At 41.4% G+C, this 71,450-nt stretch overlaps 2 protein-coding genes and 1 pseudogene across 5 annotated transcripts; 2 read left to right on the top strand and 1 right to left on the bottom strand.

The window, feature by feature from the left end:
• Positions 1-10,923: 10,923 nt before the first annotated feature.
• Positions 10,924-11,847, top strand: LOC138390267 (developmental pluripotency-associated protein 2 pseudogene; annotated as a pseudogene).
• A 3,285-nt stretch (positions 11,848-15,132) lies between these two features.
• On the top strand, positions 15,133-39,665 carry PPT1 (palmitoyl-protein thioesterase 1). Of its 3 annotated transcripts, XM_069477754.1 has the most exons (9): positions 15,133-15,256; positions 20,146-20,255; positions 20,478-20,605; positions 20,934-21,004; positions 22,753-22,855; positions 34,182-34,272; positions 35,122-35,220; positions 36,875-36,946; positions 38,250-39,665. In XM_069477754.1, exons 1-9 carry the CDS (start codon positions 15,133-15,135, stop codon positions 38,370-38,372), a joined length of 921 nt encoding a protein of 306 aa, XP_069333855.1. In that variant the 3' UTR covers positions 38,373-39,665. The 3 variants fall into 3 exon arrangements, with proteins under 3 accessions (XP_069333855.1, XP_069333856.1, XP_069333858.1); XM_069477755.1 differs by lacking the exon at positions 36,875-36,946; XM_069477757.1 differs by lacking the exons at positions 20,146-20,255; positions 20,478-20,605; positions 20,934-21,004.
• A 1,053-nt stretch (positions 39,666-40,718) lies between these two features.
• On the bottom strand, positions 40,719-64,957 carry CAP1 (cyclase associated actin cytoskeleton regulatory protein 1). 2 transcript variants are annotated; one of them, XM_069477752.1, is made up of 13 exons: positions 64,898-64,957; positions 51,643-51,764; positions 50,619-50,719; positions 48,714-48,791; positions 47,126-47,269; positions 46,938-47,023; positions 45,464-45,569; positions 44,109-44,286; positions 42,434-42,618; positions 42,132-42,255; positions 41,930-42,012; positions 41,463-41,606; positions 40,719-40,975 (listed from the first exon to the last, which is right to left on the bottom strand). In XM_069477752.1, exons 2-13 carry the CDS (start codon positions 51,752-51,754, stop codon positions 40,892-40,894), a joined length of 1,425 nt encoding a protein of 474 aa, XP_069333853.1. In that variant the 5' UTR covers positions 51,755-51,764; positions 64,898-64,957; the 3' UTR covers positions 40,719-40,891. The 2 variants fall into 2 exon arrangements, with proteins under 2 accessions (XP_069333853.1, XP_069333854.1); XM_069477753.1 differs by having other exon boundaries at positions 64,880-64,933.
• Positions 64,958-71,450: the final 6,493 nt, after the last annotated feature.

The raw sequence follows: 71,450 nt of genomic DNA, 5'->3' as shown, positions 1-71,450 counted from the left end.
CACTACCATATAGCTCAAAGCACAAATTGAGATGTATCATAATTTACCAGATACCTTAAATTTATATTAGTATTACTATGTGGATTAGATATTTTATTTATTTTCATCTCCACTTTTGAATTTTTACATCCATGGACACTGGCTGAGAGATCTTGTCAAAAACAAACAAACAAGACCCACTTTGGCTGTTTCCTGATAATAGGGAAAAATGGCTTTCTTTGCTCATATTTTTGTCATAAACAGCATTGCCAACAATTTAATTTAAAAAATACAACGAAAAAAATCTAACCAAGAAAGGCAATATAATTAATTTATATTACATAAACTACAGTTTATAATTTGGCTTTGCCCTGCTTAATTACACTGTCAAAATAATAGAAATAATTCCTGATGATTTCAAGTTTTGGAATCAACTTATAGACAAAGCACAGAGGAGTGAATGTAAATGTTTTCCATTTTGATCATTTAAAAGTGAAACTAAGAATGCTGAAAGGCAAGGTCAAGTCGCTGATATCTGCATTTTACAAAGTGAAGCATCTAGAGATGTTTCTATTGTTGAGTAGATATGAAACAAATGTGTAATAACATTGTTAGAATTATTAAATTAAGCAAATGTTTAAATTCTTAATCATTAAGAATTTTTAAAATAGTGTCATAACTGTACTGAGAGAAGGGAAGGGGGTGTGTTTAAGTGAGCTAAATCCCTATCTGTCATAGCAGGAAGCCAAGAATAGACAAATAAAAAAATAGTAGCATAGTATATTATTTAGAAATATAAAGGTAAGCACAAGGGGGGCAAACCTCTTTTAAAAAAGTTTTTTTTTTAAGCTTCATATCAGGGAATAGGGTCAGGGACAGAAGATGAGAAGGGGTAGAATAGAAAACTTGTTTTCAATTTAAGTCTTTTTGTACTGTTTGTGATACAGTGAAAGTATTACTTTGAGAAAAAGAAATGCTTTAAGGATAAAGGAAAAGCACAACACTATTAGAACTAAAAAACAAGTTCAGCAAGATCTCAGGATACAAGATCAATATACAAAAATCAAGTGTATTTCCACAATGGACAATCTGAAGTTGAAATGAAGAAAACAATTTCATATAGAATATCATCAAAAAGAATAAAGTATTTAGGAATACATTTTAAAAAAGAAGCTCAAGACTTGTACAATGAAAACTATAAAACATCACTGAAAGAAATTAAAGATCTAAATAAATGGAAAAGCATCTCGTGTTCGTGGATCAGAAGACTTAATATTGTTAAGATGGACATACCCCCCAACTGATCTACAGAGTCAATGCAATCCCTAAGAAAATCCTGGCTGGATTTTTCACAGAAATTGATGAGCTGATCCTAAAATTCCTAAGGAAATGCAAGAGAACTAGAATAGCCAGAGCAATCTTGAAAAAGAAGAACAAAGTTGGAGGACTCATGCTTCCTGATTTCAAAACTTACTACAAAGCTACAATATTCAAAACAGTGTGGTAGTATCATGAAGATAGACATATAGAGGAATGAGAGCTCAAAAATAAACTCTCATATTATGGCCAATTGATTTATTTTTATTTTTATTTCTTTCTTTTAGAGACAACTATTATAATTTTTATATAGTTATTCCACTTGTATCCACTTCCCTCTAATTTAGCAGGTTCCTTGAGGGCAAAGTCCATATCTGGTTTTGCTCACCTCTGTATCCCCAAAACTCAGCATTGTGCCTGGAATATATAGTAGGTACTCAAAAAAATATAATCCCTCCTATAATCCTCCATACATATAAATTCTTTCTGTTAGGCTTTAGTTTTTAAAAAGTTAATTTTATAGTTGAAAAATACTTTTTACACTTATTACAATAGATGTTTAATGGGTAATGGCAGCAGAGAGTTGAAGCTTGTGTTTTCTAATAAAGTCCTGGTACACTGACCTTTCCTGGCAGAAGTGACCTTAAAACTAATGACTTCTAGATAAAGGCTTATTTGAGACAAGCTACATTTTCTCTTGTACTTTTGCATAATTTGAGTTAAAATTTAATTCACGGGCCGGGCGCGGTGGCTCACGCCTGTAATCCTAGCACTCTGGGAGGCCGAGGTGGGCGGATCGTTTGAGCTCAGGAGTTCGAGACCAGCCTGAGCAAGAGCGAGACCCCATCTCTACTAAAAATAGAAAGAAATTATATGGACAGCTAAAAATATATATAGAAAAAATTAGCCGGGCATGGTGGTGCATGCCTGTAGTCCCAGCTACTCGGGAGGCTGAGACAGGAGGATCGCTTGAGCTCAGGAGTTTGAGGTTGCTGTGAGCTAGGCTGACGCCACGGCACTCACTCTAGCCTGGGCAACAGAGTGAGACTCTGTCTCCAAAAAAAATAAATAAATAAAATTTAATTCACGTATCCAATTCCTTCTTACCTGTAGATTTTTTCTCTAATAGCTATAGTCATATTATTTTATTAAGGGCCACTGATCATGATAATTCAGACCTGTGGTCTCAGGGTATCAGCTGAACAAGCAGGATGCACTCAGTTAAATAAAATGCCATTTAACTATTACTAACAATTGAGTTATCAAATTCTGGCATAAAAATAACTCTAGGGGCCGCCAGCAAGCAATGAAGGATTGCTGAGCTCTAGTTTAGTTGGCTTGCAAAGTCTGCACACTTTGCTAACTGTTATTATGGTAACATAACCTTGTGTGCATTTTCTATTTTATTTAGAAATAACTGTTCTAAGTAAATAACCGACTGTGCCCACTCGAATAGATTCTGTTATACTCTGATGGCCTAGTGTTTCTGGCCAACATGCAATAAAGCTGAGCTTCAAAGATCCAAGTGCTATTCAGGAATGAACTGCTAGCATTTTATTAATATTGTGCTTCTCAGCAGAGAAGAGCATTCTCATCAAAGAGAATATTTAGTAATAAATTGGTGTGTTTTATTCCAGAGTGAGACAGGAGAATTAAGAATAGAGGAAATTCCAATTCTTTCTAATCCACTCACAAGAGACAGTTGAATGGAGCTCTCCTAACATGACCAAGCGGGGGGTGCTTAGTACTGGGTACCAGTAGATAAGGGCATAAGCAATGGCACCAACAGCTTCCTTCTCCCTAATTGCCCATCCTTCTTCCAGCAGTGTCCTCCTCAGCATGGAGGTGACTGGAAGAGCTGCTAGTGGCCCTTTCTAACCACAGACTATTTGGGCTAACATCTTCTGTTGTTTATCTGGAAGAAAAAAGCCACGGAGTCACCTGTGGCCTCAGGGTATCATCTGAACAAGCAGGATGCACCCAGCAAAAGCCCACCCTCAGAGCACTCGGTCCTCTTAGACGGTTTCCAATCCTTTCCCACATAAGCAGACTAACACCTGTACTCCTATCCTTATCTCTCAGGACATCATGACCATCACAAGCAGAACTTGCAGAGATCCTTTATGAAGGTGTAGACTCCTGTGAATTTGGTTATTGTGAGTCCACTCTCTGAGCTTGATCCTCTTTGGGCACACTGACAGGGCTCTTACCCTGGGCTAGGAGGCCCCTATTCGTGCCGCTTGCCAACCTCTGTGCATGTTATCCCCAGTTTATCTAGATGAAACTCTAACAGTTACAACATTCTATATATGTCAATAAATGTTTCTCTACTAGGGAAAAGTAATGATGCTTTCTTTCCAGTTGGAGCTTTATTGTCTCTAAATTGGTGGGGGGTCTTCTCAATCCAGGGTTACCTTGTGAGCATGCTGTGGAATTGTCATCTGGAGTAGTCCTCGCAAAGAGAGTTGGGAAGCCTTGCATTTTCTTGAAAAGCAGAGGACAGTGTTTGCCTTGGCAGAATTCCCAGCCCCAATCAGCATATACAAAGAGCAAGAAGAAAAGGGCATGCGTTCAAAGCTTTTTATTATCCTGTCTTTAGACAGGATAAGAGTGTAGGCTCCAGGAAAAATCCTGCAGGTACATTAGGAGGGAAAGACTATGCTGGGAGAATCTCTAATTACTGGGAAGACCTTTGGCTAATGAGAAAAATGAGTCTAGTAGAACCCCAAGGAGTGCTGTGAGGAGGAAACAATTAGCCTCTTTGAAGCTCTCCCTGTTACAAGCTATTTAATCATAGGCAGCTCACTGTGACTAAATTAGACATATTAAGGAATGGATTGTTCAAGAAGAAGGGCTTCAACCACAGTAGTTAAATGGGCAAAGGATTTGAAGAAAAGGAAACAAATAGTAAACAATACGTGCAACAATCAACTACTGTGGATAGTGTTAAAACTAGTGTTAAAAACCTTTCTCTTTCCAGAACCTACACTCATAATCAATAGACTACAAGGAAATAATACAATGAAAGTAAAAAATTCCATGTAGGAAGAGTTAATTACAGAATTCTGTAAGATCCAACAGTGGGTATAAGTTAAATTCTCAACAATTCAGTATTAAATGATTGGTGTGTCTACTATCCAATCACAAAAAGAAAAATAGGAGAGCCTATAGAAGCAAGGAAAATATTTATGAGATTCTACAGCAGAGTATAATAGTTGCTGGATGAATAAATAAACCAGCAGAGCTCCTTCTGTCTTTAATATTTGGCCTCCACAAATAATCATCAATTGATGTATACTGAGGGCCAAGCCTAGCATCTCCAAAGCATGGGGTTTTTTCCAAGTGGCTTTGGGGTGGTGATATATCCACACTGGGTGATCCACAGGCAACCAACTCCAAGAGTCAGGCTCCATCTGAGCTGAGACCTAGGCCTTGGAGATGTTCCCCAAAGACAAAGTTTTGATGGTGTCCTCTATATCTGCAAAATATTGAAAAGACATCTGCAGGCCAGTGTGGTGGCTCATGCCTGTAATCCTAGCATTCTGGGAGGCCGAGGCGGGAGGATTGCTCGAGGTCAGGAGTTCAAGACCAGCCTGAGCAAGAGCGAAACCCCCGTCTCTACTAAATATAGAAAGAAATGATCTGGACAGCTAAAAATATATATAGAAAAAAATTAGCCGGGCAGGGTGGCACATGCCTGTAGTCCCACCTACTTGGGAGGCTGAGGCAAAGGATTGCTTAAGCCCAGGAGTTTGAGGTTGCTGTGAGCTAGGCTGACACCACGGCACTCTAGACTGGGCAACAGAGCGAGACTCTGTCTCAAAAAAAAAAAAGACATCTTTATGTGGACAAAATCTGGAAGATGGTATGTAAATTGAATTAAAATAATTGCAATGTTTGCTGAAAGAATTGTAGGAGGTTACCTGTTTTTAAATATTTTCTATGACGTTACGCTGTCTTTTCAGCAATATGTTGAAGAAAAGGGATATCCTTGACCTTCTTCTTGAATATTCTTAAGAAAAAAGTCAAATCAATGGATGACCTAGTGCTGCCCACATCCAACACAAAGCTTAGACCCTGGCAAGAATTCATCCTCCAGAGAAATCTTGGTTAGGAGTACTTAATTGTTCTAGGTTCTGAAGGTATGGCAAAGCATAAGATAGACAAGCTTCCTGCTCTCTCAGAGGTTACCTATTAGAACTGTATTGTCAGGTACAGTAGCCACAGGCCACATGTAGCTGTTTAAATTTAGATTAATTAAAATGAAATAAAATTAAAAATTCATTTACGCAGTTACACCAGCCACATTTCAAGTGCTTAGAAGTCATATGGTAGCTAGTGGCTACTGTGTTGGACAGCTCAGACGCAAGAACATTTCCATCATTGCAGAAAATTCTACTGGTCAATGCTCTTTTAGAGAACAGAGTCTGGCAATAAACGGAGTCTCTGTCTGCTGCCTGGCTAGTGTGCAGTGATGTCATCATAGTTCACTGCAACCTCAAACTCTTGGGCTCAAGCAATCCTCCTGTATCACCCTTCTGAGTACCTGGGACTATAGGTGTGTGCCACCACGCCTGGCTAATTTTTCTATTTTTTTTGGTAGAGATGGGGTCTTGCTCTTGCACAGGCTGGTCTCGAACTCCTGGCCGCAAGTGATCCTCCTGTCTTGGCCTCCCAGAGTGCTAGGATTACAGGCATGAGCCACCGCACTCGGCCTCTTTCAATTATTAAATAAATAAAAATTTGGTGAGTACCAACTTTGTGCCAGATCCTCTGAACACCAAGTAAATTTGACCTAGCCTCTGCGCTTGAGAACTTACCAGTCTAAAGGAGAGACTGTGCAGTAAATAAATGGGTATAGACACTCTGAGCACGGGACACTAAGGGAGAACACAAGAATGGGTATCTAGGAAAGAAACGATGCTTAAGATGAGGATTAGAGGCTGGGCGCAATGGCTCACACCTGTAATCCCAGCACTCTGGGAGGCCGAGGTGGGCGGATTGTTTGAGCTCAGGAATTCGAGACCAGCCTGAGCAAGAACAAGACCCCGTCTCTACTAAAAAAATAGAAAGCAATTAGCTGGACAACTAAAAATATATGGAAAAAATTAGCTGGGCATGGTGGCACATGCCTGTAGTCCCAGCTACTTGGGAGGCTGAGGCAAGAGGATCACTTGAGCCCAGGAATTTGAGGTTGCTGTGAGCTAGGCTGACACCATAGCACTCTAGCCCGGGCAACAGAGTGACACTCTGTCTCAAAAAAAAAAAAAAAAAAAAAGATGAGGATTAGAGGACATGGGCAGTTATTCTCAGAGTCAACAAATTTTTTAAAAACTCAAAATGAGATTTAATCTATAATAATTATCAGATCATTTATTCAAGATTTATAATAATAAAACAATTAAAAAACACTTGGGACAGTTGGGCCTTTATTCCTCTATCCTTATAAGAGTACCTGGTACTAGTACCTTTTGCCTTAAGGCAAAAGGATGAAAATGGCTCTCGAAAAAGACAGTGGAGTCTTGCCTGGGGAGGGCTCCTAGAGAGAATATGTAGCTTGACAGAAAGTGGATTGGACTTGTGTAAAACGAAGGAAAGGGTACAAAGGAGCAGGAGCTTCACTCAGGAGTGATTCATTGAATGCACTCCACCCTCGTGAAGGAGTCAGTTATGGAGGTCACCAGATTGCCTGCCTGCTCCCCACCTATGTACCCTACAAAGGAGCCTGACTGCTGCTATGCTTTTGCTCACATAGAGCAAAGCCCATGGTTAAGTGATAGGGCTGTTGGAAAAACACACATGCAGAGGAAACTCATGCTATTTCTCTTTATAGGAATCTGAGTGGGCAACCAAACATCCAAAGAGAAACAAAAACAAAAACAAAATGGGTTCCCTACAAAGGAATGAAACTTGTCATCATTAACAATGAATGTCTTCAGAGTTGTGAGGGAAGAAGTCCTGGACGCTAGAACTGTTAAAGAGAAACACATTCAGACGCGAGTTAAAGGCAGTAAAGGCAGATTTTACTCAGTGCTATCGCAATATGGGAGAGAGGTTCTGTAAAACAGAGCTTAACCTCGAATACAGCAAATACAGCTGAGGGTTCATGGCCAACAAGCAGAGTGGATGTGTCAGTGGATGGAAATTTACTAAGAGGAGACATCTAGGGTAGGGGGATTCTTGGTAATCTGGCCTAACAGAATTCTTGCTAAAGGCAGGCCAAGGACTTAGATATCAAGGGTGGAGAATAAGGAAAATAATCAGATATCAATGGTGACCAGATATAAAGGCTGAGGGGATTCTCACTAAACTGGCTTAGCTAGATTCTTGCTCTAAAACCGGGCAAGGCAGGCTGAGGACAGGGCCCAAAGATGAGGCCTAGTTGAAAAGAGGGCTTAGAGGGGCCTGTCTAAAATTCAAAGAGAGAGTCTTTGTCAGAATTCTATACCTACCCAAACTGCCAATCAAATATAAGGGCAAAGTAAGCAACATGTAACAACTCCAAATGTTTGACCCCACATACTCTATGTGAAAAATCACTCAAAGATGTACTTCAGCAAAATGAAAATGGAATCTAACAAAGAGAACCATATGGTTCTTCATATAAATAATAGAGGTATATGATCAGACAAAGTGAAAAAAGTTTGGGGAATAAAAGGTCCATTAGATATTGATGCATGGAAGGCTCCCTTTTGTGTTACAAAGCCTTAATGACATGGGAATATATTTCCATTACTAAGGGTCTAATCACACCACTTGGTTTTTCAGTAAATGTGTATAGAATTACAATATGGCAAATTCTGGGTTTGGGTTTTTAATTTTTAGTCCATCTATATACAAATCACAGAAGATTTAGTTTAGTCACAGAAAAAAATATAAACATTATAAATTTTTACAATGATTAACAAAAATTTAGAGATGGAGAGGAGAGGTAGAAAGAAGAGAAATTTTGTTAATTTATCTTTCATGGCGGAGAGATACAGCTTAAAGTTGGTAAATCAATAAATAATTATATTGATTAAAGAAATCATGATAAATATTAGAAAAACTAAAAAGCAGAAATTGTTAACAGAATTGCCCCTAGGACATAAGACTTAGTAAGAAATGTAAAGAAAGAGAGACCTTATCTTCTCTTTTATGCCTTTCTTAAAATCTAAACATTTTTCATTTGTGTGTATATCTCATAAAAATTTTAAAAAGTTGTCTCAATGCTAGAAAAAATGAATATTGTTTTCTATTGGGCAAGAAAATAGATAAAAGTTTTTTCTCAAAATTTTTAATATAGATGGCATGTCTAATAAAACTTTTTCACTTTTTTTTTTTTTGTTGAGACAGAGTCTGGCTCTGTTGCCCGGGCTAGAGTGCTGTGGCGTCAGCCTAGCTCACAGCAACCTCAAACTCCTGGGCTTAAGCAATCCTCCTGCCTCAGCCTCCTGAGTAGCTGGGACTACAGGCATGTGCCACCATGCCTGGCTAATTTTCTCTCTATATATTTTTAGTTGTCCAGATAATTTCTTTCTATTTTTAGTAGAGACAGGGTCTCACTCTTGCTCAGGCTGGTCTCGAACTCCTAATCTTGGGTGATCCTCCTGCCTTGGCCTCCCAGAGTGCTAGGATTATAGGCGTGAGCCACCATGCCCAGCCAACTTTTTCACTTTTAATATCACTTTTGTAGCCCTCAATACTTAACAAACTAAGAAATCATTGTGTTGATTTTATCCATTGCTGCCACCAGGTCACGGTATCATGATCTTTTTTCATGGACCAGATGATGGAAGTAGACTGTTCATTTCTCAGTCCAAGAGTATTTATTAATAGAATACTTAGTCACTTGGGGAAATTTTTGCCCATTTTATTGAAAAGCCAGTAGGTGTCTAGATCTTGACTATTCCTAAGCGTGTTTTTTAATAGCAAGTTTTCTGGGTTTTTTGGAACCCAACCATAACATGGTGCATTAAACATTTTCAATCTATAAAAAGCGTTTTTATTTCTTGTGTCAAAAAAGAAAATTGATTCCTGTTAGCATGGGCGGCCATAAAAGAAAAAAAGAAAAAGAAATTGAAACCTATGCGCATTCAGGTTCAACTCTATGTTCCCACTATTCTCTGAATTATAGCATCCATTCAGGGACGCACCTCATGAACTTTCTGTACTCTTTGAAGTTACATTGAAATTCTGGCTTTGCAAGTTCTCAATTCCTGTTACTTATTTTAATAAGCTTAAGAGGCTACTTATTAGTAACTATCTAGAGTTGACTTAAATTGAGAGAACTTTGTCTCCCACTATATAGTTCCTCTTAGAACCAAATCCAGAGGAAGTAAGAACTCTCTATATTAGTACTGCTTTACATGGATACTCTTAACCATTTGATTAGGAAATGTTGGGGGCTCTGGGGAGACCAGTGAAAGAGATGGACCAGGGGTTGAGTTTTTTGCGATGGGCTGTATTTGTTTAAGTCAAATAAGGATGGCAATCCTGTTCTAGATGGCAAAAATTATTTGGGCAAAGGAGCAGTGGTAGGAATTTTCAGGGAGTATTCCTTATAGGTCAGCCCTGTTAAATGTGGAATAAAGGGAGATAGGTTTGGGAAGACAGTTTGGGTTCTTACAATATTTTTAATACAAAAGCTTAAACTTTATTCCGAAGACTAGGGAAAGGAGTGCTGAAGGTTTGTTTTATGTTTTAAGAAAAATCAGCTTATTGTTCTTGTAAAAATATTACATTTTCATTGTAAATAAGCAATGCCAAAAAGAAAAAAAGAAAAAGAAAAAAATCCTAAAATCTCATTATTTGACAATTATGCCTCAATAAAACTGGGGGAAAATTTTTTTTTTTTTTTTTTTTTTTTTTTGAGACAGAGTCTCACTCTGTTGCCCGGGCTAGAGTGCCGTGGCATCAGCCTAGCTCACAGCAACCTCAAACTCCTGGGCTCAAGTGATCCTACTGCCTCAGCCTCCCAAGTAGCTGGGACTACAGGCATGCGCCACCATGCCCGGCTAATTTTTTCTATATATATTTTTAGCTGTCCATATAATTTCTTTCTATTTTTAGTAGAGATGGGGTCTCGCTCTTGCTCAGGCTGGTCTCGAACTCCTGAGCTCAAACGATCCGCCCACCTCGGCCTCCCAGAGTGCTAGGATTACAGGCGTGAGCCACCGCGCCCGGCCGGGGGGAAAATATTTTTTTAAAAAAAAACCCCTGGGGCCGGGCGCGGTGGCTCATGCCTGTAATCCTAGCACTCTGGGAGGCCGAGGTGGGCGGATCGTTTGAGCTCAGGAGTTCGAGACCAGCCTGAGCAAGAGCGAGACCCCATCTCTACTAAAAATAGAAAGAAATTATATGGACAGCTAAAAATATATATAGAAAAAATTAGCCGGGCATGGTGGTACATGCCTGTAGTCCCAGCTACTCGGGAGGCTGAGACAGGAGGATCCCTTGAGCTCAGGAGTTTGAGGTTGCTGTGAGCTAGGCTGATGCCACGGCACTCACTCTAGCCTGGGCAACAGAGTGAGACTCTGTCTCAAAAAAAAAAAAAAAAAAAAAAAAAAAAAAACCCTGAGATTAAAAGAAGTAAACTGCATATATCCTTAACATTGCCGGCTTTCCCTTCCCCAGGTGTTGCTGGAAATGTCAGACTCAAGTCATGAAAGCAGCAAGAAGACTGTCTCTGAGGAGGAAGTAGATGATGAGGAAAGCGTGATTTTGACATTGGTTCCAGTTAAAGATGAATCAAATATAGAACAAATGGAATCAACTGTTTCTTCAACTTCTGATGTCAATCCAAACAAGCCTGGGAAACACAATGAAGTTTGTCTATGTCCAACAAATGAACAATTCAAAGCTTCCCCAAAAGCTAGAGGTAAAACACCAATTCTTCCTTTGTCAACCATTTTGCCTTCCATTAATAATGTGTGTTGAGACACTTTGCAGAACTGGTGCCAACAACTCAATTTGAGTACTGATGGCAAGAAAACAGAAGTTTTTCTGAGGCTTCAGCAGCTTGCTTATCCTGAAAAGAAATATGATATTCTTGAAACATCAAAGGAGGGCAGATTACAGTCACATTCAAGGAAACACAAGACAGGGACCAAGAGAGCAAGGCTTCAGGAAAGTTGTAAAATGAATGAGAAACCAAAAGAGACTAATATAGTTGAAGTGATAGCGTCACCTTGAGAATCTTTGCTGGCATCGTGGGGAAGGATTGCTGCAAGAGCTGTCCAGCCTAAGGCTGTGAATTCATGTTCCATTCCTGCTTCTGCTGATGCTTGTTAAATGCAAGCCTCTGGTCTCAGGTGGTGTGTGGTCCATCGCTCAGCTCTCTCGGCAGACACAAAGGGTTGGGTTCACCCACACTTTCATGCAGGTCAGTCCTGGGTGCCTGCCACTCCCAGGAAGATGATTTCTCTCTTCCTGTTACCAGCCTGCCATTTCCCATCCCCGGGCCTAAAAGATAATATGTTATGCCCTGACCGTGCTAAGAGGAATAAAAAGATAATGAAAACATTAATGACAATGGAGAAGCAGCAACAACCTGGTTTGAACACAATGTAGGAGACCAGAATATGCCACCTCAAAGTGTTAGAGAAAGATAGATGTACTTTCAGAATACGTAACCTAATATGAAGGAATGGAAGAAGAGATATTTGAAGGAATCTTTGTGATCTACAGAACAGAATCAAGTGATTAAGACTCCACAGTGAAGATGGTTGACTGGGTGACAGCCCCATCAAATGAGACTCTTTTTGGGGGCCTGAAAAGCCACTAAAATAAAGTCACTGCAAACAAAAACAAAAACAAAAAACAACCCCTAAATCTCACCATCTAAAAATAGAGAATATTAACATTTGGATAACATCATTCTAAATATCTTTCTATGCTTTTATATAGCTAGAATGATAGATAAATAGGTATGTAGGCCGGGCGCGGTGGCTCACGCCTGTAATCCTAGCACTCTGGGAGGCCGAGGTGGGCGGATCGTTTGAGCTCAGGAGTTCGAGACCAGCCTGAGCAAGAGCGAGACCCCACCTCTACTAAAAAATAGAAAGAAATTATATGGACAGCTAAAAATATATATAGAAAAAATTAGCCGGGCATGGTGGTGCATGCCTGTAGTCCCAGCTACTCGGGAGGCTGAGACAGGAGGATCGCTTGAGCTCAGGAGTTTGAGGTTGCTGTGAGCTAGGCTGACGCCACGGCACTCACTCTAGCCTGGGCAACAGAGTGAGACTCTGTCTCCAAAAAAAAAAAAAAAAAAAAAAAAAAAAAATTAAAAAAAAAAAATAGGTATGTAGATATATGTATTTTTAATTAGTATCAAATATATGTGTTATTAAAAAATTAAAAGATATTACAGTTTACTTGAATTCAAAATAATTGAATTCAAAAATTCAAGTTTACTTGAATTTAACAGAATAAAAAGAAACTAAAAAGGTGGACTCTAAGGATTTATTCACTACAAGAGCTATTATTTCTTAAAATATCAATTTAAGGTTAGGAAAAGTGATTTTGACATTATGTTGTTGTTTTTTAAAAATATGTTTTAAATTAGAAATCAATTGACCCTGCTGTGGAAGATCAAGGACATCAGCACTTTCATGCCATCTTCCATCACCCCTTCCCACAGGGCCCAACATTTCTTAGTCATATTATTTTACATATAAAACAACAATTCACACAGTGTTCAGTATGAATTCTGTGTTTAAATGGATTTGATGATCATCACATATCCTTTCACCAAGACTTCTCAATTCTTAAAGTCTTAATTTTGTTCTATTTCTTAATTGGCTGGATTTTACTTTCAAGTGTTTTCTCAAGAAGAATTTGAGAGAGTTCTTTTCTATGCATTCTCTTATATTTGTGGGAATCTGCCTAGTACCTTTATTTCCAAATGACATCTTGGCTGGGTATAATAATCTTGGATTATGCTTTTGTTCTTTCAGAATTCTATAGCCAATGTGCCATTGTCTTCTGCCTCTGCATGTTGCTGTTGAGAAATCTAAGGACAGCCTGAATTTTTCTGCTTGTAGGCATTCTATTTTTTCTGCCTGAATACTTGAAGTTCAATAAATTAAAATATGTCCCAGGATTAAATATTCTATATCAAAATGTCTTCTGTTTTGACCTTTTAGGTTACAGATTAGTACTTCGTTTTAGGGAAAACTTCTGTTCTTATATTTTTGAATACAATTTCTGTTCTATTTAATGAGTTCTCAACTCCAAGGACCACAATAATCTCTGTCTTCCAGAGCTTATTAGTTTCTATCTAATCTATTAGTTTCTCTGATTGTTTTAATTTCTTTTGTGTTTTTCGTCTGCCATTATTGTGATTATTTCAAGCTTTTTTCCACATAAACAATTCCATTTCTAGCCATGTCTATTCTGTTCCTTGTTTTGATGTATTTATTCTATAATGATGTTGTTTTGGTCTTTGCTTTCTCATATGTTCTCATATTCATCTCTTTCAGCTGTTTTATTATCTTATTTTTTTCTTTTTAAAATCTATCTTCTGGGCACTTAAAATATTATCTCATTATTGAGTTCTTATCCTATTGAGCCCATTTTCTTACTCAGTTGCTCTAGAGCTCAAAGCACTTGGGTGAATTTTTTCTGTTTTTCTATTTGCCTCCCAAATTGCTTCCCACTTTATCTGAAACTAGTTTGTTTTTCCTATTGAACTGCAATTTGAAGGCTACTTTATGCTTTATGTAGTTTTTCTATGATTTATAAGCTTATCTGAAGGAGGGGAGAGGGCAGAGCTCAGGAGATGTAGTGTGCAGCCTTAGTGAGACTACCTAAGTTCTACAATCACTTCTGAGATTTTTTTAAGTGTCTATTCCAGAACTCACTCTGCTAGTGGTTGGTCTATCCCATTCCCATGGGAAAGACAGCTTCAATTCTTGGAGCGTCCCCCGCCCCAATTCAGTATGTTTTCCTGGAGTCTTCACTGCCACCTTAAAGAGGTGGTTTATTCCATGCTTCCCATTTCACCTTTTTCTCCCCAGTAAGCCATTTTTCCCATTCCAGAGAGAGGAAGGAAAGACAAGGAAACCACTTAATTTTCTTCTCTCATGTAATGTATGTGCGTATGTGTGTTAATTACCAGGATTTTGTGGATCTAATTATATGAGTTTTGATGGAACAGAGGCAGGATTGGAAGCCTTCACATGCTCCAACCCAGACTCTTCTATTTATTTACTTGATTGCCACTTGTTGACATGTAAGATACTGAGCTATTGCCTTTTGTTTGCCTGTTGAAATCCTATCTTTCCTTCAAGATCCAGAACAAATACCACATCCTGCCATGATTAGTCCTGGCTGGAGATTATGTCTCCCCTTCCATCTCTAATGGAGAGCTGAGTCCTTCCTTTTTTCATTCCACAGAGCATTTTTCTTTCAAAGGCAGTACATTGAGTGCGGTGGTGAAGAGCAACGACTATGGAGCCACCAATGTGCTATCTCTGTGACCTTGGCACCTTACTCAATTTCTCAGTGCCTCAGTGTTCTTATCTGTGAGGTGGGGGGAAGTGTACACAGCGTTGTTATGGGTTTTAAATCAGTAAAAGGATGTAAAACACTCAAGAGTAGCACCGGATACCTAGTAAGTGCTGAATAGATGCCAGCAATTGTTTAGACTGACCGTGGCGGGCTGTCAGCGACGGCGAGCGCGGAACCTACTCGGCCACGGGTGCCAAAGAGAGCCAGGGCCGGGGCCGGGCCCATCTTCCTGGGTAACCGCCAGGGATGCGGAGGATGCGGTCTGCCCCGCCCGGGCCCCGCCCAGGCGCTGGGAGCGCTGTTCCCAGAGTCGCGCGCCCGCGGTCATGTGATACGGCCAAGATGGCGGCGTCCGGCTCCCTGTGGCTCTTGGCCGTCGCTCTCTTGCCCTGGTCCTGCGCTGCCGTGGCGCTGGGGCATCTCGACGCGCCCGCGCCGTTGCCGCTGGTGATCTGGCATGGGATGGGTGAGTGAGTGAGAAGAGGGCCAAAAGGGCTTGGCAACTCTTCTCCCAGGCTGCGTTCGCGTCTGCAAAATGCCAGTGTGGAAGGCGAGGACAGTGGTCCTACAGCACCCAGATGGCTTGACGTTTTAGGATTTGCGGGGTTACTCTGCATTGGAAAGGGAAAGGGGAAGGAGCCTTCTTTTGGTGAGCTCTCAAGAGAGAGCTGTGCACTGCGTTGGGTTTTTACATGCCGTCTAATTCTCACAGTAGTGGCATCAGGGTGCAGTGGGCTGTGGCTATATAACTGGCGCGTCCATGCTTTTATTCCTTCATACATCGAACAGAGATTTGGTAGGTACCTACAGTTCACTTACAGGGCATCTCTTATCCGAAATGCTTGGCACCAGAATGTTTCGGATTTTTTAAAATTTTGGAATATTTGCACATATATAATGAGATATCTTGGGGATGGGACCCTAAGTCTAAACATGAAATTCATTTATGTTTCACACATACCTTATACACATAGCCTGAAGGTAAACTGATACAACATTTTAAATAATTTTATGCATCCCATCACATGAGGTCAAGTATGGAATTTTCCAATTGTGCTGTCATGTTGGCGCTCAAAAACTTTTGGAATTTGGAGTATTTTAAATTTTGGATTAGGGATGCTTACACAGTAACACGTAGTTACTGAGCACCTAGTAGGTGTTGAGGATACAGCAGTGAACTAAACAGACTAAATTCATTGCTCTTTTAGAACTTACTCTCCAGTGGGAGAGACAGACTATAAAATAAGTAAGTAAAGCATAGTATGTCAAATAGTGATGAGTGCAAATGAGAAAAATAAAGCTGGGAGAGGGATAAAGAATGGAGGTGGGGGCTTGCACTTTTATAGTGCAAAGTCAGGAAAGAACTGAGAAAGTGACATCTGTGCAAAAACCTGAAGTGGATGAGGGAAGTTGCCATTTGGATATCTGGTAGTAGGAACAGCAGATGCAAAGGCCCTGAGGCAGACATATGTCTGGTGTGTTCAGGGAACAACATTTAGATCAGTGTGGCTGGAACTGAATAAAGGGAAGAAATTATGGGTTAGGTTAGAGGGCAGGAGGGGTGGGTGCAAATATTGTTAGGCTTACTAAGATTAATGCAGGGACTTTGGCTAGAGTGGGATGGGAAACTTTTTGAACAGATGAGTAACATGAACTGACTTACATTTTAAAAGGATTACTTTAGTTGCTGTATTGAGAATAGATTGTAAAGGGTCATGGATAGTTGCAGGGAGACAAGTTAGGAAGCTATTGCAATAATTTAAAGAGATGATGGTAGCTTGGAACTGTATAGTAACAGTAGAGGTGTTGAGAAGTGGTCAAAGCTTGGATATATTTTGAAGGTGTAACCTTTGGGATTTGCTAACAGATCTGATGTGAGGTGAGAGAGAAAGAAGGGAGCCAAAGGTGACTCCACAGGTTTTGGCCTGGACAACTGAAAGGCTGAAGCTGTCATTTTACCAAGGTAGGGAAGCATTTAGGGCAAGCAGACTTAGAGTGGAAGGAAGATCAAAAGTTTGCTTTTGGGTGAAGAGCAGTGGCTCATGCCTGTAATCCTAGCACTTTGGGAGGCTGAGGCAGGAGGATAATTTGAGGTCAGGAGTTCGAGACCAGCCTGAGCAATATAGTGAGACCCCTATCTCTACAAAAAATAGAAAAATTAGCCATGTATGGTGGTGTGCGCCTGTAGACCTAGCCACTTGGGAGGCTGAGGCAGGAGGATCGCTTAAGCCCAGAAGTTTGATGTGCATTGAGCTATGATGATGCCACTGCACTCTAGCCTGAGCAACAAAATGAGACCCTGTCTCAAAAAAAAAAAAAAAAAAAAAAAAAAGAGAGAAGAAAAAGAAAAAAGAGTTTGCCTTTGGATTTAATACATTTAAGATCCTTGCTAGACATCCAGGAGATATTGTAGAGGCACTTGGAGCATGGAGTCTAGGACAGAGATACAGGCTGGAGGTTTAAATTGGGAGCCTTTGGCATATGGCTAGCCTTTAAACTGGGTGAGATCACCCAGGGAATGAGTACAGAGAGGAGTGAGCCCTGAGGCACTCCAATATTTGGAGATGGAGGAAATAGCAAAGGAGGCAAGGACAGAACAACCTATGAGGTGAAGGGACATCAGGAGAGTGCAGTGTCCTAGAAGCCAAGTGAAGAAAATGTTTCAAGAGGAACAGAATGATCACCTGTATCAAATCTTATTGATGGGTTAAGGAAGCTAAGGGCTGAGAATAGATTGTTTGATTTAGCAATAAGAAGATCATTATCTTGACAAAAGAAGTCTTGGGGGAATGGTGAGAGTGAGAGCTTTATTGGAATGGGTTAAAGAAAAATATACGGAGAAGAATTAGAGTCAGCAAATACAGACAACTCTTTCGAGGCTCTGTGCCACGCCTTGGGACTACTACAGCTGGGACTACTACAGCGGGTAAAAGAGGACTTAAGATAGGGAGAGGCTTTGTGCCCTCCCAGATCTGACAGTCCACAGGGGAGGTGGTTAACTAACCGGCAGTTACAGTTCAGTGTGGTGAATGTTGTTATGAGAGAAATAGAAGGAGTACAGGGTTCTTCCAGGGGTGGGGATCCTGTGGCCTTAAGGTGAAATGTGGCCTTGTAGGTCCTTAAGTGCTGCCTTTTGACTGAATCCAAATTTTACAGAGCAAGTCCTTTTATTAAAAGGGGTGCAGTAGAGAAAGATGAAGCTTTTCTTGCCTCCTTAGATGCTTAAAAAAGAACATTCATGAAACCAGAAGGCTGCAGTTTCCCCACCCCCGCATGGCTTTTCTTTGTTTAAAAACTGGTTCTTAAGCTTTCTCTCAGGTTGAAAATGGGATGATTAAGTTCAAATGGTTAGCCGGGGCGTGGTGGCGCACACCTGTAGTCCCAGCTGCTCCGCTAAGGCAGGAGAAGCCTGGAGAAGCTTGAGCCCAGGGCTTTGAGGTTTCAGTGAACTACTGCACTCTAGCCAGGGCGACAGAGCGAGACCTTGTCTCAGGGCAAAAAAAGAAAGAAAGAAAAGTTCAAAATGGGAAATTACCTCAGTCTGCTTCTCCCACTCAGTGGCCAGTTTGCTTCTAGTTCCTAGTTCTGGTTCCTTAAAACAGGAAAAGAAACAAGTCTGGGAGGAGGATGAGGCAAGGAGGTGCCTGGAGTGCAAATTTAAGGAGGCACTCCCACATTTGTGTAAGTTCAAGGTCAGCTCTTGCCGCAAACCTGGAAGTGAGTGCCTCCTTAAATTCTGTGCCCTGGGCACTTTGCTTTCCTCTCCCTAGCCCAGCCCTGAAGAGAAATCTAATCTGTTTACCCCAAATATCTGTAAGGAAGGGGAATGTACACTTCTGCTTATTTTTTAGTTGTAAATTTGGTGTCCCAATTATATTGTATGGGCTTTTGAAACTTGTTATTTCTCTATGAGAAAGGTAGCAAAAAATGTTCTTTTTTCTTTTTTCAATTGAGGTGAAATTCATAGAACATAAAGTTAACCTTTTTAAAGTGTACAGTTCAGTGGCATTTAGTGTATTAACAATGTTGTGCAATCAACACTTCTCTCTAGTTTCAAAACTTTTGAACACCTCGAAAAACACACTCGTAGCCATTAAGTAATGACTCCTCATTTCCCATCTCCTGGTAACCTCCAACCTACTCTTTGTCTCTCTATAGGTTTGCCTATTCTGCATTTATCATATAAAAGAAATCGTAATGTGAGACCTTTTGAGCCTGGCTTATTTCATTTAAAGTAATATTTTCACGGTTCATCTAAGTTGTAGCACATGTCAGTACTTTGTTCCTTTTTATAAAGGAATAATATTCTATTGTGTGGCTATACCACATTTTATTTATCCATTCATCCATGGATGGACATTTGGATTGTTTCCACCTTTTGGCTATTACAAATAGTGCTGCTGTTAGCATTCATGTATAAATTTCTGTGTGGAGGTATGTTTTTATTTATTTTGGGAATATACTTACGAGTTGAATTGTTGGGTCATATAGTAATTGTATGTTTAACTTTTTGAGGAGCCACCAAACTGGTTTTCACAGCGACTGCACATTACATTCCCACCAGGAATGTACAAGGGTTCCGATTTCTTCACATCCTTACTGATACTTGTTGTTTTCCATTTCAAAAAAAAAATATTATTAGAGTCATCCTAGTGGGTGTAAAATGGTATCTCATTGTGGTTTTGATTTGCATTTCCCTTATGACTAATGATATGGAACATTGTTTCATGTGCTTGTTGGCCATTTGTATATCTTTGGAGAAATATCTGTTTGAGTCTTTTTCCCATTTTTAAATTAGGTTGTTTGTCTTTTTGTTGAGTTGTACACGTTCTTTATATATCTTGAATATTGAACCTTTATCAGACATACGTATTGCAAATATTTTCTCCCATTCTGTACATTGTCTCTTCACATTCTTTTTTTTTTTTTTTTGAGACAGAGTCTCACTCTGTTGCCCAGGCTAGAGTGAATGCCGTGGCGTCAGCCTAGCTCACAGCAACCTCAAACTCCTGAGCTCAAGCGATCCTCCTGTCTCAGCCTCCCGAGTAGCTGGGACTACAGGCATGTGCCACCATGCCCGGCTAATTTTTTCTATATATATTTTTAGCTGTCCATATAATTTCTTTCTATTTTTAGTAGAGGTGGGGTCTCGCTCTTGCTCAGGCTGGTCTCGAACTCCTGAGCTCAAACGATCCGCCCACCTCGGCCTCCCAGAGTGCTAGGATTACAGGCGTGAGCCACCGCGCCCAGCCATGTCTCTTCACATTCTTGATAATGCCCTTTGAGGCGCGAAAGCTTTTTTAAAAATAATGTTGTTTTGATTCCTGAGTTTCCATCATTGTTTTTGTTGGCTAGGAGACAGCTGTTGTAATCCCTTAAGCATGGGTGCTGTTAAAAAAATGGTTGAGAAGAAAATACCTGGAATTTACGTCTTATCTTTAGAGATTGGGAAGACCATGATAGAGGTAAGGCCTTTCACAGTTCTGTTCCTTTGAAGGTTTGCTGACTAATTACATAGAATGTACTATTAAAATGCTTTACCTTGTATTTTTAGCAGCAAATTGTACAAGGATATTTTCACTCTTGTGTGGTTTATGGGAGGATACCAACCTGAATGCGTTCAGTTCTTACAGAAGATGGGTGGGTTGCAGTCCCATCCTTTCATTTCTTTGTGGCTCCTTTTTTAGGATGTGGAGAATAGCTTCTTCTTGAATGTCAATTCCCAAGTAACAACAGTCTGTCAGATTCTTGCTAAGGATCCAGCATTGCAGCAAGGCTACAATGCCATGGGATTCTCCCAGGGAGGCCAGTTTCTGTAAGTCCCTTTTTATTATATCTTTTCATTTATATGGAATTGATTTTTTTTCTTTTATTGACATAAATCCACTCCTCCAGTTCTTTTGGGATTCTCACCTATCTTGGAAGGGAAATTTTCTAAAACGTTCCCATGTTAGAAGCTTTATGGAACTTAATTTATTTTCTATGGAAATTTAAATATTTGTGTTTGGTCATATCAGAGGAAAATCCTGAAACTCTGTGGCTTTGGGGAACCCCAGAGGATTAGTAGCTTAACCTGTGACACTGATTGTGGTTGATACGTTTCCATGCGACAGTTGGATCTGATAACTCCGTATATTCTGCAGGAGGGCAGTGGCTCAGCGATGCCCGTCACCTCCCATGATCAATCTGATCTCGGTTGGGGGACAACATCAAGGTAACTTTGACCTCTTCGCCTCCTTTTTCTCTATTCTAACATACAATTATTTGATTTTTAAAAATCTAGCAGCTCTCTTTGCACAAGAAATCAGCCATTCTTGCAAGATCCTGTTTCTCTAGCTTATAACAAACTAGCCAGGATTGAAGACCTAGGAAGAGACAGGATTCCAGAGGCCTGAAACGCCGTGAATCATTAGGTTGCCATCTACTCCTCTCCATTTTAATTGACATGATTTCATGTAGGTGAGATGGTTACAGCCACATGGCAGGTGGTGGTTGAGGAGTTAGGAAAACCTAACGACCTTTCTTGGTTTCTGACATTGGTGATATCCTGTTGAATTTAGGCTCAGACAAAAAATAGTGTGAAAGCTCTTTTGTCTATAAATTTAACTGTAGAGATTAAACCCTTTGAGAAACAGTAGATTTTCTGTTTAGACAGAATTACATACTTTGGGGGAAGGATGTATCTTTGGAATAGAATTTTATCTCTATTGTGATGGATATAGCTATTAGCTGGTATAATGTAGGAGCAGAAGGATTCTCCTTATAATCAGGAAACCTAGATTCACGCAATTAACTGTTTCTCATGGGCAAGTAATTTGGTGTCCTGGGTCCCTCTCATAGATAGAGGAAACTAAAATGTGGCCCTGCCCATCCTGTGGACATTTTTCAGAGGATGAAGTGAAATTATAGGTAGGAAAATACGTTTAAAAAGTACAAGTGTTATAGAAACACAAGGTGGTAAAAACAGCTTTATTATTCATTCATTCAACAAATATTTATTGAAAACCTACTATGTGCCAGGATCAAGCCATACAAGGTCCCTGCTTTCATGAAACTTCCATTCTGGTGGTGGAAGAATAGACATAAAACAAGCAAACAAAAAACTAAATACAGATAGTGGTAACTATGATAAAGAAAAAAAAATTCCAGATGCAGTGGCACGTGCCTGTAGTCCCAGCTGCTCAGTTGGCTGAGCCAGGAGGATGGCTTGAGGCCAGGCGTTGGAGGCTGCAGTGAGCTGTGATTACGCCTGTGAATAGCCACTGCAGTCCAGCCTGGGCAAAGCAAGACTCAGACTCTTAAGAAACAAAAATAAAAAATTAACCAGGATACTGTTTGAGGGACAGACCAGTGGTTGTGGTGGTTAAAGGTGTGGGCTCTGGAGCCAGACTGCCTGTGTTCGAATCCTGGTTCCATCCCTTATCGTTTAACCTTGGACAAGGTATTTAACCTTCCTGTTTTAAAGTTTTCAATCAGTGATAGGGGTCAAGTAACACCCTACTCCACAGGGTGGTTGTGAGGATTAATTATTGCCAGTGTGTGCTTAGAATTGTGCCTGGGACTCAGAACAGCATTACTGATGAGGATGCTGAGGATGAAGTATAACTGGGGGAGGGGAAGGAAAGGGACATGGTCACCGCTTGAAAAGGGTAGTAAGATAGGACTTCCCTCCCCTAAGACTTGAGAGATGGAGTGGGTCTAGCCCTGTGATGCAGTATGCAGAGGTGGAGCCGCACCTCCCCAGGGGTGGGTGGGTGCCTAAGTCCTCAGACAGAAGAGAGCGTGGGAGCTTCAGGAGGAAGCTGCTTGTATGATTAGTTGAAAAGCTTTATTTTCATGAGAAGTAAATGAATGAGGTCAGGGTTTGGTCCTGTTCATTTTGTTTCTCACAGTGCCTTGCACACAGTAGATATTCGGTACATGGTTACTGCAGGAATGGATGTTTGTCCTCTACTACTGCAGGTGTTTTTGGACTCCCTCGATGCCCAGGAGAGAGCTCTCACATCTGTGACTTCATCAGAAAAACGCTGAATGCTGGGGCTTATTCCAAAGCTGTTCAAGAACGGTAAGTATGGTTAGTGGAAAAGGATACAAACCTTTTCTGTATCTGCATGAAAATGTCATGCAGACTTTCAGGTTAACAGTGATTCCAGGAGTAGGTGCTAGTGATATTCAAATGAGATATTTTTTGGTACTATCTGCTCAATTTTATTGTAAACCTAAAAGTGCTCTAAAAAGTCTATTAATTAAAAAAAAAGAAAGAAAGAAAACAAGGACACTTTTCTGTGTAGGAAGAATATAATTATAACAATAAATTTCCATCCTTTATTATTTATTTATTTATTTATTTTGGCCCATACCAAGGAACTGAAAATTTCCATCCTTTAAAAAACAAAAAGAGCCCTTAGAAAGTACTAAACTCAAGGAATTACTGTTAGTATTTAGAGGACAGATTATGTTGTCATCAGTGAGATGTCACTCCTACATCAGTGTCCCCAACTACTCAAATGTATTCGGTTATTTAAAAATATACAGAATTATTTTTGGAGTGTGTGCTTGTTCAGTTGTTTCCAAACTTAATTATACGTCAGAACCACTGGAAGTTCATTAAACATGGATTCCAGGGCCCTATCCTTAGAAGTTCTGATTCAGTAGATCTGGAGTATTCTAGGTGATAGCTGGCGTTTGGGATCCACTAATATGGTTATGGTATCTATCCTGTGGGTTTTTGAGTGTATCATTCTTGTCAAATAACAACCTTCATTATAACACATCCTTGAAGCCATTTTCCAAGGTACACCCTAGTGAATGACTCACATCGGGACAATTTACGGCTAGCTTTGTTTTCCCTTCCTACCCATTGGCTATGCATACAGCTACAAAGCTGTTTTGGGCCAACAGTGCCACCTGCTGGTCATTATAGAAAACTAAGGTGCTCTATATCGCTGCCTCCTTTTTGAAGGCAATTCAAACCACATCCAGCTTTACCCTTTGCCTGGTTTGCCTAGTCAGTTTCAGTTCTTCAACAGGGAATTTGCATATTCTCTGTTCTCTTGGATATACACGGTGTTTTAAACTTCATTATTTATTCTTTATTCTCGTAACTCTTGCCCAGATACCTCAAAAAATCCCATCCTTTTCTTTCTTGTATTTCTTTGTTCTTTGAACCAAAACACAACCCTTGGCAATCAGAATTATGTCAGTGATGATAAATGAGCAGTCAGTAGGGGGTGAGAAGGGACACACACACTGATTAAAAGGAGTAGGTTGATATGTTTATCTTCACTTTCTCCTTAAACTTTAATAAAGTGGTGGCAAAAGAATAAAAAGGGATAAGCCCATAAGGGCAAAGGGAACAGGAGAGGCGATAAGAGATGATAAATGATGTCAACGTGTTTTTGAAAGAGAGCAGATGAATGAGTGTGAGAACTATTTTAGCAGAGCAGAAAAAGTTGAAACATTTATGTCTGTAGAAGGATACATTGCCAAGAAGGGGATAGGTTCACTTTTTATTTATTTATTTATTTATTTATTTTGAGACAGAGTCTCACTCTGTTGCCCAGGGCTAGAGTGCTGTGGCGTCAGCCTAGCTCACTGCAACCTCAAATTCTTGGGCTCAAGTGATCCTCCTGCCTCAGCCTCCCAAGTAGCTGGGACTACAGGCATGCACTAGCATGCCTGGCCAATTTTTTCTATACAGTTTTAGTTGTCTGGTTAATTTCTTTCTATTTTTCAGTAGAGATGGGTCTTGAACTCCTGACCTCGAGCTATCCACCCGCCTCGGCCTCCCAGAGTGGTAGGATTATAGGCGTGAGCCAATGCGCCCGGCCTCAGGTTCACTTTTTATAGCTCCAGAAAGGCTGAGGAATTAGAGATATAAGGTACTTTGGAACGTGCTTTTGGGTGAGGCTGAAAACAGGGCTTTTTATTAAAAATCTGTAGAAGGGATGATCAGACTCCCCAGTTCCCTTGCATGCACATCCCAGTGACGACTCCTTCCCCACCCTGATAAGAGAAGAAAAGTTTATTCTCTGGGGCAATTTAACCAGAGAAGCACCAGACTTAGAGATAACAAGCACAGAATGGTGGTGAGCTGCCACACTGAAAGCACGTCCCCTTTCCTCCCTTTCCACTCCTAGGAGCCAGGCAGAAGTTTGGGGGAGCCCTGTCTGGAAAAAACTGACTGACCAAGAAAAAAGACCTACACATTGATGTTTTGGAATCCTTCAGCAAGTTAGGACTCCTCCCAGCTACCCTACCTTGAGCTCTAGATAAGCACCTGCAGATAAGCTCTGCTCTCCTGTGAAGAGCTTCCCGTCAGCCTTGTAGGACTGAAGTGTGAGCATTGAGTCAGGAGCCCCCAGTCAGACTCAATGTCTAAGGAAAGTGTCCAACATGAAAGACAGACCAAAACCAACAAAAAATAAAAAGGAACTTGGAAAAGACAGATGGCAATTCAAAGAGCAGAAGAAAACTTTGTTTTTAAAGGCCTATAGTTATTATCTTTGGAAAGATAAAAAGAGATTGCTTCCAAGATGCTAGAACAGAATTCAAATTAAATCAACAATCAGAGAATAGGATAGAGTCCTTGGAAATTAAAAATATGATAACCAAAATAAAAAATTTATTGGAGATAAGGGAATATAAAGTTGAGGAAATCTCTAGAAATTTGAACAAATGAACATTCAAAGAGGTAGAAAAAGGGAAAAGAGATAAAAATTAGAGAAGCAGTTTAAGAAGTCTAGTATCTAACTAATAGGAGTTTCGAAAAGAGAACAGAGGAAAGGGTATGTTGGGGTTATCAAAAAAGTAACACAAGTAAATTTCCCAGAACTACAGGACATGAGTTTCCAGAATGAAAGGGCTTGCCAAGTACCCACGGCAAGGACTGAAAAAGGACCCACACCGAGGTCTGTTGCTGTGAAATCCCAGGACACCGGGGATAGAGAGTAGATCCCAGTGACGCTGCACACGCAGAGTCAGAATCCCTGGCAGTGCACTCCCTCACAGCCCCACGACTAGCTGGAAGGGAAGAAAAAGAACTTCCATACCCTCTTGCTAGGGGGTTGCTGAAAAGCCTCTGTTCCACTGCTGTCTAGCTGTGTGGCCCTGGGGGTGTCTTTGGCCCTCATTTTCTTTCGTTTTTTTTTTTTTTTTTTTTTTTAAGAGACAGTCTCACTCTGCCACGCTGGCAGTGGCATCATCATAGCTCACTGCAACCTCCAACTCCTGAGCTCAAGTGATCCTCCTGCCTCAGCCTTCCAAGCAGCTGGCACTACAAGTGAACACCACCACACCTAGCTAATTTTTTAAATTTTTGTAGAGACAGGGTTGTGCTATGTTGCCCAGGCTGGTCTCAAACTCTTGGCCTCAAATGATCTTCCTGCCTCAGCCTCCTAAAGTGCTGGGATTACAGGCGTGAGCCACTGTGCCCAGCGAGCCTCCTTTTCATTATCTCTAACATGAACTTAATAGTTGTACTTTTGTGCAGGGCTGTTGTGAGGATTAAACAAATTGGGAATAAAGTATTTAGTGCAGTGCTCCGTTCATATTAAGCAGGCAGGTTTGAGCTGTTTTCACTGTTTTTAAAATATTCAACTTTAGTTTTCTGTCTCCTTCATAAGTATTGTAATGGTTTTGTTTCCTCTAACTTTTAGTTGCAGTTATAAAGTATTTCATCAAATACGGAGTTACTGCTATTTGCCAGGCCCTGTTATAGGCTTCCTAGATAGATGGAGAACAAGACAATTCGGGTCCCTGCCCTCACAAAGTAGCATACTAGCAGGGAAAGGGGTCTCCAAGTAAACAGTTGCACCAGATAACCTCTAATAGTGATAAAGCCGTGATGGAAATGAACAAATGCAGTAGTTGAGAGTAGTGGAGGGGGTACCTATTTTGGACAGAATGGTTTGGTTTTTTTTGGTTTTTTGGTTTTTGAAAGACAGGGTCTTGCTTTGTTGCCCAGGCTAGAGTCCAGTGGCATGATCATAGCTCACTGTAACCTTGAACTCCTGAGCTCAGGTGATCCTCCTGCCTCAGCCTCATGAGCAGCTGGGACTACAGGTATGCGCCACCACGCCAAGATAATTTTTTTTGTTTTTTATAGAGGCAGAGTCTCGCTCTGTTGCCTAGCCTGGTCTCACACTCCTGGCCTCAAGTGATCCTCCCACCTCGCCCTCCCAAAATGTTGGGATTACAGATATGAGTCACCGTGCCTGGCCCCAGAATGGTTTTTGAAGAAGGGATGGTTAAATTGGGATCTGAAGGATGAGACGAAGGAGCATGGAAGAAGCTAAGGAAAGAGGGGTCAGGCAGAGGGACAGCAGACACAGAGACCCTGAGGCTGGGACAAGTTTGGCTTGTTTCTGGGCCAGGGTGACCAGAGTTGAGTGACAGATGGGGAGAGGTGGACAGAAAAGTGGGGACTGCCATGATGCAAGGATATGTAGGCCACATAAACAGTTGGGATTTTATTCTGAGCATCATGGGAGGCTTTAAGCAGGGGAATAATGTGGCCCAATTTGTGCGTTTGGAAAACGTCTGCTGCATTGTAGACTGGACTGTAAGGGGCTAGAGGAAAAACAGGCCAGTTCGGGGCTGTGGCGGTGGACTAGGTGAGAGGGGGTGGTGGCTGAGACACTAGCGGGGCCACAGTGAGATGCGCAGAAGAGGAATGACTTGAAATAGGTTTCATAACATTGTAGAGGAACTAGGCTTGTGAGCCAGATACAGCTCACCATTTATAACAGTTTCCATGGGAAAATGCATTCTCAGTTCTCAATAGCTTGTTTACAGATTAACTCTTAGGATGCTTTTCTAATTTTGTAGAGTGTTTTGCTTTTTCTTTTTAAAATTTCTTTGTATAGGTAACATCTCATTTTGACAGATGGCTGGTAGGAGACTTGCAGAGGCAGGTAGTCCAGGGGAGGGGCGGGAAGGGGGATGTGGAAGCTTAGATGGCATCTGCTTCTGTTATAAGGCTGTTTCATGTACATTGAAAATCTGTTCAGTGTAGCCACGTTCATCAATTATCTTAGCCAGATCTTCTGGATAACTTGCTGCAACTTCTACATCAGCACTTGCTACTTCACCTTGCACTTTCGTGTTATGGAGATGGCTTCGTTCCTGAAACCTCTCGAACTTCTGTTAGCTTCAAAATTTTCTTCTTCAGCGTCCTCCCCTCTCTCAGCGTTCATAGAATTGAAGAGATTTAGAGCCTTCTCTAGATTAGGCTTTGGTTTAAGGGAATGTTGTGGCTGGTTTGATCTTCTATCCAGACCACTGACATTTTCTCCATATTAGCAATACGGCTGTTTTGCTTTCTTATTCATGTATGTGTTCACTGGCGTGAACTTTTCATTTCCTTCAAGAACTTTTCGGCCAGGTGTGGTGGCTCACGCCTGTAATCCTAGCACTCTGGGAGGCCGAGGCGGGTGGATCGCTCGAGGTCAGGAGTTCGAGACCAGCCTGAGCAAGAGCAAGATGCCGTCTCTACTAAAAAATAGAAAGAAATTAGCTGGACTACTAAAAATATATAGAAAAAATTAGGCGGGCATGGTGGTGCATGCCTGTAGTCCCAGCTACTTGGGAGGCTGAGGCAGGAGGATCACTTGAGCCCAGGAGTTTGAGGTTGCTGTGAGCTAGGCCAAACACCACAGCACTCTAGCCAGGGTGAAAGAGCGAGACTCTGTCTCCAAAAAACGAACTTTTCCTTTGTATACACACCTTAGCTGTTTGGCACAAGAGGTGTAACCTTTGGCCTTTCTTGGCTTTTGACATGTCTTCCTCGTTAAGCTTAATCATTTCTAGCTTTTGATTTAAAGTGAGAGACTTTGGACTCTTCCTTTCACTTAAACACTTAGAGGCCATTGTAGGGTTATTAATTAGCCTAATTTCAATATTGTTGTGTCTCAGGGAATAGGGAGGCCCAAGGAGAGGGAGAGAGGCAGGGAATGGCCAATCAGTGGAGCAATCGGAACACACACATATGTTGACTAAGTTCTCCATCTTATATGGGTGTGGTTCATGGCACCGCAAAACAATTACAATAGGAACATCAAAGATCACTGGTCACAGATCACCATAACAGATATAATAATAATGAAAAAGTTTGAAATATTGTAAGTATTACCAAAATGTGACAGAGAGACACAAAATGAGCACATGCTGTTAGAAAAATGACGCTGGTAGAGTTGCTTAACTCAGGGTTGCCATAAAACCTTTAATTTGTTAAAATGTAGTATCTGTGAAGCACAATAAAGCAAAGTGCAATAAGATGAGGTATGTATGTATTAAGTACCTAGGTCTTAGAATTAATATTTTACTGTATTTGCCTAAGGATTTTCTAAAGAACTGAAACATTTCAGATAAAATTGAATTCTTATACATATCTCTACCAGGTCCCATTCTCTGCCCTCCCTCCATAACTACTGTAAAAAAATTAGGGCATATTCTTTCTGTCCATTAAAAAATATTGGTGTTATATATGTACATATCCATAATCAAAATATATTGTTACTTTGTATATTTAAATTTTTATATAATGGATATCTTATTGTACATTTCACTCTGCAAATTATTTTTTTCACTCATTGTGTTTTTCAGGTTTAAATATGTTGTTACACATACATGTAGTTCATTCCTCTTAACTGCTGATGTCCTGTCATATGACTACACCACAGTGTCTTGTTGCCCATGTTGCAACATTTCAGCACTTCCAGTTTCTCATTATAGCAAACAGTTTGCAGTGAACATCCTTAAACAAGAATTTATCTACTAGTAGAATCCACATCATAGGCTCTACCAGTTATTGAGTAACATACTTAACCTCCCTTCCTCCATTTCGTCATCTGTAAACTAGGGCAATAATTATAGGGCAGTAATCTACAGTGGGTTGTAGAGAAAGTATGTAGAGTGCGTAGAACAGTACCTTGAAAATACTCAGGGTATGTTAGCGCTATTATTACAGTGGTTATTAGCGTGTAATTTTAAACTTTATTTGATATTTCCAAAGTGGTTGTACCAATTTATATTGGCACCAAAAGAGTATGAGAGTTCCTGCTTTCTCCATTCCTACGAACTTTTGATCTTTTTTTTAATTTTTATTTATTTATTTATTTATTTTTGAGACAGAGTCTCACTCTGTTGCCTGGGCTAGAGTGAGTGCCGTGGCTTCAGCCTAGCTCACAGCAACCTCAAACTCCTGGGCTCAAGCGATCCTCCTGCCTCAGCCTCCCGAGTAGCTGGGACTACAGGCATGCACCACCATGCCCGGCTAATTTTTTGTATATATATATTTTAGTTGTCCATATAATTTCTTTCTATTTTTAGTAGAGACGGGGTCTCACTCTTGCTCAGGCTGGTCTCGAACTCCTGACCTCGAGCGATCCACCCGCCTCGGCCTCCCAGAGTGCTAGGATTACAGGCGTGAGCCACCGCGCCCGGCCGAACTTTTGATCTTATATCTTTAAAATTGTTGCCAGTCAGATGCATGTGGAGTGGTTACTCATGCTAATCCGTGTGTCCTTGACTGTCAGTCAGATTGAGCATCTGTTCTTGTTTATTGGCCACTCAGGTTTCTCTTTGTGTGAATTGTCTATTCATAGTCTTTGCCTGTTTTCCTGTTGGGTGGTTTGTCTTTTTTCATTGATTTGTATTACACACACACACAGACAGACATTTTTTTTTTTGTAGTAAAACTTTCTTTGTAAGATATGTTGCGCTTACCTTCTCCCAGTCTATGGCATATGTTTTAATTTTGTTTATGGTGTCTTTTTTGGTACAGCAAGTTTGTTTGACAGCTTTATTGAGATATTCATATACCATACAATTTACCCATTTAAAGTATGTAAGTCATTAGTTTTTTGTAAATTACATTATTAATTTTTTAAGTTATGGTTAAATATATGTAAGATTTGCCATTTTAACTTTTTTTTTTTTTTTACTCTTAAGGTATTTATTTATTACAACATTTTCTGGGTTTTTTTTTGTTTTTTTTTTTTTTGACAGAGTCTCACTCTGTTGCCCGGGCTAGAGTGCCGTGGCATCAGCCTAGCTCAGGGCGACCTCAAATTCTTGGGCTCAAGCAATCCTTCTGCCTCAGCCTCCCAAGTAGCTGGGACTAGGGGCACGCACCACCATGCCTGGCTAACTTTTTCTACATATTTTTAGTTGTCTAGCTAATTTCTTTCTATTTTTAGTAGAGACGGGGTCTCGCTCTTGTTCAGGCTGGTCTCAGAACTCTTGACCTCGAGCGATCCTCCTGCCTCGGCCTCCCAGAGTGCTGGGATTACAGGTGTGAGCCACCGCACCCAGCCTGTTTTTTTTTTTTTTTTAAAGAGATGGGATCATACTGTGTTGCTCAGGCTAGACTCAAATTAGTAGGCTTAAGTAATCCTCCCACCTCAGCCTTCCGAGTAGATGGGACCACAGGCATGCACCACTGCTTCTGGCTTCATTTTAACCATTTTTAAGTGTGTACTCAGTGGCATTAATTCCATTGACAGTATTGTACAGCCATCATCTGGTACAGCAGCTTTTCACTTAGATTTGGTTGAATTTATTAATCTACATGATTGTTGCTCAGAGCTATGCTCCTATCCCGTATATTCTTCTAGTTTTTAAACAGTTTTGTTTTTTGTTCTCATACATTTCATCTACCTGGGGGGGTTCTGTGCCTGAGTCTGTTTCTGGACTATTCTGTTCCATTGATTTGTTTGTCTGTCTCTACCCCATTATCACACTGTTTAATTTACCATAACAACTTTCACCTAACTCTCTAAGTCTTGGCTGTTCTTGGGCTCTTACTGTTTTATCTGAATTTTAGGATTATTTTGTCAAATGCCATCAAACATTATCTTGCGATTTCGATTGGAATTCCGTAGAGAGTTCTGCCATCACCTCAGCACATCTTCCTCTGCCGTCATTTCCTTTCCTTCAGGCTCTTACCTCTCTTAAGCCGGGCCCTTGAGCAGCATTTCCCTGCGCAAACGATACCGGTAGCTGGACTCACAATGAGGGAGAGGAGGAACAAAATAGAATAATGACAGTCCTGATATTACACTCTTCTATTGAATTTTTACCATGGGTGGATACAGCACTGGAGCTTCACTTGTCTTGGTTAATTTTTATAGCACAGGCTCGGAGAGGTAAAATCCCTGTGATTGCAACCTGGTCTGTCTGACGTGAAGCGGGTGCTGTCTGCCCCCCGTGTACAGCAGAGGCAGCACAGTATCTTGGTTGAGAGCACAGCTTCCCCGCGTTCCCCTCTGGCTCTGCACTTACAAGCAGTATGACCTGGCAAGCTACTTAACCACTCTGGGTGTCGTTGCCTCCTTGCCTCGTTTGTTAATATTTCTACCTCATGGAATTCTTACAAGGGTTAAATAGGTTAATATCTGTAAAGTGTATGGTATGTGGAAGGTGCTATTCGAGTGTTGCTATCACTAAGCCACAGTAGCTAGAGGAGGTAAAGATGATAAGGCTTGTCTCACCATCTGTGGTCTTGTGGTTGGGAAGTTCTACCTGGGAGCTGTCCTTTCCCACCCCTTCAGTGTGGTGCACTGGCAAAAGTGTGGACTCTGACAGGTTCAGGCTCTTACTTTTACTACAGCTGACTGGGTAGCTCGGGAGTTATTTAACCTCTCTCTGAATTTGCCCTTTCAGTGGTAAAAAAATATGATAATAATACAATCCCATATTTCTTCTCTGTCTGCCTCCAGAAGAACCCTCCCGCCCCCCAGTCCCAAACAATATCCCCCCTTCTGCAGTACCTCCAACTTCTGCTCATCATCTCCTCGGCCCCCTCCTCGGCCGTCCTACATGCACCTGGTTTCTTACAAATCAAAGTGTCCCTCATTTCTTCCTGTTGCCCCTTCTTAGCTCTGTTTCCTTTGCACACTAAAAGGTGACATGTGATTGCCGTTTTCATTCATTCTTTCATCCTCAGCCATCAGGCCTCCCACTGCAATTCGAAGACCTTTGCATTCATCGTCTTACATTTTTTGATAAGCTTTGATTGGCCAGCTCAGTGACTTCTCAGCATCTGACACCGCTGCCCACCCCTTGAAGCTTCCCCTTCCTTTGTTCTTCTTCTAACTGTGCTGCCCTCCCTTCTCCTCGTATCTAAATCCTGCCACTCCCTCAGGGCCAGTTTCTTTCATAGCTTGTCTGACTTCCCTCTATCAGTTCATTTCACTCAGCAAACCCTTGCTACCAAGCACGTGCTATATGCCAAAGAGCTTAGTCCTTAGGGGAGAGACAGGGAACCAGCACTCTCACATTTAAGTGACAGCTACTAAAAGGACAAGACCAGTACTAATAGCAGTATTTTATAAATGTTCAGAGTTCATTACATTTTTAAAAGTCAGGGAGACTAAACATTTAAAAGATTTCAAATACATTTATAAACACATTAGAGAATGTCACTCTCACTGCTGACAGTCAGACTGCTGCTTCCCGTAACCTCAGTGTTATCTGCTCCTGGGCGTGAGAGCTGCCACCTTCTCTGATGTAGCTGGTGCCGTTGGGCTTCAGCGCCACCCGCTCCGCTGAGTGGAGCTTTCAGGACCGCCACCTCTGGACAGCTCTTCCACTCTGGCTGGGAGCTCCTCTGGTAGAAATTCTGATTTCTCTCCCTGCCAGCCCAAGATACAGAGCCCCACTCATGTTCTAATTTCCTTCTTTCCCCAGGAGGCCTTGTGGTAAAGGTGCCCCTTTTGGAGGGATGGAGGCTGGAAGGGAAGGGGGAATTGGAAAGAGACTGGAGAGAGAATAAATGTGAACAGAACTGCTGATCTGTATCTGAAATAATGGTATTATAACAACCAAGTATTTGTCCTTTGTACTGGAAAATGGCACGACATACTAGAATACTGAAAACTGGTGCCATCACTCAACAGTGTATTAAATGCTTTGTGACTGAGAAGTTAGACCTCCATCCCAGTCTAAGGATAGCAGGATGACTGATGCGATAGATGACTGGATGGAGAGGAAGAGGCGGAGGTGGTGATGTTTGAGTTGAGTCTTGCAGGATGAGGTGGGGTTAGGGGAGGGGACAGCATGTGCCACCATGACTGGAAGGCATGATAAGTGTGATAAAGCTCAATGCCATAGGGGAACCAAACATTGGTAAGCCCTTTTCTGAAATCTTTTATACTTTCTGTACTATGCTGAATCGTCTGTGCTTGTCTCAACAAGGTGTCTTGTTGATGAAGCATTTTGTAGGTGGAAGTCTTGTTTTCCCTACTAGAGGGCAAGGCGTGGGACTTGGGGGCTTTGGTCTTTTGTCCTTTTGAAGTCTCTTGGTGGCCTTTGCACTGGGCATGCCCCAGGCGGACCTGCCAGCTGACATGCAGCTTGATTACCTTCATTTTTTTTTTTTCTTCCTGCAGCCTGGTGCAAGCAGAATACTGGCATGACCCCATAAAGGAGGATGTGTACCGCAACCACAGCATCTTCTTGGCAGATATCAATCAGGAGAGGGTAAGCACCAACCAGGCTCTCAGAGTTGTACATTCTTTTTTCTATTCAGGTCATCATAACCAAATCAGCAGTGACATTTGACCCAAACTATCCTGGGCAGAATCTGGGAAACAGAAGTTCTGTGTTTTGGGAGGCAGTACCTGTGAGATTTGGTTCCTTTGAGGGGAGGTTGAAATTCACTTGGCTTTCTTCCCTCAAGTTCTTGACCTTTCCTAGCGTTGAAGCAGCAGGATAAGCTCAGTAGGTTGCTGGGTTGCTGGCTGGGCTAAGTGGAAATTCATAGCTGCTATCTTAATGAGGAAGGTTTTCCCAAAAGAAAGATTTACCTAGAAGAGAGACTGTAGAGGGCACTCAATATGTCCCAGACATGAGCATGGTTTGGGAGGTTGTGGTAAACTAGATGGCTCAATTTATATTAGGCTCATCTGGAAGGTTTTGGGGTTTTTTTGGGGGAGCAGTTGTTTTTGTTTTTAAACAAAAAATTTGAAGGGAAAAAAACAAAACAAACAGAAAACAACACAGAATAGATAGCAGCACCAGTCAGAATTTGCAGTTTATTTTGCCTTGGCTTTCTCTGACTAGAAGCCTTTCACCTGTGTGATGGATGCCAGTGGTATGTGGTGACAGATTCATGGATGCACCTGTATGCCATGGTTGTGGTATGTCAGGTAGGATGGTAAGAAATGGCTGTACAAGGTATATTCTGGGCATAAAGCTGGAAAACAGCCCAAACCCATGGGGAAGAAACATGGTGGCCCAGGACCAGGGAGACCAGAGCACTGAAAGGTTTTAACCCCCTGCTGGTACCTAATGGTAATGATCCTGAGGTGCTGCTGGCCTTTCTTCCAGGGTGTCAATGAGTCCTACAAGAAAAACCTGATGGCCCTGAAGAAGTTTGTGATGGTGAAATTCCTCAATGATTCCATTGTGGACCCTGTAGATTCTGAGGTAAGATACTATTTAGGCCACATGCCAGGAGACTATTGGAGAAAATGGCATTAAAATACAGCTGCCTGCTGGGGAAAAAACCTTCAGTCCTTTCTACCAGCTTTTGTATAGAACAGGGTTCTTCACCTGAGGTCCATAAATGGGACACCAAGGGTTGTAATCCCCTATCCCCACCCCAGAATTATATAATTGCACTCTGGGGAAGGGTCTGTAGTTTTAATCAGTTTTCAGAGATCTAAGACCCAAAAAATGCTCAGAACCACTAGCCCAGTCTATAAATTCCTAAACTTGGCGTTCAAGGTCTGCCTTGATCTGGCTTCAGTTTGTATTTCCAGCCTAATGTCCCTTTACTACCCACTTCATACACTTTGGTCAAGCCATCTTGTACTACTGTAATGCCTCAAACTTAGCATGTGCCTTTTCTTTTGTATGCCTTTGTTCATTCATGCTTTTCTGTATCTAGAGCGACCTTCCCTGGCTTCCCCACCTGACAAGCTTCTATTTGTCAAGGGCAAAACTCAAATGTCACTTTCTTCAGGATGCCATGCCCCCTCCAAGCAGAATTTGCTCACTTTTGTAGACTCATCATCATCAGCCTCTATTAGAACACTCGTCGCATTATGTCAAATCACCAGGGGTTGGCAGACTGGCCCACAGACCAAATCCAGCTTGCTACCTGTTTTTATGTGGGCCACAAGCTAAGAATGGTTTTTACATTTTTAAATGGTTGGAAAAAAATCAAGACTTTTGACATGTAAAAATTATATGGAATTCAAATTTCCTTTTCCATAAATAAGGTTTCATTGGAACACAGTTTTAGTCATTTTTTATATATTGTCTGTGGCTGCTTTTGTTACAGGGCAACAGTGAGTAGTTGCAACCATATGGCCCTTAAAGCCTAAATATTTTGTATCTGGCCTTTACAAAAAAGTTTTCTGACCCTTGTGGTTAACCCTGAATTGTTTCTGTGCCTTCCCAGACTGGAAGCATCTTGGAAACAAGACTATATATTTATCCTCGAATGTCTAGAGGGCAACACAGGAATTTTTACCTTTATTACTCCATAAATGTAGGAAACAGAAATTCTGGGGAAGTGGAAACCTCTTTGGAAAGATTAATTCATCCCTCAGGATCCACCCTTGAAAAGATGACTCAAGACATGCCCTGTCCATGTTTCCTTCTTGCTTTAACCTTATAATGTTCAGTTTGGCCAGGCGCAGTGGCTCACGCCTGTAATCCTAGCACTCTGGGAGGCCGAGGCGGGTGGATCGCTCAAGGTCAGGAGTTCGAAACCAGCCTGAGCAAGAGCGAGACCCCATCTCTACTAAAAATAGAAAGAAATTATATGGACAACTAAAAATATATATATAGAAAAATTAGCCGGGCATAGTGGCGCATGCCTGTAGTCCCAGCTACTCGGGAGGCTGAGGCAGGAGGATCGCTTGAGCCCAGGAGTTTGAGGTTGCTGTGAGCTAGGCTGACGCCACGGCACTCACTCTAGCCTGGGCAACAAAGTGAGACTCTGTCTCAAAAAAAAAAAAAAAAAAAAAAAGTTCAGTTTGTTGGTGGTCTTAGCTACTAGCCAGTCTCAAATTAGTTTGGCGGTGTGTGCTACATGTCTCATTGGACCATATTTCTCCTTCCTTTCCGGTAGTGGTTTGGATTTTATAGAAGTGGCCAAGCCAAGGAAACCATTCCCTTACAGGAGACCACCCTGTACACACAGGTAACTGGGGAAACAGATGTCTTGGGAGGTTGGTGCCGTCTCTTTCAGCTCCCGGTCCCTGAAGCTGCTAGGTTCTTTGGTGCTAGAGCCCTGTCCTGTACACCCAGAGCACTGCATGCTCATTAAGCACCTGACTTGTATATGACATGGGCGAGGCTTGTTAGGCTGTTGATTGTTGCTCTAGCTTAGCAGGCACTAATTTATAGAAAACTACTACATCCTGCAGGTAGAAGGACCTGTACCTCATGGCTTTCAAGCAATAACAAGGAAAACTTCATTTGATTCGTTCCTTTTGATAAAAAAAGGTTTAGCACTGGCTGCCTTTGCTGAGGTGCAGTCTGCTCCAAATCCAAGAAGCCCTCATGCATGATGAAAACATAGACGAGAGGGGTGTTACCTTAAAACATTTATCAATGTGAAGTCGTTTTTAAATTAGGCACTGACAAGGGGAACTCCTCTTGTAGGAGGTTGAATGGAACTAGAGTTGTGAATTTTATTTAATAGGAGGTCCTGTCTCAAGTAGAAATTGCAATATTTCACCACCTCCAGTTCTGGGGCCTTCCACACTCTAAGAATTTTATATTGGAGATAGACTCTAAAAAAAATGCACAAGTGGAACATTTAAACGAGTCATCTAACTAGAATTCCTTCAAGTTATTTCAGAGGCCATTTGTCTCTTCTCTTGGTGTTTCTCTTACATTTAGTGTCTCAGCTTGGGTAAGGTAAAAAGAAAGAGAAGCTAGGGTCTAATTAAAAAAAGTTTTAAAAATTACAACTAAGAACTTCCTTATTGTGAAACTCAAACTGATGGCAGCCACAGCAGAAGCACCACTGTGGCACTGTCGTAACTGCTTATCATTCTGTGGCACCCGGACTATGGGTGACGACATTGTCAGTTGCAGGATATGAGTATTCCAGGTTTATTATCCAAGGGTTGGATATGTTTTAAGCTATCTAGCTAATGTTCTCCTGTCTCTGGCTCAGTCCCGCTTACCTGTGATGTTCTGAGGTAGTTTTGCTGATAGCGTGCCCACTAATCGGTGGTCCTCCAGCTTTGGGAAGCTTTTCAGAAAGCACAATATAAAACTATGTAGAACAATCTCAATTGCATATACATTTTTAATATTTAGAAAAAACTAGAGGGAAGTTTCCTTTTTGGCATTTTTGACAGTATACCTCAATTTTAATACTCGGGACAAATTGCATTTTGAGAATGTATCTCAAGTTAACATTCCATTACTTTACTGTTTTACTCCAAAACTTTGAGAATCCTCTTGATTAATTATGGCCTTTCTTTCTGCAGGACCGCTTGGGGTTAAAGGAAATGGACAAGGCAGGACAGCTAGTGTTTCTGGCTACAGAAGGGGACCACCTTCAGCTGTCTGAAGAATGGTTTAATGCCAACATTATACCCTTCATTGAATGACACTCTTGAAGTTCGTAACACAGCACAGGGAGCCCCTAACTCTTCCAAACCACATGGGAGACAGTTTCCTTCATGCCCAAGTCTGAGCTCAGATCCAGCTTGCAACTAATCCTTCTCTCCTATCATCATCTGACATGCCCTACTTGGAAAGATCTAAGATCCCAATCTTATCCTTTGCTCTTATCCTTTCTTGCCTCCTTTTGCCATATGGTGTTAAATGCAAATTTAATTAGTTAATAACCATAGAGATTGTTTTACAACCTTTTGTTGTGGTCAATCAAGTTCAGTGCTAAGAAAGGCCGTCTGCTGCAGGTTAATGCCAGAACTATCCCTAGGCCCAGAGGAGACTGAACAAATTAAAGCAGTGAGATAGATTCTAAGGGCAAATGTCTTCTTCAGGGAAGGCTAGCCACATTTCAAGCAGGGAGAAGGCTGATGATTTAACCAGTGTTTGGAAAAGTATTGCTTCGATGCTTCTGTGTAATTTTTCTTAAAGCTGCCTTCCTCTCTGGGTATGTTGCCTTCCATGCCATCTTAGCAATAATTAGCCAAATCCCACTGGCCTACCCTTTTGCCTCTGCAGCACCATTTGGTCTCCTTAGGTAGTGATGAATTCGTTGCTCTGTCACAAGAGGGAAGGGTTGCTTAAGAGAGGAAATGTACATCTTGTATAACCTAAATAGGGGGTGAAGAAAATGTAGGAGTGAGTGAAAAATGGGGCAGCTAGTTCTTTCCATTCCATCCTTGACCAACCTGCCCTTTCTCAGCATGACCTGTGGTCTGGATGCTAGATTTGGATTTTAGAGTCTGGATAACTGCTGGCTTTAACATAGAACAGAAGGAACAATGTGAAGAGACTGGGCTTTCTAACTTCCATCCCTCAAAACTAATTTATCAGCATACTCCAAACTATTTCTGATATGTTCTGTAAGAAAAGAATTGTTTGCTCAAAAAGCTTAGAAAATATTGCACACTCCCTTTCTCTTTTTGGAGGTTAGCTTCCATTAGAATATCTAAGCACTCTGAGAATTCCTGTTACAGTACAGAAATTAACTATAATCTACCATCTCCTACACATTTTGAGCACAGAAATCATAGCCCCCACTCTGTGAAAATATACTAACACTTTCTCTTAATAGAAGACTGCTCTGTGGAATGCAAGTTTAGAGAAATGATTGGCTATGCTTTGATGCAAGGACCTTATTAGTGCTACTAAGTTTACCCGTTATGGTTTTTCCTTTCTTTCTTAAGCCCCATTCTTCAACTAAAAGATGAAGATTAAGGACAAGAAGTGGGGGGATGTGAAAACAGTTTTATGAGGTTGTCTAAAATAAAGAGTAGTTTCTTATTCTTGGTGTCATTTTTCTTATCAATATTTTTATATCTCCGTACAGCAAATATCATAGGTAAATAACTAAGCAAGTTTGGTATTAACTTTATTCTATTTTCTGTATAACTTTAAGTACATAAAGGTTTATTTCCACAGGCCTCAGGGAATGGGTAGAAATCACAGGACAATCTCTCTTCCCACCAAAAAAAGTTGCATATTTTGGTAATTGTTTGTCTAGAGAAAAAAACTGAAATTTACATTAGCAATGCTGTGCAAGATTCTTACATAAATCAAGACCTAAAACCAGCCTGCAGTGGAGGTTTTAGTCCTCTGTTTAGGTGCCTGGACAGAAGTTGGAAGTTGTTGAGCATGACAGGGAAAAGGAGGCAGTGAAGATGGATGACAGGCACCAAGCAGGGAAGGAAGAAGGAATGCCAGACTCCTTGGAATGGTGTGTTGTTTTTACCTTTTTTTTTTTTTCCTTTAAAGTCATCTCTGTAGGAAGGTGCTGGGCAGCGATCCCAGAGAAAGGGTCCAAGACACCTTTAACTGCCCTGGATATGAAGGACACTGCTTTAGCAGCTGGTACCAGAAAACCTCCTGTTTCATGGTTTCAGACCCAGAATGGAAAGCAGAATAAAAGGAATGCTTATAGGAAACAATTTTGCTTGGAATGCTAGATGGCCAAGCCTCAGCCTTTGGTCCAGTGCAACCCTTGCCCTCACTTGTCAACAGGGAAATATTAGTTTGGTTAGAACTGTCTGTAATCAACACCAGCTTCTGCTACCTTCATGCTCATTGTTAGAAAAAGTTTAGTGTGAACATTCTGATCTGTTAACTCCAGGGACTGTTTTATTCTTCTCAAAGGACTATCTGTTGGTAGAATAACCCCCAAAAGCTGAAAGCTAAAATGCACCAGTCCTGGTCTGCGGTTCCTTAAGAATGGACCGGTGGTGTGGTTGAACTGATATGGAAAAGATGCACCCTCCTGCAGAAGATCAACTGACCTGCTATCCCACCCCCAATCTCAGCCTGAGGTATATTTCAGTGAAGGCAGGTAGCTGTGCTTCTCAGAGCAGAGAAGCAGTTTAAGAGCAGAAAGGTAGAGGAAATCTAGAAAAGAACTGTCTTGATACAGATTTATCCCACGGTGTGAAGGGAGAGGGCAAAGAACCCAGTGGCACTTCACTTATCCAGCAATTTCTGTCACTGTGGTGACCAACTTCTGCCCATTCCATAGAGTCTTGAACTGTTCAGGGACTGGGAACTCATTCTGCAAATAAAGAAGACAATGGGTTTAAACCTGAGCTAAAGGATGAGCTGGGGCTAAATCTCAGGCTTTTCTCCCAATGCTCGCTTCCACTTAATCCTGAGAGCATGGTAGGATGTGCTAAGAGACAAACTGAACCCATCAAGCTATCACAACATCACGCTGTGTTATACTGTTCACCGTTCAGTGATCTGTGATCTTAAACAGACTGTTAAATCTATGAGGTGTAAATGAGAATACACACGGCTTTATAGCACCAGTTTGACAGGGTGCCATGACTCATTCCCGTTCTTTTTTGCTACCCTGGGCTCAACTTAAAGGCAGAAACCACCCTGCTACACGGGACTACCTCACTTCTATGTGCTTTTGGTGTGTATTTGGGTTTTACCTACTTAGTGCAGAATGTTCATCAAATAGCTTTCTCCAGTGCAAGAAGTTTTCAGTCCCTTCTGTTTTAACATCATACTACTAAAGAAATCAAGAAACTTACAAAGTCACCGCCTTCTGTAGGAATGAGGACGTTCATCTCAGAAGATTTGGCACTGACTATCTCACAATCCAGGGAATTCTTGCTCAAGTAAGCATGGCAGCCGTCTGTTTTGTTGATGGAAATGGTTGGCACTTTACCCATTACCTGCGGAGTAAACCAAGAGAACTGAGTCCCAGCAGTTGGGGAAGACAACAGTAAGTTGCAGGAAAAGCTTTCCCTGTTTCACATGATTCAGCAACTGCATGAAAAGCTCACAGGCGTGCAACAGACACTGGATACTATGGGCGGGCTGGGACAGGTGCTGGAAAGAGCTCATTTGAAGAGCCAACCCCTCTTCTGCCACATCCAAAGCAGCTCAGCTTACAGACTTCGTAGAATCAGATTCCCACCAAAGCAACATCTGTGGGTCTGCTGTGTCTCTTTTAATTCCTCAGGGACCAAAAGAAAGAGCCAAGATATCAAGTTACCTGAACTTTGACATCTCTACTATTGATTATCTCCACAATGCCCACCACGTCATCGAATACCAGACCAAGTTTCTTACAGTTATCTAGGAGAAGAAAGAGAGCAGGTCAACAATATAATTTGAAAGTAATACATCTAAAAATCTTTAGAAGCAGGGTAGGTAAAATGGGTCTAGCCTTCTCAAGCTCTAGGACAAAGACTCACCTACTGTAATGGAGTTAATTTTGCCCTTGATTTGCAATGTTGTGTTGACACATTTGTATATGTAAACCACCTGTTTGAGCTCTGTATCATTAATCACCAGGTTGGAAACATTCTCCTGATTTTCCTGTTAAAGAGATACCGCAGAATTCTCATCATGAAGCACACATCAACCAAAAAACAGGCTTTCCCAAACTTTTGTTCTCATGATCTAAGCCAGAACCCTGCACTCATGTGGCTGAATTCCATTTAACCCCCCTGTCCCTGCTCCTTGTTACTCCAGTCCTGGTCTTTTTTAAACTCACCACTCTCCATTTCTTGCCCTCCAGTTCAAGTAGAGCTGGCTCCTTCTTTGTGGCTGGTTTGGGGGATGGGCTGGTTTGGGGTTTGGGTGCAGAGAATGGCTTGGGGCCACTGCGTACTGGACCACTCTGAGCCTTCAGGGCAGGGTTCTTGTGAGTCTTCATGTCATCAGATACATGTTTCAGGGCTGTAAGAACAACAGCTACCTTGTTCCTGTCCTTCAAACCAGGGCTTTCGGCTAAGGCAATAACCAACTTCTGTTATAAGTTAAACTGATCCTTAGCAGAAAATTCAAAGCCAAAAACTGGAGCCTGTGAGATATTCTTTTGCAAGCCGTTTTGGAGAAGTACTTTTATAATTGCTCTTCTCCCCCAAGGTTAAATTATATGGTTCTATTTTTAAAAATAAAGCGTAAAATGGGTGTGTAGTGGGGGTGGGGGATATGGAAATGTAAATGCACAGGAAAAGACCTAGAAAGGCATATACCAAATATATACTCACAAATATGTTTGTAGTTTTTAAAGCAACAGAGGAAGAAAAAGATGTGAAATAAAGAAAATTTGATGAAAGGAAAACAAAACCTCACCCACAGCTAACCCTACTTCCCCCTTCCCCAGTAAGTGTTTACATGAAACTCTCCAATATTTTTTCTATTCATACTTCTTTTTGTTTAGTTATACCTATACACATTGTTAAAAAATTTGGTTCAACCAACTGACACTTGAAAAAAACTTTCTCAGGAGTGTATATTCAGGGCAATTTCAATCTGTGCTCCCAGGTTAAAAATATTTTTGAGAAAACACACACACACACACTTTCTCATGTTAGGCTATAGTTTCTAAAAATATCTTTCTTTTATTTTTTAAGGGAAAAGATTCCATAATTTCCCTCAGCAGGCTGCTCTTGAACGTGGCCCAGTCTGTGTTGACTATATAACTAATACTGAATGGCCTCTGTATCTCCACCACTCCTTGTGGTTATAATCAAAATACTAGATTTTTTTCTTAAACATTACATGGCTCACTGTAGGAAAAAATGTAATGGCTGCATAATATTACATCAAGACGACATGGCATAGTTAACTAACCATGTCCCTTACTGTTGGATATTTAGGTTGTTACATTTTTTAGCTACTGTAAGCACTGTATAAAACTTCTTTATTTTAGAGACTTTTATGGGTAAATTCCTAAAAGAGGGCTGGACAACCTAGCCTTCCAGCATTTGTGTATAAGGGTATCTACTTTCTCTATACTGTTAGGTCATTCTTATACAAATTTTCCAAGTGACCGGTATGCATCCTCTGAGGAAGTTAACCCCCTGACAGAATGACTGTCCAGAGACCATGTGGTACCATGGAAAAAGGTCTGGGGAAAACGATCAGCACTGTACCTTGGCCACATATTAATATAATGTAACATAATATAATATATGTTCATATGCTACTTAATATTAAGTCACTTTCCAATGGAACAGAGGGCTTCCCCCTACTGTAATCACCCATTTTCAATTTCCATTTAAGCCAGCTAGTCTGTCCCTTTGGGCAACTCAAAGGAACGTGACACCCCAAGTGAATACAAGCTAGGGTTCCGGTTTACGACTAGCTGTCGAGTCCCTGGCTGGTGAGGTCTGGCAAGACAACTTGCCGTACCAACTGTTCGTGTCAGAGTATTCACTTACCATGTGTGATGCTCTCCCCCTGATTAATCTGCGCAAACAGTGCTGAGCGGGATGCAGACTCATCACAGCCCGAACTGGTGGGGACTGGTGGGGGAGGTGGGCCTGGCGGTGGGGGAGGAGGGCCTGATCCAGCAGAGGGTCCAGAAGGCAATCCACTCAGTTCTTTTGCCACAGGCCCCTGGAACAGTTCAGTGCAGGTCACATAGTCATCCTCTTTCTTCCCCTCTGTACCACAGCCAGTAGGGCCCTACAGGTATCCAGTGTACACGGGGTCCCCACTATACCCCCTGAGGCAATGATTAATGCTCCCTACCCATGGCCAACTTGGCTTTCTCAGCTCCATTCCTCAACCTTCACGTTTTTCCTTTGACCTCACCTGATTCCAGCTCTAAACCCTATTTCCAAATATCTGTTTGACATCTTCCTTAGTGTGTCACCAATGCTTGGGACTCAACAAATTCAAAACATATTTCATCATCTGCCTGCTAGCCTGCCCATATAATCATGCCCTTGTACCTATTTCAGTGAAAGACATGACCATCCAAGCTTGACTATTCACTCAAGTCTTCTTTGAGGCTTCCCACTCCTTCAACATTATTAGATCTGTCTATTATCTTGGTGCTATTTCCTATAGACTATCTTTTCCCAGCCTCTAGCACCATGACCACTTCCATAGTCTGAGCATGAGCCCTTATCTCTAACTTGTACACCGAGATTCTTTTAAAGACAAATCTGATCATTATCATTCCTTTGCTCAAATATCTAAAAGTTTCAGCCTACTTTCCTTTCTAGCCTGTTCTCCTAAAAATCTCTGACCATCTCCCCTTATTGAAGCCAGAGATGACCAATCTCTACATTTACTCTGCATTTGCTTTGTTTAAACTGTGCCTTTTATTAGTATCCCACTTTTTACTGCCCTGTACTTCTTTTAAGTCTCAGAACAGAGTATGCCTCTTCAAAGCACAATCTCTCCCAGTGAGAATCACTCTTCTCTTCCTTATACTCTAGAGTCTATATCTTTATTATAGCATTAGCTTGGTGATTTGTACTGGGGTTTTGTGTCTATATTTTAAGCTCCTTGAAGGCTGAGATGGTGTAACTCATTCATATGCCTCCCCTTCAGCACCAATCACTGTCCCTGACCCATGTTTATTGAAATGGAATAGAATTGAATATTCCTTCTCCTCTCACCCTTGCTTTCTATAGTCTCTTCTCCTTTTTCCATTTCTTTCTACCCTCCACTGAAAAAACTAGCATGTCTTCAAGTACCTTGGTGGTGCTGAAGTCTAAGAAACCTGACCCCACCCTGAAGAGATAAAGAGAGGGAGGCAGGGAAAGAGGAAGGAGTCACTAACCGTCTTGCTCCAGGCCAGTCCAGTGGTATGGAACTCCTTAATGTAAGCCTGCAGCTCTGTCCATATACTCAAGTAAGCTTTAACCCAGTCTACATGCTTCTTATCCCTGGGAGAATAAAAGAACTCATCATAGGTGGTCAGGGTACATTACAATAGTGATTCTAGAACCCCTCCTGCCTGTGGGTTCATGCCCTCCTACCTACGGTGTTTCTTAGGCTCTGCTCAATGGCAGCTTTTTCTATCACCACCAAACTTAAAAAAAAAATAACCTATTTTTAACCTATTAGATTTTTAAAATAATATAGTCTATTACCCTAATTAGACCAAACTCCATTAAGATAGGGACTCTGGATTATATCTCTATCACTTATATCTCTGTCTATCACTCACAGCAGTGTTTCTCAAACTTTTTTCTTAAGTAGCAAAACTGTTTTGTCAAAGTACATTTTAGACAGAACCCGATATATAAAAATGATAAAAGCAGAAATTCTGTGCGTGAAGAGCTGGTAGAGGAGAGTTCTCGAGCACTACTGTAGAACTCTAGGACTCCAAGAAACTCAACTGCCTTATAAGACAGTGCCTTATGTCAAAATACGCCCCTCCCCCCAAAATATCAAAACTAAAAACTTCCCTTTAGGAGGAAACCATCAGCATTAAATTACAGATATAGTACTGCACTATGGTTCAAGAACCCTCTCTCTTCTTATATATTAGCTAGAAGACTTTAAGATTATTTAGCCCAAGACCTAATTTCCTCAACTGTTTATCAAAATACTCTCATGCTTAATTCTAGGTTGCTTGAAGGATCAAAGTAGTACCTGGTGTTCTGGGACACATTTCACACACAAGAAGGCTTATTACTCACACAGAGTAGTAACTCAAGAAATGTTTGTTGAATGATGATGAATAGAAGAAAGATTTTGGGTAGCTATGCAACTTAATAATTGTTGCCTGCTATCATTCCAGCTCAAAACCAGCAATGAGTAAGTCAGTTAGGACTGGTAGACATACAATGACTTCCCTATGTAATACCTGCATTGGCTAGGTAGCCTTACGCCCACTTTAACTGACTGCATGAATACTCAGGGTAATTTTCTATTAAGTCCTACTGAACCCTTTGCCACTGGGGCAGTGACAAATTCTCAACAAGGAACAAAATCTTGTATAAACAGGCAAATTAAAGGGCATTAGTCCATGTTACCTCCAGCAAAACCTCCTAAACCCAGAAGGTTAAGGATTAAAAGACTAAAAGGGCCTCTAGCAACCATGGAGAGAAAGCAGAAGTGGAGACAGAAACACTTCCTGCTTGCAAATGCAGCTTCTATGAGCCAATGTCAAAGCACTCCAAAACACACCCCTGAGATAGGAGAACGAGCACAGCAGCCAAGGGCAGTCTTAATTAACCCCAAAGTGCTATTCCAGTAAGTAACCAGCTGAGTTTATCCTCTGCCCCTTGAGGAAAACCTGGACTTACACATCTTTGTACTCCTTGAGGACTCGGTTTGTGTAAAACATGGCAGCATCATTCATTTCTTTCACATAGGGGCCAGGCTTGGGAGCCTAGAGAGAGAGAAACTGTCAGTGACTCAGAGCCTCTCCAACCATATCTCCTTCCCCCTCGCAGTTTATCCTCTTCCCAACCATGGAAGCTGCGCTGCTCACCATCGCCACCCAGCCCAGGGCCTGGATACTTTCACTGACAGCTGACAGGTGATTGAACAACTTGCTGCCTCGGTTCTTCTCCCGAAAAGTTATCACTTCTTGGATCTGCTCTGAGATGGGTGCCAACAAATCAGAAAGCTTATTCTAAGAAAAGATGCAAGAAAAGATTGAGGTTAAAATCTTTTTATAAAAGCTTTGTATGTTGGTCAGCTCTGATCCTGAAGGCAAAAATTCTTTATGGACTACAATGAGCACTCAAACTTTGTATTCATCCGGCCCTGATTCATAAGGCTCAAATACTGCTCATCATCTCACTTTCTTCATAGAGTTCCCACTCCTCAGGCTGCATTTTATAGTTCTTCATGATCAGGACCCATACTTCAGGTATACCCCAAAATCCTACCATTTCAGCCACTTACTTATCTTTTTTTTTGTCCCACTCATAGGAGATACTAGTTTATCTCTGTGCCTCTACTCATAACATTCTCTTCTTTTTCCATCAATCCAAATGCTCCCCATGCTTCATGAAGAACAGCCCTCCAACCCCAACCACACCAGCCTCCTACAGCGTTTGTCGTCAGCATAACCAATTCTCACACCTTATCCTTACCCACACAAACTATTAATGGAACTATGTGAATTATGTTTTTCTTTCTCATAATTCTTCAAAGACAAGGGCTTTGTCTTCACCCTCTTTAATCATCATTATAGCCCTCAATGCACTGCTAGCCATATAGCAGCTGCTGAGTAGAGAGCTGATGAATCAAAGCAATTAGGGGGCTTGGCAGTCAAGCAGGCAGCTTAGCAAAATGAATGAATTTTGTGTTTCTGTGTTTTCATCCTTCCTCCAAAGCTCAGTTTCCTGAACATCTCCATTCTCATATCTTAACTAATCAGGACCGATTAAGAATTAGAATCTAATATATTTAACATCTTGCTCTATTTTTACATTATTTAGGCATGCTGAGGGCTAGGGGTTTTAATACAGCATTAGCAGGAAGACTTGCTTTATTATGCCTCCATGCCCAGGAAAAGCAAATGCAAAAGGAGCACAACCAAAATTTCTGACTGCAAGAAAAATCTAAATTTTCTCTAATTCAACTTTTCACACCATGCAGCATTAAAATTTTGAGGTAGGAGTAAGGTTAAAAAGAGATCCCCCAACCAGTGAAGGACGAGAGGAGAAGCAGTACTTCAGGAGTTTTAAGATATTCACAGCAACGTGACTAAAACCCATCCACAGTGAAGCAAGAAAACCATCTCTAAGGGGCTTAGGAGACACTATGATAAATTTGGGCTCAGCTAAGAGGCTAAAAGAGGCTGTCTATTAAGAGAAGCAGCTAAGTCCCAAGGGGTAACTATAGTCCTAAGCAAAATGACAGAAAAAAGCCAGTAGAGACCAATAAGTACTTAATGGCACATTCCCATAAAGCCACTTTAAGTCTGACTCTACCTCCGGGACTTGGTGTGAACATACATTATCGTGAGCCTACTAGGACTATTTTGGCATGTTGTGACAGCTTAGCAAAGACCTCTCAACTTGTCCTGAACATTGAACCCCAACTAAACCACCTAGTAGTGAACTTACGCCTGCTGGCTGCTGACACTGAGAGGCTGTAACCAAGAGAGCTCGCTCCAACTTCAGACCTGTGTGGACCATCTCCGCCTGCCAGAAAGAAGAAGAATGAGCTACTGATGACGTATTACAACTGGAGAGGCATTGATACGCATAACCTGAAACATGTACTTCCATGTACTCTGACAGCCACCCAGGTACTTCATGTTGTTTCCTTCATGTATTCCAGATTCCAGGAACTGATAGAATTACATACACAACTGCTCCTGTTGGAACTAATCAGGGATATATATCCAGAGCTGGAAATGAAGATCATTAGGGCTAGCTTTAGGTGATGTCAAATTAGCAACTACACAGTGTGATGTAACATGCACTGAAAAATCTCACATCACCAAAGAAGTCCGCTTTTCTCAAAAACTGGAGACAGGAGTAAAAGCAAAGACCTAAATTTATACCTAAAATTTTCAAAGTATTTACTCCTTTAGGTTAAAGCTATTTCTCAAATGCTGGATCAGGACCCCATTAGCGAATAAATAATTAAATCAATTTAGTGAGCCACAACCACCACTTTATTAAATAGAATAAAACAAAAGTATGAATGCAGAGCAATGCATCAACTTGAAATTATTTCCAAATAAAAAGTTAAAAAAAAACACACAGTAGTAGCATAAGCACTATTTTGTGAAACTTTTATCTCAGAGACAAATATGTTATTTCTTTCTGAGGGTCATAGTTAAAAGAATTTAAGAAACATGAGGCCGGCCAGGTGCTATGGCCCACCCTTGTTATCCCAACACTTTGAGAAGTTGAGGCAGGAGGATGGCTTGAGGCCAGGAGTTTGACATCAGCCTGGATAACACAGCAAGCCCCATCTCTACAAAAAATAAACAGATGAGCCAGACGTGGTGGTGCATGCCTGTAGTCCTAGCTACTTTGGAGGTTGAGGCAGGAAGATCATTGGAGTCCAGGAGTTCAAGGCGGCAGTGAGCTATGATCATGCCACTACACTCCAGCTTGGGTGACACAGTGAACCCTTATTTCTTAAAAAAAAAAAAAAAAGAAAGAGAGAAAGAAATTATACAAAAATTCAAAGATGGTAATCTATTTTTTTCTGGATTTTCATTTTTAAAATATAAAAATGATACATGCTTTAAAATTTTTTCAAACGTTACACAGCTGTAATGCAAGCCCCTACGCCCTATCAAAGTCCCAGTCCCATTCCCTAAAGCTAACTAACACCATTGCCAACAGATGGTATATGAGAGGCTCAAAATAGATCTTCCAAAGGCCAAGCAATCAGTCTTGCTGAAGAATTTAGGTGAGGAAGATCCTAAACAGGTACTGTTTATGAAGAATTATTCAGTGGGCTAGCAGGAAGGTTTTTAGGTCTTAAAAAGAGAGGTAGAATATATGAGTGTGGGGTGGTGGTGGTGGTGACAACATTGGAGGCAGCACATGAAGGGAGGTGGGTGGAGAGGCACCTGTCACTGCCTACTTCATATTCTTGTCGTGGGCTAAGTGTGAAAATAACCCATATTAGCATAACTAATAACTATCGAGCACAGTTTTATAAATGCTAAGTCATGACAATGACTCCTTTAAATAAGCCTCCCTAGGTTTGGTTATGTAACATGTTGGAATCAGACTGGTAGCATATTCTTCCCTACAAAGATGAACACAGCCATATTTTATGCACCATGCAAGGTTTCTATATAAAAGAAGCTCACACAGAATATGTGATAAAAGCAGAGGACCTAGAAAAATATGAGAAATCATTTCTGTGCCTGAACAGAGCTCCTCAGTACAGGTAGAAAAGGAGCCAGGAGCCTCTCAAGGGGCTCCTAAACCAAGGATGGATGAGATTTGAAGAAAGTCACCAGTCCTCAAAAGAGGGGAAAAAAGGCAAAACATCCTTACATGTTTCTGCACGTCTCCCCCAATCTCTTTACTGATCTTCAAGTACTCTGTCACAGGACCGGCAAGCAGACAGTCAAATGCTTGCACATATGGAGCTGCCCCTGCCGAAGACACACACACCATAAAAAATCAACCATGCACGTTTCTTTAAAATGCACTTCCATGGGAAAGGGGGAGGAGGCAAGGTAATACAGTAAACAGAATACTGGAACAAGAGTCAGGAATCCTGGGTCCTAGTTCCAATACCACCACTAACTGGTTATGTGACCCTGACTAAGTCCCTTTTCCTCTCTGAGCTTATTTTCTTTATGTATAAAATGAAAATGAACAAAATGATCCTCCAAGGTTCCTTTTAACGCTAACGTTCTAAGTTTCAACCGGAGCATGTGCAAAATGGCCAGTTTGCCAATCATTTGTAAAGAGGAATTTTAACATAACTTATCATTTGACTTACACTGGAGTTACTCTGCTAAAGAAAGAAACAGGAAATATCACACAAGCAGGAAGTTCTTGTGTTAAAATAACTTAACCACAGGCCACCCTGCACAAGTTACTTCCTCCCTTATCTGTTCACAGCAATACAAATTACAAGAGATAAACTTTCTAGAGTGTTTTGGGAAGTTAGCTCCAAAGGGGAGAATTCACTGGGATAGAAAAATTTGAGGCTTGGCGGAGCGTGATGGCTCACGCCTGTAATCCTAGCACTCTGGGAGGCCGAGGCAGGAGGATCTCTTGAGCTCAGGAGTTCCAGACCAGCCTGAGGAAGAGTGAGACCCTGTCTCTATTAAAAATAGAAAAAATTAGCCAGGTGTTGTGGTATGCACCTGTAGTCCCAGCTACTTGAGAGGCTGAGGCAGGAGGATTGCTTGAACCCAGGAGTTTGAGGTTGCTTTGAGCTAGGCTGATGCCACGGCACTCTAGCCCAGGGAATAGAGCAAGACTGTCTCAAAAAAAAGAAAAGAAAAGAAAAATTTCAGGCCAAGACACTCAAACAAAGCATTCTGCTGGGCTGCGGAGTGCTTACCTTTTGATGAATTGTCTCCATTCCCACAGTGCATGTCAGAGGTATGGGATACTGCCTCCAGGCGGCCCACTGCCCTCTCCAATCTTTCTACCAGATTTTGCATGTCAGCCATAATGTACCACCTGCCGAAACAGATCAAATGTTATTTGTTATTTTAATATTACATAGCATCTACAGAGAAAAACAGAATACTCCTGGGGGTGAAAAGGATGCCAATTCTGAGGAACAGAATAGTTTAATAAAATTAGATGGAAAAGTTGTCTAGCACATTTGCAAAATCATAAAGACCTCATTAAGCAAGAGAACTATTCAGGAAAAGGTATTCAATAAAGCAAATGTTTATTCAAATATTTACCGAATATTTACTATGATACTACCAAATATTTGCATAGAAACTGAGAATTTGCAAAGTATAGTCATGTAAGTTATCTGAGTTTGAGCCTCCCAACAACTATGCAGGAGTGGAAAGGTAATTACTATATTCTTAAAAGATAGAAAACTTAATTTCAGTGAAGTTAAATGATTTGCCTATAGTCACAAAGCCAGTTAATAGAGAAACCAGTACTCAACTTAAGTCTTTTGGCTCTAAGTTCAGTGTGGTTTTTTTCCCCACAACATCCTGCTGCCTGCATGTAGAATGAATAGGATATTTACTCTGCCTTCAAAAACTTATAGTCTAATAGGGGAGACTTAACATATGCACTAACAACTATAAAACAAATAGAAAAAAAATTTCAAGGTGACATAAGAAAGTTGCATATAGGCAGCACGGGATTTCAGAGAGGGGAAGAGTATATCAGCTGGAAGGATCAGATAAGGGTATCATGGGAAGCTGCCATTTGAGCCAGGCTTCAAATGAGCATAGGTAGGATCTGGACATGCAGTAGGGAAGGAGACTAGACACATCCAAAAGAGCTTGTTATAGGTCTTTTGCAAGTACTAATTTATCTGAACTAGCCTTATTCAATGTCTAATATCCTAAAGAAAGTAAGCTCAAAGAAAGAAAGGAGCTTATCTAGCTTGTTCCTTATACTCTACCATCTAGACCACTACCTGGTAGGTAGTAGATGTTCAATAAACATTTATGAAGTTATAGCATTCCAAAACTCCAAAGAGACAAAGGTTCTAAAAGTTGTACACATAAGTGTAAAATGTTATCAATACACATCTACATAAAGTACTTGAGACCATAAGGTATCTCATAGAAATTAGTCAGTGAAATTTCAATCAAAGCTTTGACTTGGAAAGATTCCATTTCACCAAAGCATTAATTAGTTCAGGTAACTGAGGCCGAATGAACTCAATTCCCTTGAAGCTGCCTAAAATGACCACAGCAATTATGATTCCCCCAAAGATGATAACATGTCAGAGTATCTCAACTTAACACATTGTCTGCCTGTAGAAAAGATAAGCAGCTCACAAGATAAACTAAGGAAGGCAATATAATAATCCCTTTCCATTCTTTTCTGTGTACAGTTCTGGTGTCTCTGAGCCCAGTCACTTGCCAGAGAATCAAAAGGCCTGGTGTGGTAGCTCACATCTGTAATGTGAGCTACCAGCACTTTGGGAGGCCAAGGCAGGAAGATTGCTTGAGGCCAGGAGTTTGAGATCAGCCTGGACAACACAGCAAGACCCTGTCTCTACCCAAAATACTTTTTTCTTTTAATTAGCTGGGTATGGTGGTGTGCACTTGTAGTCCTAGCTACTTGGGAGGCCAAGGCAGAAGAATCGCTTGAGCCCAGGAGGTCGAGGTTACAATTAGCTATGATTGTACCACTGCACTCCAGCCTGGGTAACAGAGTGAGATCCTGTAGCTAAAAAATAAATAAATAATAAAGAGAGACTCAAAGGGAAAAAAACGAGAATGAGGACCAAATAAACCTTTCCATGCCCTGGCCTGGAGTCGTAGCAGAAGTCTCCAGGTCTATCCCCTACTAGCAAACAAAGTAGTTTAGAAACAGCCAATATACTTTCCTTTACATTATGACACCATCAACTGATACCTGAATTGCTGCCCTGTTCCATTTTGGGTACTGGCTAGGGACAGACTCACATATAATCTACCAGACTTTATAAATCCAGGGGAAAGGCAAGGAATGCAATGAACTCCCAAGCTACCTTCCATGGATACCACCTAGTTCTGTTATAAAACATGTTCCTTAATACACAATGGATGTTTCAGGTTGAGGCCAGAGTTAATATAGAAACATAGCACAAGTGTCTCTAAAAGCTGCCAGGGTCGGTGAAACACGTACCAATCTTAAAAGCTTAATAATACTGCTTCATGGGATTTTGGTTCCCCTTTATCTACATTTCACTTGTATTTGCAGGCTTTCATTGCTAAACAAGCTACAGCACTGGTGTCTGACTTAAGTAGAATTGAAAGGGATAATACAGCTACCACTTATAGTTAATCTCATTCTACCACTAACCAAAGATAGAAGAACAGTACCTGGTATTTTTGGTTTTGGTGGGGGTAGAGTGAAATTTGAGATGTTATGGGAAAGAGTGTACAGAAGTGAAGGGATTGAAAGACACACCTTTTCTCATTTTCTACACATACACTTGTACTCTTCAGATGGTCACGTCCACTCCCAAGCCTTCAACTACGATTGCTATATTAACACCCAGCCTACTTGCCAGGTGGTACCACAGCCACCTGTGGACTAAAGACTCCCAAAGCAGCCCATCTAGCTCAGGCCATTCCTCTGGGATTCAGAATTTTAGACCCAGCTTCCACATCTCTACCTGGGTGCCCCAAGGCCACCAAAAACTGAAATGTCCAAAACAGAACTCCTCATCTTCCCTAACACTGCTCCCTCACACCTCACCCGCACTGTCTCAGTGATCTAGCATGACCAGCCATCACCTAGTAACCTGTAAACTGTTAGGCAGTTTAGTACAGGGGGTAAGACTGATCTTTAGAAAAATCAGATAGATTAGGGGTTTGAACAACAGCACTCCCTGGCTCTCTGATTATGAGCAATTACCAAATTTTCTGAGCCTCAGTTTCCTTATCTGTATAATGAGGACAAAAGTATAAAATCCAAAGAGCTTCAGTGAGAATAATGAGGAAGTCCATGTAGAAGTGCTTAGCACAGTTCTGGAAAATAGTAAGGATTCCATAAATGTTAACTAAATTTATACCTTCTTCCTTACTCCCCCACAACATCTAATTAGTCACCAAAATCCACAGGCTCTATCTTGTATATCTCACGAACAGATGCATCTTGCCTCTATCCTGACTGATAAAAGGATATCAAGACTTTGCCTAGATTACTGCAACAACTTCCTAGCTAGTTTTCTCTAATTCCACTAATACAACTTCTTCACCTTCTCTCCATATTATAGCCAGAGTGGTCTACTTAAAATGCAAATGTAATTATAATATTCTTTTATTTAATACCATTCAATACTCCCCAGAACATTCAGGATAAAGTTCAAACAAGGGTTTCCATAATCTAGTCCTACTTTATCTCCTACCACTCCCCAGTTTTATCTCTTGCTACACCTTTCCTCAGCACACTATAGCAACACAGGACTACTTGGATTTTCCAGAACAAGCCATGCTTTTTCTCACTTCTGAGACTTTATAATGCTAGGCACTTGGAAAAGTTTTTTCCCTTTCCAATCTGCCCTCTCCAGAATTCCCATTGTTCTTTAAGTCTCAACTAAGGTATTACCCTTCTAAGAGATATTTCTAGTATGTGCTTCCACAACACTGTGCCCTTATTTCTACCATAGCACTTAACATACTGGTTTAAAATCATTTATTTAATAGTCAGCAGGCAATTAGCCACCCTACGGCAGGAACCATGTCTCGCCTTTATAATTCCAGTACTATAAATATAGTAGGCACTAAAAATATAGTAGGCTAATAAACATCCTTGAAATAAATAAACAAACATATAAATAAAGGCTCTTGCTGTCCACAAATCTGGCTGTCTCTGCTCTCTGTCAAATCTGTGGAAAAGTGGGTTTTTTTTTCTCTTCTTCTTTTTTAATTTTTTGCCTGTCTGCTTTTGCAGGATTTTACAAACACTCCCGTATTTCAAATAAATGCTGCTTTCTCAGGCATAAATCACGTTGATATGGACATCTCCAAACTAAGTACCATAAGGAAAATAACCATATGAAAATACATATTAATTAAAAATAATCTCATATAGTTGTAAATGCTTTGTATCAGTTATCTGTTACTTCTTTTGAGACTTAAAATAATTCTGTGAGGTATATTATGCAGATATTGATCCCCATTTTTAGAATGAAGAAACTGACAATCACAGAAGTTAAAAAGCTTGACAGGCAGGGCGCGGTGGCTCACGCCTGTAATCCTAGCATTCTGGGAGGCCGAGGCGGGCGGATTGTTTGAGCTCAGGAGTTCGAACCAGCCTGAGCAAGAGCCAGACCCTGTCTCTACTAAAAATAGAAAGAAATTATACGGACGGCTAAAAATATATATAGAAAAATTAGCCAGGCATGGTGGTGCATGCCTGTAGTCCCAGCTACTAGGGAGGCTGAGGCAGGAGGATTACTTGAGCCCAGGAGTTTGAAGTTGCTGTGAGCTAGGCTGATGCCATGACACTCTAACCTGGGCAAGAGTGAGACTCTGTCTCAAAAAAAAAAAAAGCTTGACAGAGATCAGCCAGTGAGTAGAGAACCTAGGCCCTGAGCACAAATACTCTGAATCCTAGTCGGAGGCGCTTCTTACCACTCCACAATGGCTTTTAAGCAACCAATGGTTTTCACAGCATCCAGCCCCCAACTTGTATGCTTAGCAATAGCACTATGGGTTCAAGGCCTCTCCACGGTGTCTTTAGTTATTAGTTATTATTAGCAGCTTTCAATTTTTCTACATGGAGGCCAATTTTTTAAAATCACATTCAAGATGACACAAATTTAGAAGCAAATGTTCAAAATAAGGCTTCTCCCAAAGAATACAGAATTTTCAGAGCAGAAAACTGTAGCTCTGCCTAATCTTGTTCCTTGCCATTTCTAACTGATAATAGCCAAGAACTATATATAAACCTCCGTGAATGAATGTACAGATTCTCAGCTAGTTAAGCATCCATCATAAAAGCTCTCAGAAACAGAGTCATATTTATGTCATAATTACATAAGTCTAAATAAAACTAGGACTCAAGAAACCAAGCTCTGAGTCCCAATCTGTACATATTAACTGTGTAACTTTGGGACAGTGGCACAATGAGTTATAATCCTCACCTAGCATACAGAGATGTAAGGATGAAAGGAGCTGATTTCATTGATGAGAGTAATCACTTTGGAAGCCTTAAAATGCAATTCAAATGTAAAATGTCAGCACTGCATACTATATACTAGAATATAGGCTCCAGAAGAAAGGGAATTTATACATTCTCCTTCCTGCACCTACCTCATCACCCAACAAGCAGGCATATAGATGATGTTCATAAAACCAAAGTGGTTAGCATTGTGTGGGCTACTGCAGAAATGGAATACACATTTTGTTGGCCTTCCCCGTAAGCAGGAAAGCTGCTTTATTTTTTTTATTTTTTCCCACTTGCCAAGGCAGATCTAGAAGGAAAGCTTCTTGAGGACAGCTTTCATTCTTATCTGGAAGGCCAACAAAATGAAATGCGAATGGAATAAAAGTTCTGTTAGAGAATATCTAACTTCAGTTGGTTTAGGGAAAGTTAAAGTATCCGCCCATATTTTAGAGATTTTCCTTTGCAGAATGTATTGCTATGGATCTGAATTATATAGTATAAACAACTATATGCTCTGAGAGTTCAGAAGAAATCAATAAGGACTAGAGGTAGTTTGGTTTCAGGAGGGAAGTGGGGCATCTTGATGAAAAGATAAGAGAAAAAAGGAAAGACATTCTAGAACAAATCAAAAGCAAAAAAGAACAGACAAGGCAAGCTATGTACAGAAAGTGTAAGCAGGTTAGCCTGCATAGAGTACAGAGTACCATGGAAAATAAAGCTGAATAGGCAAGCTGGGCCAGATTGTGGAGGGCACTGAAAGCCTGGCAGTATTTGGATTTGATGTTGATACATGTGGAGCCATCCAGGGATTCTGAGTGGAGGAATAATATGAAAGTAAAGTGTTTACAAGTACTGTCTGATAAACAAAGTAAGATTTGGAGAAAAGTGAAGCTATCTGAGTCCAGAAAGTTAGGCTGAAAGCTATTATTCATCTAGCTATAAAAGAAGGCTACTGCAAAAGGTATTTCAAAGGAAAAAATCCACAATATTTGGTGTCTAACCAGATATTTAAACTAAATGAAAAGAATCGATTAACCAACAAATAATCACCTTTAGGCAACGAAGTGACCAGCACCTGAATTAAGTGCTGTGGGGAATATAAAAGAAAGGTAAAATAGTTTGCCTGCTCTATGGGAGTTTAGCAGCAGAGAAGCTACTTTCTGTTGAATCACTGGATCTCAGGATTCGGAGGGATTCTAGAAATCATCTTGTAAAAATACCATCTGATGCCAGAACAGTCCTTTCAACATTCTTAGCTATTAGACAGGCAGCCTCCGCTCAAACACCTTCAGTGATGGAGAACCCGAGACTTCTGGAGGCAGCCCATTCCAGACAGCTCAAAGTATTAAAAAGTTCTTCCTTATATGGAGGCAAATGTGCCTCCCCACAGCTTCCACCCACTGATCTTGGTTCTGCCCTTGGAGGTCACAAGAAACAAATGTGCATTAAACTGAGAACAAGTACTAACTGTGTGGTACTGACTGTGTGGTACTGACTGTGAGCACAGTAACATTTAAAGAAGGGAGGCAAAGATGATTCCAGAGTTGTAAATATTGGGGCCTTAAGAGAATGATGACATTATAGTCAGAAACAGGTTCTGGCATACTTTAGTTAGGGCAAGAAAATGAGGTCAGTTTTGGATATGCTGAGCTTGAAGAAAAGATGAAGCTTGTAAGTGGAAATGCCTAGTAAGTATTTAGAAATAAAGCCTGGGAAAGGATCAAGACTGGAGATAATATTTGCAAATCATTGGCAAAGAAATATCATGAAGTCATGAGAATGTATAGGCTCTTGGAGGGATATATGCTGAATAAAAAGAAACTATGAGCTTGATTCAGCAGTAATTTCTTTTGTAGTTTGAAACCAAGAAAAAATTTGAAATGGCTAGCAATTCTTGCCAAAGCTGCTTCATACTCTCATAATTCAACAACTCAACCCAATTCCTTCTGCCTATGCAAAGAAGTCATTCAGAAGTAAATGGAAGCAGGTTACTCCTGCAGTTCTTGTCTGATCTCACCAGGCCATTAAGCCAGTAGCACAAATTTCTACTTGAGTAGGAAAACGCTATGCTTAAAATGTTTTCTACTTTGCCCCACAGTTGTTCTTGCCATTATCCTTAAGTAAAACAGAAAAGAAAACAACCATACGAGTCACCCTGTATACTATGATAGCCCAACAATCAGTTTGGCAAATCATACTTCAAAATGCTTCTCTTGGCCTTGACTTTGTAATCCTAATCCTGAGATTTTATCCTAAGAAAGTAAATACTCATGCAGGAAAAGTGATAGGCATGAAGATGTTCACTGCAATGTTAGACATATCTATCTGTATCTTAGACTTCTAACCATAAGGCAATACCTACATACACTGAGGAAAAAGACTCGAAGGGAACACAAAGTTTACAGTGTATGTCCCTTTAGGGTGATAGGGTTTTTGATGCTTTCTCCTCTGTTTTCCAATCTTTCTTTTAACACGTTTATATATTTTTTATAATAAAAACCAAAAACCATCTCTACTTGGGCATGTCTTCTAAGCTACCATTAAACTGTATTAGTTAGTTCTATTCCTACCAACTCTGTACAGAAATAATCATTACGAGGCTCTAACATGTCACAAAGTAAAACCTAGACATGCTACTAGGAGATACTGACAAGTTGGCTAATTTAACCCAGAAACCAAAGAACAGACACCAGTTTGCTCCAGTAAAGATGCCATCTAAATCTAACCCAAATCAGGAGCTACTGTTCTTCCCTAAGCATTTGGTTTCACTGATGAAACCAATGACATTTAGTGCCTGAGTCACTGCCACCTGAGGTTTAGATTAAAAAAGAAAGAAAGATCTATCTGCTGGGAAGGGAAGGAATCCAACTCAATATCAGCGTTTGTCTCCTGTTCCCTCCTTATACACGGTCCTCTATCTGGAAACTCCAGGAGAGACTAAAATGAGTAATAGTATATAACCTGAGGTCAGACTTGGGAACTAGCTGCTGCAATGGTCTGGGGCAAACAGATAACTTTGTGTGGTCATGGGTTCCCCTCTCCCCTACATTCAAAGAATATTATGAACTAATTGCACAGGGCATTGAGCAGAACTTTTCTACTTCTACATGTTTTTTACTCTATATGGAAAAATTACATTGGCTGATTTCAGCCTGGATCGTTGCTTTAATAGAAGAGTACTTCCCACACTCATACATAAAGATAGATTCAAGGATGACATTTGTCCTTAGCTATGATTCAGCTAAAACTAAAGATACGAAAAGATCTGTGATTATAAGTCTATAATTAAGTATAGGAATTTTAATAACCTCTGGAGGAAAAAAACAAACAAAAATGCAAGTCTGCTCCTTCCATTAAACATTTCAACTATTTTCCAGCCAAATGGAAAAGTTTGGCACAAGTCTGGTAATACAAGGCAAACAAAGCTGCACTGTAGCTGAGGAATATTTTTAGAACTTTGTTTTTATTAGGTTTACATACAGTATATCAAGAAGAAAGTTTCATGGTCAATGCTGTAACTGCATTAATTTAAAGACAATGAAACCAAAGTCCTCTGCCCCATAATGATGGTTTGGTTAATGATTAATGATGGACCTACCACACATACAGTGGTCGTCCCATAAGATAGTACTGTATTTTTACTGTACTATTTTTATGTTTAGATATACAAATACTTACCATTGTGTTACAATTGCCTACAGTATTCAGTACAATGACATGCTCTATAGGTTTACAGCCTAGGAGAAACAGGCTATATCATCTAGGTTTGTGTATATACACCCTATGATGTTTCCACAATGATGAAATCACCTAATAAAAAATTTCTCATATGACAAACACAGGAGTAAACAACCAAATAGAAAATTAAAGAAAAAAGAAAAATTTCTCAGAACATACCCCTGTCATTAAGCAATAAATGCCTATACAACAATTTTATCAATTAAAATAAACATGAACACCAACTCCATAAACCATATGCAATTTAAAAATAAATGATAGTCCCTATCCACTAAAACTGACCATTCTAAATGCAAACAACCTGAACAAAACAGAGATTTATATATTCTCAATACAGAGGAGAGGGAATTCTGCTGACTAACACCGTCAACTAACACAAAGCTTACTTCTAGTACTTAATCAGTGACATTTCTCTATTAAGACCACATCCTCTGCAGGGGGTGGGGAAAGGCACATCCTTTAAGGATCATCCATAAATTACTTGAAAGAATAATTTCTTGATGCCTCAATGAAAACAAATGATTCATTCATTGCAGGGTACTGAGTGCTTATCACTGTGTTAGATATGGCTTGGAGCCTACCCTCACAGAATTTAGTTGGAGATAAGACATTGTATAATCACAGCTATGATACTTTCTAATGCAGGAGCTCTTAACCCAGGCAATTCTGTACTCCAGGAGACATTTGACAATGTCTGAAGACATTTTTGGTTGTCACAAATGAAGAAGTGCTACTAATATCTAATGGGTAGAGGCCAGGGATGCTGCTTAACATCTTACAATGCACAGGACAACCCCATGACAAAGAATTATCTGGCCCAAAATGTCAAGTGTGGTTGAGAAACCCTGTTCTAATTTAATAGGGAGCATAATAAGGGAAGTGCAAAAGGTTTAAATAAAATGCTAGTTCAGGCTGGGCATGGTGGCCCAGGCCTGTAATCCTAGCACTTTGAGCGTTGAGTGAGGCAGGAGGATTGCTTGAGACCAGGAATTCAAGACAGGCCTGAACAAGAGTGAGACACTCTCCCCCAACTTTTTACAAAAAATAAAAGAATTAGCCAGGCATGGTGGTATGTGCCTGTAGTCCCAGCTACTGGGGAGGCTGAGGCAGGAGGATCGCTTGAACCCAGGAGTTTGAGAGTCTGAGGTTACAATAGGCTATGATGATGCCACTGCACTCCAGCCTGGGTGACAGAGTGAGACCCTGTCTCAAAAAAAAATAAAAATAAAATAAAAAAATAAAATTGCTAGTTCAGGACTTTCTAAGTTAGAAAGTCAATGGGTACCATTCAATGAAAATTAATTAAGGTAAGGGTTTAACTGTGGAAAATTTGGTAGGTTGAACAAAGGAGTTTAGGCTTGAATCTTTGGGAATATGAAGTCAGAGAAGGGTAATGAGATGAAAAATAGTACTTTTTAAAGAACTTTTAAAAGATCAGTCTGGTTGTGGTAAAGAAGTTGAAGTACAGGTATGAAAGCCAGGTTAGTAGAAAATAAAGAAAGAAACATGATGATATTTCAAAGGAACAGTCACTTGGCTCAAGGATCCTCAGATTTCAAATCTCAGCATTAAATTTCAAACCAGAGGATTCAACTTCCAGTGACACTTTGCATTTGCTTGTTTAAGTAAAACGAATCTTTGACTCACAATGCTTCACTGAAAACTGAAAGGAGGAAGTCACTTTTTAAAGGCGCAGTCTCTGGTTAAAAAAATAATTGCAACTAAACAAATGTATGTATAACCAAGAAAAAGGGTGAGAAAACATCATCCCTCCGGCTGGAAACAAAACATTTTATAAACTCAATAGCTAACCTCCTCAAAGCAAAAATACACGCACTGAATTTTTTTTCATGCACTGAATCTTAGTATCACCACTTTTGGTTTGCATGGCAGGTTGTACTTTACATAGTACTTTCATTGCTACCATTTTATTTAAAACCCTCTGAGACATAAATTATGCCCACCTCACTGATGAAGTATTTCTAGAGAAGGTGGGAAACTGCTACAGAAATTTCTTTATGCTGGACCACGGCAAAATCAAATCCATTAAAAGCCCTTCACAACCTGGCAGACATCTACCCATTTTTCTGGTCTTATCTTCTGCCAAATTCCAGGCTCCAGTACTGCACTGAACAATTTAGGCCTCTCCTGCCTCCATCTTTGCTCCTGCTGTTTCCTTTAGCTAGGACACCTTTTCCTAGATTTATTACAAATACCTCAAACTAAACTCATGCTAAATTCATTTTCTTTCCGAGTTACTTCCTTAATTTACTTCTCATTTTTCATATCTGAATGGTACCACCCAGTTCCCTGCGTCAAAAAACCAAGCAATTGTCCTATACTACTCTTACTTGGTCATTCCCATAAATAATCAGTCTTCAATTCTATGGATTCCATCTTCTTAATACTGCTCAAATCTGATCCTCCTCTCCATTCCCACTTCTACTACTGTCTTAGTTCAGGCCATGACTACAGCAACAGCTTTCAAACACTGATTTACTTCCCCACAGTGTCTGGTCCCTTCCCACTTGACAGAGCAAACTTTCTAAAATATAAATCTGATAACATTATTTTCCTACATAAAACACTTCAAATCATCCCTAGAGCTTTCAGGGTAAAACCCAAATTCCTTGGCATTGCTTACAAGGTCCTCCAGTTTGATCCTACCACTCTCAGTGCTCCACTTCCCCAAGCATTACTGGAATTCCAGTACACAGAACTAGTCATGGTCTTTCACATGTCTAAGTCTCCATGTCCTTGCACCTGTAGTCCTCTTTGCCTGGAAATCCCTTTTCCAGATTCACCATATACCTAAATAAATCTTGCAAAATTTAGCCTCCCATTCCTTTCTGGAAGCCTGGATACCTGGCTCAGGCATTTCTTCTCTATGCTTCTGCAGCCCTAAGCTATGCACTATGATACTAAGCCATCCCTGATTTACTTGTTTGCTCTCTCCCCCACTGTAAACTCCAGGAGAACTGTATTCTTAGCCACACAGGCTAAGTACCTCATTTAATATGTGCTTCACACATATTAAGGTCTCAATAAATATTTGGTAAATAATCAATGTGCTGGGCTGTCCCTGGATTTTCACTTAGATCCCTACAAAGGACTTCAACTGTCACAGTTCTGATACTAACCTGTCTAAAACGTTCTCATCCCCTCTTCATTGAACTTATTACTATTCATCCTTCAAAATTCATCTTGAACTGCTTCTTCAGAAGTTTTCCTGAATCCCTTGTTACATACTTTCATAGCACACTGTTCTTTCTTCCTCACATTCATTAACATTTACAATTACTTCTTAAACGTCCCTGCAAACACTGCTAGCTCCATGCGGGAAGAGCCTATCTTTCTGTTTCAAAGCTGCATTCCCTGCATCTGGTAGAATGCTGGCACAGAATAAACACAATTGGTTACACTGAATTTCAACCTGGAGGTGAGCAGAGATCCCCACTTAAAAGATGAGCAAAATGAGGCTCAAATAAGTTAAACAAGGCATTTAAGGCCACACTTAGTAGTGGAGCCAGACCAAAAGCTGCTTTCAGGTCCATAAGGACACAACACCTTCAATAAAGTTAGCTTAGCTTTTCAGAATAAGAGCAGCAGCCTAGGAGGAAGGGGACGCTATGTGAATGCAAAACAAGAACTTGCCCGCCAGTCTTTTAAAAACTCCCCAGGCATCCCAAACTGAATTAAGGGGAAAAAAAAAAAGTTCCACGCAGCGGTTGACCTTTAACCTGCTGCTGCCTGCAAGGCAACACGACCGGAAGACCACCCCAAGTTAGAGGTTCCAAGGAACACGGGAAGGATCTGGGGCTAGTCATCTAAGGAACTGGGGTCAGGATTCCGATTCTCTTCCTCACTCGCTATATGATCTTACACCAGCCTCTTCTCCGTGGATCAATTTACCCATCCGTGCAATGGGAGCGAGACCGGGAAAAGAGAAGCCTCTAAGGTCTCGGAGGCTCCTTTCACTCAGGGCACCTCAGGAATCAGGCCTCCGCTGAGGCTGATGGGCAGCACTGCGAAATCTAGCGGAGGGGCCTCCCCGGGGCAGCCAGGTTCAGCTCGTCACCCCGGCCCCACCTCAAGAGACCGCGCCCAGGACTCCGGGTCGGTCTGAGGGATCCTGGCCCCGGCTCCCGCAGGAAGGCTCACCACACGCGCATAGGCCAGAAGGGCTGTTAATAACGCCAGGGGCCGATGGGCCCCGAGGAGACCCCAGTCCCTACCCAGCTGCACACCCTCACCTCAGAGTTCTGCCTCACCTCGGGACTGCGATCAGCCGCTCTCCACTTCCGGCAAGAACTGCCCAGCAATCTCCGCGCGACCCACTTCCGGGCCCTCACTGGGCGCGGCACCCCCACCGGAAATGAGCTGCCGGCTGAAGCGCTAGGCCAGCCGTGGACTGGGAAGGAAATCTGACCGCCCTGCTCGTGACCCCGCCCCTTATTCACCACGCCTTGGAGAATCCCGACTAGCCCGGAGGGCGCTAGAGAAAGCCCCGCCCCCAAGGCGGGAACGATCCGGGGAGGGCGTGCTCGCAAGATAGGCCCCGCCCCTCGGACCGCGGTACTGAGCCTGAGGCCCAGGCCAATGAAGGGCGGGAGTCACCCGCCGGCTGCGCTCCACCTCCGGGGAAGGAGGACAGATGAGTGGCTGATTCTCCTATCAGTTTGGTCTCAATGGCAAAGGCCAGTTCCTTTTTACTGCAGTCCGGAAGGGGTCTTGTTAGAACTAGGGGCAGGATTCTCTGACGGCGGGAATTCAGGCGGCCGTCCACTGTCCGTGGGGATTGTGGCCAAGTTCCGCCTCTCTGTGGGCGTGCATACCTTGGTTTCCCCGTTTGTGACGTGGGAAGGCAGTTGGTCTGGACCCCGTTCAGGGAGGACTTGTGGAGGTTGGGCGTGGGGGGCGGGGGGCGGTGAGGGCGCCCTGGGCCCAGCCCTGAGTGTCTGGGCGTGCCCATCCCCGCCGGGCTCGCTCTGCCCAGGGCTGGGAAGGTGGAGAAAAATCCTCCACTCTCGCCCCACTTCCTGTTTGTTCGGTGCGTTCTGTGACCATAGATGGTCAGGTTTGGGGCCGCGCGGAAGCCTCCGCCCTGCGGCTTTGGAGTCCTTCCCCCGGCGCGCAGGGTGTGGTCCCCGAGAATAAGAGAGCGGAATTAAAGAAGATCCTGCCCCGCTCTGCTAAAATCCGGTTACTGAGGCAGCCTCGCCCCCGGCCGGGAGTGCCCAGCAGGTTACTACTTAGTTCGGGGGAGGTTCTGCACGGTGGTTGCATCCTACAGGGGAGACTTCGCCTCCTTTCTCCCTGGGCCGGGGGATCAGATCTTTGTTCCCTCAAGACTCAGGCTTTCTAACCGGTCATTATCCTCCCACAAAGATTTATTTCTAGAAAAAATTGGCTACAGTTCCCACCCCTTCAGCTGAACCACTGTGACAGCTCCATGTTTCAAGTTGAATGCAGGCGTTATATGCCAGAGTCAATCATTCAACAACTATAGTTCTTATAATGACAGCTACCATTTACTGCGTGCTGACTACATGCCCAGTCTGTTCTGAGTGCTTCAAGTGTATTTTCATTTAATCCTAATAGCAGCTCTGCGGTAGGTACCATTATGTCCCCCGGTTTTCCAGTGAGAAAGCTGAATAACTTGCCAAAATCACAAAATACTGTTGAAACTCTGAAGGGAACACATCTATCTGACTTTACATCCCATGAACTTAATTACCCCCTGTGATGGGCCATACTGGAATTATTTGAGGGAATTTCGAGGCAGTGAATGCCTGTGGATCTGACTTAGGCCCTTTACTAGGGCTCAGACTTTGGTCAGGTTACTTTGCACAGATTACTGGTCCTTTTCCCAATTTTATGACTCCCAGTATATTTAAAAGAAAAATGGCAACATGACAAAATATGGTATAAAAATCATAGCATATTTTAAATATTCACATTTAACAGGAAGAAAGGAAGTTTACTCATCTATAAAATGGGCATAATTCATGGGGTTGTAATGAGAAACAGAAGTAATAAACTATGTGAAATCACTTTGTAAAATGATTCTTTGTAAAGCGTGCACACGTAAGTGACAACCCCTTCCCCTAAGGAACTTCTAGTCTTTTAAGGAGTCTAGACACATGCACTTGTAACTCCAGTGGAGATAGTTTAAGAACATCTGTCACATTTATATATTTATTTATGCACTGAAAGAAATATGTTGAGCTCTTCCTGTGTGCCAGGCACAACTAGGGGTGCAGCAGTGGACAAATCAGACCCTGTCAATGCCCTCATGGAGCTTACAGTCTATTTCAGAAACAGGTACAGTATCACTATCTGGGGTGGTCATCAGAAGATATGCTGACTTCTGGCTTCCAGCTTTTTCCTCCTCACTGATCTTTCCCAGTGCCCAGTACCCAGTGCCTCATCCATGGTGAGCTCTCATCTAGCACATGTTCAATGAGTGCTTTGAGTCCTGGGCTGAGATGGATGGGTAGAATGTTGCAGAGCAAACATGAATAAGTAGTAGTGGAGATGAGAATCTGTTCCAATAGGAGAGGAACAGGAGATGAGGCTGAAAGGAGGTTGAGCAAACTGTGCCAGGCAAGGGAGATAAATCCTTAATGTGAAAGCAAGGAGGAGCTAGTCATATTGTATTTTAGAAATACAACTCTAGCTATAGTGTAAAGCATTGGCTTGCGTGGGCAAAAAAAGAGAGACAGGGACACCTGTTAGAAGATCTAGCGGTGATCTGAATCATAGCTATGGTGGGGGGATGCAGCAGAGGGGACAATGCAGAAGACACCATTCTTATAAAGGGGATAATGATGATAAGAAGAAGACAAATGAAGGGATGATTTAAATATGAGCCTTCAGGCTAGATCTGCAGGTCCTATGGTTTCAATATTTGTGTCCTCTCCAAAATTCATGTTGAAACTTAATCCCCAGTGCAATAGTGTAATATTAAGAGGCAAGGCCTTTAGGGGTGATTAGGCCATTGAAGGCTTCTCCCTCATGAATGAGATTAGTGCCTAATAAAAAGGTCAAGGGAACTAGATAGGCCCTTTCCCCCCTTCTGTCTTCCATGTTCCAAATGGTTCCAAGGTGCCATTTGGAAGCAGAGACCAGGCCTTCACCAGACACCAAACCTGCTGCCATGCTGATCTTGGACTTTCAGCCTCCATAGCTTTGAAAAATAAATTTATATTATTTATAAATTACCCAGTCTCAGGTATTTTGTTATGGCAGCAGGAACAAACCAAGACACCAAGTATACACTTTTATTCAATACTACTTTTCCTTCCTGTCAGGTATTACAATCCTAATTAATTATTTGTGCAATTATCTTTTAACATCTTCATCCTCTGTAAGTTCCTTCCTCCCCGTAAATCCTTGCCTGTCTGGCACAAAATTGATAATAAATATTTATAGAAAATTTTGACTAAATGAAAACGGTGAGGGGTCCAAGGTGGCTCTGACACTTGGTGTGTGGGTGAATGGAAGGTGGGAGTAGGCTGGATCTGGATTGGGTTGAGACTCAGACCTCAAAATCCAGCCTGCGAAGAGAAAGGGAGAAAGGAATGTATTATAGTTAATCGGTTTACAAGCAAGAATTGCCACCAGAGAGTTGATTGATTCTCACATATGCCCCCTCTTCATGTATATTGCCACTTTCTTATTTTGCCTGGATTTCATCACATTCCAGACCTGCAGAATTACTTTGTCTCTGAGAGTGCTACCCAAGTTTCCTCCTTATCTCAGGGTTTCAGACACAGAAGTCTGGCAGTTCATCTGGAGCCTTTCCTGGCCTGACTCAAAGGACTGCCTGCATCTGTGCAGTCTGGCTCAGAGCCTGTCTACATTTGGGCAGATCCGATATCCCCCTGCCAGAAGGGGCTGATGACAGACAGCAGTCTATGTGAGCCTGTCTTTCTTCCCCTTCTAGGGTATGGCCCCATTCTCCAGCTTGAGATAGGGTCTCAGGTCCAAAATGTAGGAGTTGGCAAAAGAAATATGGGCAGTATAGTATAGTGATTAAGATCTGGCTCAGGGGTCACTCTGACCTGAAACTGAATCTCCACTCTGCCACTTACTAACTGTGAGATCTTGGAGTTATCCTCATTTAACCTCAGAGAAGATATTAATACCTATCTTGAATAGTTGATAGGAATTAGGTGAGAAAATTTTTTAATATAAAACACTTGGCTTGGCCGGGCGCGGTGGCTCACGCCTGTAATCCTAGCACTCTGGGAGGCCGAGGTGGGCGGATCGTTTGAGCTCAGAAGTTCGAGACCAGCCTGAGCAAGAGCGAGACCCCATCTCTACTAAAAATAGAAAGAAATTATATGGACAGCTAAAAATATATATAGAAAAAAAACTAGCTGGGCATGGTGGTGCATGCCTGTAATCCCAGCTACTCGGGAGGCTGAGACAGGAGGATCGCTTGAGCTCAGGAGTTTGAGGTTGCTGTGAGCTAGGCTGACGCCACGGCACTCACTCTAGCCTGGGCAACAGAGTGAGACTCTATCTCAAAAAAAAAAAAAAAAAAAAAAAACACTTGGCTTGCAGTAAACAGTGAGTAGTAACAATTATTATTCAATACAGAGAATCTATTGTCTGTGTCCCTGGTAAAGGCCAGCAGAAAGCAAAATAAGGTTCTGAAGGGTCAACACGCTAGATAATACCACCAGAACCACTACCCTTACTGTCCCCGTCACCAGAAAGTTTCCCCACTGTCCCTGCTGCTTTGTATCACTCCCCTTTGATTCAAAGTTGGATCTGTGCCCTTGGCTAGAAGTGAGACTAAATAAATCAGTTAGGAATGTGAATGCTTTTGCCTGCAGATAACAGAAAACTAGACTGTAGTGACTTTTTTTTTAAGTATGTTTTTCTCACTCGTAAGAAAAATGGAGGTAGGCAGTTTTACTGGCTCAATAATATCAGAGCTGATATCTCTTGCGATTCACTTCGTCTTATCTTTATATTTACTAGTTGCAAGTTGGCTGTTGCAACCCAAGCCATCACATCATGTTTAAGAGGAAGGGGAAGGTGCAGCATTTGAAATTGAAAAGCTAAAATTTTCTAAAGAACCCGCAAAACATACCCTGCTACCTGTCTCATAGCCAGATCTAAAAGTGAACAAATAGTTCAGCTTCCTTGCCCCTGAGAGGGACACTTCAAAGATGCATCATTTCATAGTGTTTCTGAGGGACCTCAGAGGGCCTGAGGCCCATTGTCCACAGCTTACTGCTCATTAACAAACCCTAAGTTGGCTTTTCTTTCTTTTCCAACTGACTTGTCTCAGGGAATCTAAACTAAAGAGAATGGAATTGGCTGGGTCTGCTACACTAGGAAAGTGACAGTGAGTATTGTCACCTTTGATGGTGTAAGGTGCACTCTCTCATGTTTGGGATCTTACCCAAACCTGTGAAGGGGATGCAGATGCCTAGTGTCCAATAAGAATGATGAGCGTCCGCTACAATAAATGGTGTTCTATGACTGCCCAGCATCAAGATATACCCTTCTTTCTATACTTATACTTCAAAAAACAAAACTCCAAACTAAAACAACCCTCCCTTTTATAACCTAAATTTTTTTTTTTTTTTTTTTTTTGAGGCAGAGTCTTGCTCTGCTGCACAGGCTAGAGTGCCGTGGCATCAGCCTAACTCACAGCAACCTCAAATTCCTGGGCTCAAGTGATCCTACTGTCTCACCCTCCCGAGTAGCTGGGACTACAGGCATGTGCCACCAGGCCTGGCTAATTTTTCTATATAGTTTTAGTTGTCCAGCTAATTTCTTTCTATTTTTTTAGTAGAGACAGTGTCTCGCTCTTGCTCAGGCTGGTCTTGAACTTCTGAGCTCAAACGATCCGCCTGTCTCAGCCTCCCAGAGTGCTAAGATTACAGGTGTGAGCCACCGCGCCCGGCCAGCCTTTTATAACCTAAATTGTGTACTCACTATACTCACCTTCTATTCCCTAAAAAGGAATCAACTCAGTCTCATTAGTGACTTCATCCAACAAGTCCAGGATCTCTGAATAATGTTCATTCTTCCTTGAGTTCTGCAATGATCCTGCCTCAATGTTCTGTAGTCTATGGAACAAACTTCAAAGTTAACCCCTACAACGTACCACACCCTACATATATTTGCGAGAAGAGGAGAAGGAAAGGAGAAGAAAATTTGATACAACATAAATATTTAACTGACATGGCAAGAAACCTTTTCATAACTGATCACAAGGCTGTAGTAGGTAGCTTTGATGTCACATATCCACTACCCATTCCATATTCTCTTTGTCTTCAGCCAGTGCAACAGAGTCATAGAGAAGGAAAGAGAAAGAGGGCATGAAGGAGGCATGCCATTGTCTTAAAGGCCCTGATCCAGAAGTGGTATATCCCTTGCACTTACATTTCATTGACTGGAACTTAATCACATAGCTTCTAGTTGGGGCTATAACTGAGTTTTTTATAGGTGACCAAACCTTATTTCTTGAGTGATTGGAGGTCTTGGTGGACCAGCTATATAATATTCCTATAATTTTCTATTGATTTTTAGTACTGGACATAGGACAATTAGGAAGTGGCCCTGGTATCCTCTGGATTATATCCATAATCCTCCCTCCCTTTAGTGTGTATTGACAGTTCTCTTTCGCCTTGATGTTAGGTTCATTCACCCTAGCCAACCATTATAACCAGTGCAGGTAAAGTTTAACAACGGTCTCTCCAGGGGGAAAAGCCCTGATTTGTAGAATTTGCCAATTTTTGTGGTGTAAATACTCCCACCATGGTCAATTTTAAGATACCAGTGTTATGTCACTGAACG

This window comes from Eulemur rufifrons, chromosome 8, assembly GCF_041146395.1.
Source record: "Eulemur rufifrons isolate Redbay chromosome 8, OSU_ERuf_1, whole genome shotgun sequence".
Taxonomy (NCBI): Eukaryota; Metazoa; Chordata; class Mammalia; order Primates; family Lemuridae; genus Eulemur; species Eulemur rufifrons.
This window is presented reverse-complemented; position numbering and strand designations above follow the sequence as displayed.

Bases quoted from the DNA above. Each gene is read 5' to 3' on its own strand.
- CAP1 (XM_069477752.1), bottom strand. From the start codon at position 51,754: ATGGCTGACATGCAAAATCTGGTAGAAAGATTGGAGAGGGCAGTGGGC. The intron at 45,570-46,937 runs GTAAGTCCAGGT...TTATTCTCCCAG, and splicing joins CTCAAGGAGTACAAAGATGT to GGATAAGAAGCATGTAGACT. The intron at 42,256-42,433 runs GTGAGTTTAAAA...TCTCTTTAACAG, and splicing joins AGGGCAAGAAATGGAGAGTG to GAAAATCAGGAGAATGTTTC.
- PPT1 (XM_069477754.1), top strand. From the start codon at position 15,133: ATGGCGGCGTCCGGCTCCCTGTGGCTCTTGGCCGTCGCTCTCTTGCCC. The intron at 20,606-20,933 runs GTAAGTCCCTTT...TATATTCTGCAG, and splicing joins TCCCAGGGAGGCCAGTTTCT to GAGGGCAGTGGCTCAGCGAT. The intron at 21,005-22,752 runs GTAACTTTGACC...CTACTACTGCAG, and splicing joins GGTTGGGGGACAACATCAAG to GTGTTTTTGGACTCCCTCGA.